General features: G+C 45.6%; 2 protein-coding genes and 3 non-coding genes across 6 annotated transcripts; 3 read left to right on the forward strand and 2 right to left on the reverse strand.

Annotated features, from left to right (window-relative positions):
• Window positions 1–645: 645 nt before the first annotated feature.
• On the reverse strand, window positions 646–29246 carry LOC132394641 (nuclear factor 7, ovary-like). 2 transcript variants are annotated; one of them, XM_059970996.1, is made up of 6 exons: window positions 28785–29246; window positions 28600–28695; window positions 26427–26660; window positions 11775–11848; window positions 11561–11679; window positions 646–1266 (listed from the first exon to the last, which is right to left on the reverse strand). In XM_059970996.1, the coding sequence occupies exons 1-6, from the start codon at window positions 29193–29195 to the stop codon at window positions 734–736; spliced, it is 1467 nt and encodes a 488-aa protein (XP_059826979.1). In that variant the 5' UTR covers window positions 29196–29246; the 3' UTR covers window positions 646–733. The 2 variants fall into 2 exon arrangements, with proteins under 2 accessions (XP_059826979.1, XP_059826980.1); XM_059970997.1 differs by having other exon boundaries at window positions 11775–11797; window positions 28785–29245.
• A 23359-nt stretch (window positions 29247–52605) lies between these two features.
• LOC132394873 (U1 spliceosomal RNA) lies at window positions 52606–52769 on the forward strand. The gene has a single exon (XR_009512419.1). It is a non-coding gene; the product is annotated as a U1 spliceosomal RNA (small nuclear RNA).
• Window positions 52770–56168: 3399 nt separating this feature from the next.
• LOC132394650 (heat shock cognate 71 kDa protein-like) lies at window positions 56169–58378 on the reverse strand. Its single transcript, XM_059971007.1, has one exon. It carries the CDS (start codon window positions 58318–58320, stop codon window positions 56398–56400), a length of 1923 nt encoding a protein of 640 aa, XP_059826990.1. The 5' UTR covers window positions 58321–58378; the 3' UTR covers window positions 56169–56397.
• Window positions 58379–65000: 6622 nt separating this feature from the next.
• On the forward strand, window positions 65001–65164 carry LOC132394874 (U1 spliceosomal RNA). The gene has a single exon (XR_009512420.1). It is a non-coding gene; the product is annotated as a U1 spliceosomal RNA (small nuclear RNA).
• Window positions 65165–66798: 1634 nt separating this feature from the next.
• On the forward strand, window positions 66799–66962 carry LOC132394890 (U1 spliceosomal RNA). Its single transcript, XR_009512436.1, has one exon. It is a non-coding gene; the product is annotated as a U1 spliceosomal RNA (small nuclear RNA).
• The last annotated feature ends 4969 nt before the right edge of the window (window positions 66963–71931 follow it).

The raw sequence follows: 71931 nt of genomic DNA on the forward strand, positions 1-71931 counted from the left end.
CAAATTAATCTTTTAACATCTTGGGGCAGCCCCTCATGTTCCGGCTGGGTAGCCTGCAAACTGGTGTCATGACATCAAACTCACAAACTTACTGCAGTCGCCCCCCCCCCCCCCCCCGCCTTGTCAATTTTCCTATTCAATTTTCTGTCTCAGCCTGACCCATCATCTCCATCTGCCCATCACTCACACATTCATCCCCATCCCCCCCCCTTTATTCCATGCTCCACTTCTCCGTCACGCCAGAAAACCAAAATCTTCGGCCCCTTGTACTGCCACTTCCACCTCCCAGATTCCAAAACATTTCCACAATTCATCCCTCCCTCATCTACCTATCAATCCCTCTGCTGGATCCACTCAACTCCAGCCAGCTCTTTCTCCATCCTTATCTCCACCAATTATCTCCCCTCTGACTTTCGGTCCAGATGAAGCACCTCGAGCTGATCACTTCCCTCCATAGATGCTACTGACACGCTGGGAGTCTCCGGCGTTACCACCATGACATGCCCCGTTTGTCCGGATTCACCTTCTCCCTGTTAACCCACAACAGAGCTTGAGGATCTTAGGACCCGGGGAGCTCAAGAATTGCCTTCCGCAATATTTCTGTTCGTTGACGGATAGCGTAAAGCATTAAAATTAATGAACCGATAACTCTCAAACAGCATTTATTTCACTCTCCTCAAATTTATATTTACAGGGACTTACTCCTGACACCGATTCCCAGGATCTGACCCATTTACAGACCAGCACTGCAACCAGAGCGGATTCTCAGCCACTGATTTCCATGTCTAGTTGCGAAGAAAGGATAAAGTTTCCCTGTGAATTTATTCTTAGTGAAGGTATAGAGATGAGACTTGGTCGCTGCATTGTAAAATGAAACTGTCCTGGACTCGTAACTGAGATAAACTCCCACCCTCCCGGGGATGGGACCGGCCGGGAGACGGGATTCAGGGGAGCTGAGAACCTTCATCATGTCATCACGCCGCCCGATGATCCAGAACCCGGTCTCCGGTCTCAGTGTGACATCTCCCTTCCTGTCCACAGATTCTGCGGCGACTCCCAGACTCCACCACTGATTCCCTGCCACCTTCACCTCCCAGTAATGTCTCCCCGATGTGAATCCCTCCGATCCCAGCACACAAAGCCAGTTTATGAATCTCTTCCCGGTGTTACAGAGATCCCTCCTGGTACCGGACCGTCTCACACTCTTCCGATCCCCAGACACCTCGAGCTCCGGATGCGCCGTTTCCACATCCAGGGTGACAGAATCTGGGGGGAAGAAGCAGAGGATTAGAGAGTCCCCAGGGATCGGGGGTGGGGGAGAGACCCGGGCAGCGCTACCGCAGAACTGAGGGAGAGGCCACTGAGTCTCAGGCACAGTCAGATAGCCGACAGAAACCTTTCCTGCGATTTTACTCAGCGAGAGAATGGATACCCAGTATCTTCCTGAGGATTTTCCTCCGGAGCGTGAGTGGAGTTTTCCAGAAAAAGCACGAACTAAATGCTGGAGGAGCTCAACGGGTAAGCAGGAAATGTGCAGGGAGATGGACAGTGGTCGAGACCTTCACACAAGAATGGAAAGAAAGACAGGAGATAGCCCGTGGAAACAGGTCTTAACACTCTTTAAGAAAGGAAGAAGACAGCAGAAAGGAAATTATAGACCAGTTAGCCTGTCCTCAGTGGCTGGGAAGTTGTTGGGAGTAATTGTTGAGGAGGAAGTTATGGAAGACGTAGTGACATGGGACAAGATAGGACAAAGTCAGCATGGTTTCTTGAAGGGAAAATCCAGTCTGACAAACCTGCTGGAATTCTTTAAGGAGATTACAAGTAGGACAGATAAAGGGGAGGCAGTGGATATTGTATATTTGGACTTTCAGAAGGCCTTTGAAAAGGTACCAAACATGAAGCTGCCTACCAAGTTAAGAGCCCAAGGTAATACAGGAAAATTACTGGCATGGTTAGAGACTGGCTGATTGGTAGGAGGCAAAAAGTGCCAATAACAGGATCCTTTTCTTGTTGGCTGCCAGTGACTAGAGGTGTTACACAGGGGTTGATGTTGGGACCGCTTCTTTTTATGCTGTATATAACTGATTTAGATGATGGAAAAGATGACTTTGTTGCCAGGTTTGTATACGAAGATTGGTGGAGGGGCAGGTAGTATTGAGGAAACAGGAAGGCTGCTTAGATAGATTAGAAAAACGTGCAAGGAAGTGGCAAATGAAATACAATGTCATGCACTTTGTTAGTAGAAATAAATGTGTAGACTGTGTTCCGCACAGGGAGAAAATCCAGAAATCTGAGATGCAAAGGGACTTGGGAGTCCTTTGCATAACACCCTAAATGTTAACTTGCAGGTTGAGTTAGTTGTGAGGAAGGCAAATGCAACGTTAGCATTCATTTCAAGAGGTGTAGAATAAACAGCAGGAATATGATGCTGAAGGTTTATGAGGTTTATACAGGTGAGGGCTTATCATGAGTATCGTGAACAGTTTTGGACTCATCTCCCAAAAGATGTGCTGGCATTGGAGAGGGTCGAGAAAAGGTTCACAAGGATGATTTTGGGAATGATACGGTCATCATACAAAGAACGTTTGACAGTTCTGGGTCTGTACTTGGAGGAATTTCAAAGGATGAGGGGGAAAATCTTGTTGAAACCTTTCGAATGTTGAAAGGCCTAGACATAGTAAATGTGGAAAGGATGTTTCCCATACTGGCGGTGTCTAGGACAAGAAGGCATAGCCTCAGGATAGAGGGTCGTCCATTTAAAAAAGAGATGCGGAGGAATTTCTTTAGCCAGAGGGCGGTGAAGTTGTGGAATTTGTTACCACTGGCAGCTGTGGAGGCCAGGTCATTGGGTGTATTTAAGGCAGAGATTGATAGGTTCTTGATTGGACAGGGCATCGAAGGTTACTGAGAGAAGGCCGGGTAGTGAGACTGAGGAGGGGAGAAAAGGATCAGAGTCAATGGGCCAAATGGCCTAATTCTGCTCCTATCTCTTATTGTCTTTTGGTCTTATGGCTGTGAGGAAGGGATGGAGCAACAACTGGATCCAGATGAGGATGTAGTGAATGAATTCTGGAGGCATTTAAAGAGGAGCTAAGGTAGGCTTTTGGACCAAATTCATTTGTGCTGACCAACATGTTTTAATGAGTTAGTTCCATCTGCCTGAATTTTCAAATTATTCCTTTTAGTGTTTCCTAACAATGTACCTGTCCAGATGTCTTCAAAATCATTGTAACTTTTCCTGCCTCTACTGTTTCCTTTAGCAGCCTCCTAATCCCCAGCGAAAATTCCCTGCCTATCCAGCCATTCCTCAAAACCAAGTCCCTCCACTCCCAGAAACATCTTTGTAAATCTGTTTTGCACTCTTTCCAAATTAATGACATCATTCTTATTCCATTGTTGGTAGAATCTCAGATGGAGATGAGAGGGCGTAGAGGAGCGAGATATACCAACCAGTGGAGTGGTGTTGCACCAACAACCTTGCACTCAACGTCAGTAAGATGAAAGAGCTGATTGTGGACTTCACAACACAAGGGAACATGAATGAGTCCTCATAGAGGGATCATAAGTGAAGACAGTGAGTAATTTCAAGTTCCTGGGTGTCAAGATCTCTGAGAATCTAACCTGGTCCCAACATATCGATGCAGCTAGAAAGAAGACAAAACTGCAGCCATGTTTCATTCAGAGTTTGAAGAAATTTGGTTTGTCAACTAAGATGTACCATGGAGAGCATTTGGACAGACTGCATCACTGTCTGGTATGGGGGGTGGTGGCTAATGCACAGAACTGAAAGAAGCTACAGAAAGTCGTAAAATTAGTCAGCTCCATCTTGGGTACTAGCCTCCCTAGTACCCTAGACATCTTCAAGGAGCGGTGCCTCGTAAAGGCAACATCCATTATTAAGGATCTTCATCACCCAAGAGAAGCCCTCTTCTTATTGTACCGTTGGGAAGGAGGTACAGAAGCCTGATGGCACACACTCAGTGATTCATGAACGTCTTCCTCTCTGCCATATGATTCCTAAATGGAATTTGAACCCACGAACACTACTTTTGATTTTTTTTATGCACCATTGTTGATTATACACATACACAGTAATTGCTTTACTTTTTTTTCTCTCTCCGTATTATCATGTTTTGCATTGAAATGCTGCAGCTAATTTAACAAATTTCCCAACACATGCTGGTGATAATAAAGTTGGTGATTTTGATTCTGATCGTAACTCGGGATGTCCATTTGTAGTCCACCCAACCTCATGGAAAAAGCCTGCTGAAGTTTACCCTGTCTATTCCCCTCATAATTTTGTATACTATATCACATCTCCCTTCACATTCAACATTCCAAGAAATAAAGTCCTAATCTATTCAAGCATCCTTATAACTCAGGTCCTGCACTCCCGGCTACACCCTTACAATTTTTTCTCTACTCTTCCGGCCTTATTTACATCTTCCCTTTAGGTTTGTGCCCAAAACTGCACATGGTATTGCAAATTAGGCCTCTCCAATGTCTTATACCACTTCAAAATAACATCCCATCTCCTGTACTCAATATTGATTCATGAAAGCCAATGTGCTCAAAAGCTTTCTGTAGAACCCTATCTATCTGAAACACCATTTTCAATTAATTATGGACCCGCGTTTCCAGATCCTTTATTCTACTGCACTCCTCGGTGCCCTACCGTTCACCGTGTTAAGACCTATCCTGGTTAGTCGCTCCGGTGTGACACCTCACACTTGTCTCCATTCAATTTCATCAGTCATTTTTCAGCCCATTCTTCTAGAGGGATGAGATCACGCTGCAAGCTGTGGTAGTCTTCCTCGCTGTACTCTACACCCCAAATCATCCACAAATTTCCTGATCCAAGTAACAACATTATCATCCAGATCATTGATATAGATGACAAACAACAATGGAGACAGCACAAATCCTTGTGCCACTCCACTATTCACAGGCCTCCAATAAGAGAGGCACTCAACTACTTCTATCCTTTGGCTTTTTCCACAAAGCCAATTTTAATCCAGTTTACCACCTCAGCTTGAACGCTGAGTGGAGGAACCTTCTTGACCAGCCTCCCATGCGGGACCTGGACAAATGCCTTGCTGCAGTCCACAGAGCCAAAATCCACTGCCTTGCCTTCATCAACTTTCTTTGTAACTTCCTCGACAAATCCTGTAAGATTAGTTAGACATGATCTACCATGCACGAAGCCATGCTATCCAAATACTCATGGATTCAAGCTGGTGGAATACCTTCCAATAACTCTCCCACCACTGATGTCGGGCTCTCTGGCTGAGAATTTCCTGACTCATTTTAGAGCCTTTCTTCAGCAGTGCTGTCTTCCAGTCCGCTGGAACTTCACCTGTCGCTAAGGATGATTTAAATATCTCTGCTAGGGGCACTGCACTTTCAGCATTTGCCTCCCACATAGACTGAGGGAACTCCTTGTTTAGCCCTGGGGATTCATCCACCCTAATTTCCCTCAGGAAATACTGCCTTCTCTGTAATCTGGATAGGGTCTGTTGGAAACCACTTTTTAAATAATACTTCTTTTAAAATAAGATTTGTACTTTTTAACAAAGTCATGCATTTTTCGCAGTATGTAGTGGTTCATCTGCACTTACTGACAGAAAGCAGTGTACCAGTTAAACTGAAGGGTTATCACCTTTGTCATTTTTTATTAGCTAAGTATTAGTACATTAACTACATGAGGTAACTGCTCTAATTATGTAGCATATTAATTAGTTTATTTCTATCTGATGAATTTTGGTTATCTGGATTATAAAAGATGACTTGGATGTTTTGTTGAACTTAAAAACACAGTCATTAGAATTAAGACTGCATGCCATTGGTGACTCCTGGAAGACCACAAGGATCAGAAAATAAACAAGAGTTCCAACAGTCCATGAAGTCATTGCTACTTTCTCTCACTTCTATAGACTGTGCATCCATCTCCTGAGTAAATGCAGATGTAAAAAAAATCATTTAGGATCCCCCCCCCCCCATTTCTTTTGCCTTCACCTTTGGATTACCATTATGAACTTCCAATTTTGTCTTTGTAATGTTTGTTTTTAACATATCTGTAGAATCCCTAAGGATTCTCCTTCACCTTGTCTACAAGGGCAACTTCATATCTTCATTTATCCTTTCTGATTTCCTCCTGTAAGCATTCTCTTGCACTTTTTACACTACATAAACACCTCATTTGCTGCTACCTGACTGCATGTTATGCAGCTCCTTTATTAACCAGGACCTCAATACCACTTGAAAATCAAGGTTCCCCCTTTTATTCCGACAGGCACATACAAGCTTTGTACTCTCAAATTTCATTTTTGAAGACCTCCCACTTACTAAATACACCTTTGCCAGAACTCAGCCTGTCTCAATCCACACATCAGATAATTTCTGATACCATCAAAATTGGCCTTTTTCCAATTTAGAATCTCAATTTGTGGACTAGACCATTTTGATTGCATATTTATTTTGAAACTAATAGCATTGTGATCACTAGATGGAAAGTATTCCCTTACACAAACTTCTGTCACTGCTCTGCCTCATTCCTTAATAGCAGATTGCAAATCGTCCACTCTCTCATTGGTACTGCTACATACTGATGAAGAAAACATTCCTGAGCACATTTGACAAACTCTACCCCATCTAGTCGTTTTACAGTATAGGATTTCTACGATACGTGTAAAGTTATGTTAAGAAACAACCTTGTGTTGCTTGCAGCAGTCTGTGATCTCTCTGCAGATTTATTCCTCTCAATCCTGTGGATTGTTGGGTGGTCATTATATATCGGCCCAATACATGGTCATACTTTACATATTCCCCACGTCCATCCATGACACCCTGTTCTCTAGTCTGTTCTGACTGAGCAATGCCATGACATTTTCCCTGACTTGTTAGTGTGTATTCTGGAGTTATGGAATATTGCAAATATTAACTTCAACAACAACCAGTCTTCAGATCTGAATATGGATTGTAGATTGAATTTAAAATGTAGCTCAGAGACATCAGTGATTAACACTCATTTTGGGCGTGTTGGGGTGAAGACCTGGGCATTTGAAAGTTATAAGTAACTCAAACAAAGTTCATGAATGCATTGTAACTATATAAATAGTTCTGTTGTTACTTTTGTTCTTTAACATAAAAAATGTAATGTATTTTAGGTCAGGGAGCTTCTCTCTCCAGAGTGACTCCAAAGGCTGTCATCTATTGTGAGCTCAATAAAGACTTCTATTCTACCAGCACTGTGTCTCTCTGGTGGCTTTCATTAATAGTCTCAACACACCTCCTCCTTTAATCCCTCCCGTTCTGTCACATTTAAAACATCACAACCTTGGAATATTGAGCTGCCAGTCCTGCTCCTCCTGTAATCAAATCTTACTAATGGCTACATATCAAAATTCTACATGTTGATCCATGCCGTGAACTCATCTGTCTTTCCTACAATACTTCCTGCATTGAAAAATACACAATACAGGACAATAGTCTCACCATGCTCAAACTTTTGATTCTGAGCTTTGTCTGAGGTCCTAACAACATGTCTCCAGAACCTCTCCACTATCTGTTCTGGCATTCCATTTCCCATCCCCATCAACTCTTTTAAACCATCCCCAACCCCCCACTCCCCCAATTCCTGTCGTGTAGCACTAGCAAACCTCCTGCTAGGATATTAGTCTCCTCTGGTTCAGGTGCAAACTGTCTGATTTGTACAGATCCCACCTTCTCTGGAAGACAGGCGAATGATTCAGAAATCAGATGCCCCCCCCCACTTCTTACACCAACTCCCTATCCACGTGTTAAACAACATAATCTTCCTATTTTTGGCTTCACTAATACATGGCACAGACTGCAATCCTGAGATCACAACCCTGGAGGTCCTGCCCTTTAACTTAGCACCCATCTCCCTGAACTCATTTTGCAGAACCTTGTTGCTCTTTCTACCAATGTCGTTGGTACCGACATGAACTATGAGATCTGGCTGCTCATCCCATTTAAGAATGCTGAAGACCCGGTTTAAAATGTCCTGGTTCCTAGCACCGAGGGGGCAATATAGCATCTGAAAATTACATTCTTGTCCGCAGATCCTCCTTTCTGTTTCCCAAAACAGAATTCCCTTATCCCCACAGCTCTCCTCTTCTCCCTGAGCCAAACTCAATGCCAGAGACCTGATCGCTGTGACTTTCCTCCGCTCGGTCAAACCCCTCCCACCCTGACCCAACAGCATCCAAATTGTTGTTGAGTGGCACGGCCACAGGGGTACTTGGCACTGTCTGTTTTACCCCTTTCCCCTTCCTGACAGACACGGAGTTTCCTGTGTTTGGCACCTTCTGCATCTACTTCTCTAGATGTCCTATCTATTACCCCCGCCGTCTCCTAAATGATCCAAACTTCATCTTTAACATGTAGTCTTAGAAGCTGCAGCTGGATACATCTCTCGCAGGTGTTATCGTTAGGGACACTGCGAGGCTCCCCGACTTCTCACATCCCGCAAGAGGATCATTCACCTATCCTGCCTGGCATCCCTGCTGTTCTATCTGAGCAAATATAAAGAAGGAAAAACAATAATAAACTGTGGGGGCAAAATCTACCAACTGCTTTTTGCTCTCTCACACAAGCCACTCCTCAATGAAGCCTTAAAGTGCTAATGCCTCAGAATCCACACTCTAACACTGTCCACTCCAACGACAGCCACTCCACTTGCCCCTTCCTTCTTGCCAATCAATCCCCATCACTTTTTTGGCCACTGTTCAAAACATCAGATTGTCCTGAGTCAATATCTTCCTCTTTGTCTTGTTTTACGGTGGTTGGCATCCAGCTTAATGGTGCATTACTGCCGCCACCTGCCTTCTGCTCTTGAGTGAGCGATAGACTTACATTCTAAATCCCTTCACCCAATCACACACACACACATACCCTAACCTACACTTTATCCTCCCATCTTCGGCCACCCTAGTACCCTTTTCCTGCTTATCCATCATATCCTATAAAAAACCCCTGTATCCCTTAAGAAAGCTAAAAGTACCCTGACCTGTGCTCTCTCACCTATACCCAGTAACTTTTTTCAATGTGATTTCCTGCACCCCCAATTCCCTTAGATTCATTCTCATCATCTCTCTCTGTATCCCATACTTCCTGCAACTCAGAACTACATGTTCTACTGACTCCTCTTCCTGACATTCCTCGCACAGTCCTGTCTGGTGTTTCCCTATCATTTACAATGTTCTGCTTAGTGCACAGTGCCCCAGCCATAAACTAGTCCACACAGTTGTCAATATCTTTCTTGTTCAATCGGCAAACCTGAGTTAGCGGCATCTTTGATCACCGATTGCTTGCTGCTAGAAAATGCAATGGTCACATCTCTCTGAATTAAAATCCATCAGCCATTCAACAGTCAACTGCCTTTGTTTATCAAGATCCTGTTGTAATCTCTGACAAGTCATGGGTGTCATAGTAACGGAGCGGATAGCACTTCAGGGCATTCGGAGTTCAATTCCATAAGGAGGTTGTATGTTCTCTCCATGTCATCGTGAGTTTCCACCAGCTGCTGCGCATTCCCCCCCACAGTAAATAGACGAACCAGTTAGTAGGTTAATTGGTCATTGTAAATTGTTTACTTAATTCTATTATTTTTATTGAGATACAGCGTGGAATAGGTGCTTCAAGCCACACCATCAGCAATGCCCCAATTTTAATTATAGCCTAAACACAGAACACTTTACCAATTAACCTACCAAACAGTACACATCTTTGGATTGTGGGAGGAAACTCACACATTCATGGAGTGAACAGGCAGTGGTGGGAATTAAACCTGGGTGGCTTTTACTGTAAAGTGTTGTGCTAACCACTATGCTACTGTGCTGCACTACGATTATGCACACTGCTGGTTACAGGACTTCACCCATCCAATTCTGTATCTAATTGGCCAGACCATTCTGTATCCCAGCTGATCTTAATCTGTGGAATGGCTTACCATGAAGTTCCTTGTCAAATACATCGCTAAAGTCCATATAGACAATGTCTACTGCACTTCCATTACCCATCATCTTCATCCATGCAGAAAACCAGGCTGGGTATCGCTGATTAGTCCTCACCTTTCCAAATGAATGTAGATCCCGTCTCCCAGAATAGCCTCCATTAATGTACCCGCCACTGATATTAGGCTCACCGCTCTGTACTTCCCATGCTTTTCCCTACAGCCGATCTTCAATAAAGCTTCAACCTCCAGCCTTCCAGCCCATCAGTGATACACCCATCTCCGAAAAGGACCCCACGGTTTCTTACTGATCTTCCAACAGTGATCAGGACCTGGGGATTTATCGACCTTTCTGCATTTTAGGACCTGCAGCACATTTGCTTCTGTAATGTGGTTGAAAATGAGGTCGATCATCTTCTGTAACACGGGAGAATTGAGAGCTCTGTGGAACTGGGACAGTAGAGTTGAGTCCTGGGACAGAGAAATGATGACAGGGAAGGTTTAGAAGGATATGGGCCAAATGGTAAAATGGGCTGAGGGGTGATCTGACAGAAATATCTCAGGTTATGAGGGGTGTAGACTGAGCAGATGGTTGAAATCTCCCCACAGGAGTGGGATCAAATACAAGAAGCCAATGCCTGAAGTGGAAGGAGGGAGTTTAAAGGTGAGTTTATTTGAACAGTCAATGGTTGATATTGCTGCTAGAAAAGGTGACAGCAATCACACAGACAGGCACTTCAATGGGAAAGAAGGAGACTGACCTAGTGCCAGCCAATAGGATGAGTGTAGATGGGTAAATAGATTGGTACAGTTTGTGAGGGGGAGGGTCGGAGGGCTCATTTCTGAACTGTGACAATGACTGGGACTTTAAATGAACTGAATGACAGAGACCCCACAGCCCTCCACTGCAGATACACCACCCTCTGCATCCTGCATCCTGTGTCAAGGTTCTGGGTTTGTTTGGTATCACACTCGGCACAGGCATAGTGAATTAGTTTACTGAAGGAAATGAGAAAGTACCTGGTGCAGTTTCTGGCCATAATCTGCTAATCCTCCTCATGTGTGTACGTGTGTGAGAGGAAATTTGCCAGATCATATAGTGCCTGTGTGATTGATCGGAGGTGAATTCAGCTTGGTCTGTCTGGTCTCAGTCCCACAGTCTCTGTGTGGCGGTTTGATAACAACTATGAGATGCGAAAGACCAGCAGGGTGCAGAATTGAGTTTCTCTGAACCATCCAGGTGTATTTGTCTGGTGATCCCAGCTTTTATCCCGATGGTTATCCCTAAAGGAATTTTCATTCCATCGCTATTATGGTTGTCTTCAACCTCATCTCATGGGGTGTTTTTGAAGGATGGATGGGATTATGATGTGGATGTTCATCTAACAGTCTGTGAACTGGTTGCATTGTGTCCCGTGTCAGTGTGTTCAGGAACCTCCAGCTGACCATGCGACAGGGATGTTTCCAGCAGGTAGGGTTGGTGCCAGAATAAAATATCTGCTCCCTTTCAGTCTACTATTATAAAAATCTTTGTGTCTAAGTCTTATTTAAAGATGTCTCATGCACAATAACAATGCTTACCTCGCTTAATGGCATCAAATGATTCTCCCAATATGTTTTTCAACAAAAAGAGGCAACTGAACTTTTCAATTGGCAGAGCACCATTTGTCACTGACCATGATTTCTCTTCACCACTGATCCTGCAGGAGAAACACAACCAGTTATAAACTGAGCATTAGCAGTTTTTGTGCAATCATACAACACAGACAGGGTTTCAGTGAAAAGTGTGTCCTACCTTCTCTTCTGTTCAGCTGCCTCCTGAAAGAAATAAAACACAAATCTGAATTGACTGAGACTGACCGTCCAACCCTGATGGCAGGAATTTCACCCAAATTATTTAAAGACTTTGAAAAGACCCATTGACCAAACCTCACTCACATTGACACTAAGAGGGAAAATGGATATCGTAAGACATAGAATGACAGGAGAATGTACAAGGACTTCTTTAATATTCTACTGTAACTGACAGAATGGAAGATGCAGGGAACTTTAGACAGGTTGTGCATGTTTATCTGGAGAAGATGTCAGCGATGATCTGATTAAGGAATTTAAAGTTATCAATAGATTTGATTGGATGGGGTGGAGAAAGTATCCTTACTTGTGGGGAGACCAAAATTCAACAATAAAACATCAGGTTTTCAGTGAATCCCATAAGGAATTCAGTACAGAGAATATGGAACAGGATGCCACAGGCATTCTTTAAACCAACAGCAGAGGTAAGTGTAAGGGGAAGGCGATCAGTGCCTGGGGGACCATGGGATTCGGGGCAGTGTTGACGGATGTGATGAGGTTCTGGGTGGAACGGCAAAGTCAACCGGTGAAGATGGACCAAATGGCCTGTCCATTTAACACTAACAAAACAAAAGTTGCAAACTCCCCCAGGATGCCAACCACAGCTGACAGAACTAGCCAGATATCTGATGTGTGCGTATCACACTCTGGATATTAATGTTAGGCCGCACTCACTGTCACAGTCCTCCTCCCAATCATTACAACATAAAAACACAAATAGCAGAAGGAGGAGCTAGCAACCCCCTCAAACCTGCTACTCCAGTCATTGCTGATCTACCTCAGATTTCATCTGTTCCTCTCTGCTGGGTTCCAGAAGTTCTCAATTCCCTGTTTTTTGTTGTGTGTTTTTATTTTAAATGTTATCCACCTCTACTTAAAACACACCAAGCCAGTTAACCGTACCAACTATCTTTCGATAGAGGTTCTGGAGATTGGCTATTCTTGGTGATAAGAAATTTCTTCAGTTCTCAGTATTATATGGCCAGGCCTTCACCCTGAAACTACGTCCTCACATTTCAGACTCCCCCACGCATGAAAGCATTTCCACATTTATCCTGTCACAGACCATTCAGTTCTTCCATCTTTCAGTACCATCACCCCCTATTCTTCCAAAGTGTTCACTTGTTCATTCATACTTGCTGCCTCGTAATACGCGGGCGATCATGGTCTTTCCATCACTATGATTGTTGGCAAATTTTTCTGCAGAAGTGGTTTGCGATTGCCTTTCTCTGGGCAGTGTATCTACGAGATGGGTGAATCCAGCCACTATCAATGCTCTTCAGAGATTGTCTGCCTGGCGTCAGCGGGCACATAGCCAGGACACACCACCATCCTCCGCCTGCTCCCATGGCTTCACATGACCCTGATTGGGGGCTAAGCAGGTGCTACACCTTGCCCAAGAGTGACCTCCAGGCTAGTGTGGTGAAGGAACACCTTATGCCTCCTTTGGTAGAGATGAATCTTTACCCCACCACCCCAATAAACCAATACCAATATCAATATCAATTTCTAATGAATTTAGACACCTCTATGGCATTTGCCATTAACTTTGTCATCTTGGTGAGGCAAAAGTTTTTGCTGCCTACCCTTGCCACTCGGCCAAACTTCAAAGAACTGAAACTCAACCCAGTGAACTTCTCTTGACAAGATAATATTCTCATCTGAGAAATTTCCCTGCTGAATCACTGGCATCACCTCCAATGCTACTCTATTATTTCCAGATAAGGTGACAAATCTGAACAGTACTCCATATGTCAGTCACCCTCTTAACTACCTGCTCCACCTGCCTGCTAATGTTTATAATTAATGTGCAGGAACCCAGAACCAGGTTGATTACTTCTGACATATGATGAAAAGTAAGTTCTTTTGGGGCAGCACAGCAATGCAAAGACTTAAAACCTGTAACTCACAAAAGTAAACAAATAGTGCATGAAAATGATAATGTTGATGGGTTCGTCCGAGATCCAGCTGTATTTCATTCACTTACAGTCTGTTTTCATTTGGAATCTCCCATTTGTTTCACTTTTTTCTGATGATCATCCCCTCGCAGATTCTCACAATAAAGCTTAAATGCCCACTTACTCTGTTTGTCAGTATCAATGATGCAATTGCTCCATTCAATGTCAGAGAATGTGTCCAACCTGAAATTCCTACTCTTCACAGACATCCAATGAAACAGAAAAGAAACACCAAAGAATGATTGCCAGGAAAACCTTAGAACGCCAAAGCCCGCCCCTGACTTCCCACATGCAAGCAGCAGCAAAGCCTCAACCCACCACCTTCCCCTCCCCCTCAGAGGCCTCAGCAAGCGCATCAGACCCAACCACTTTCCCATGCGGGCAATAGGAAAGCCCCCAAAGAATCCATGATTTACAGTCCATCAAAACAAACATGTTCACCCCAATACTTCGACATGCCACACGCTCTACTTCTCTCTAACGAGGGAGTGAGAAGTATCCCTTTTGTCACAGCGAGGGGGGAGGCCAAGAGCTCGCTGTTTTGATGTTACAGTCTGTGGTCTGCAGCGTCGCTTATTTTGACAACAGTGTACACTGCTCTCTCGATGATCTGAATTCCCGCAGCGCTTCAGTCGGTAACACTGGTGGGGAACTGGGTCATCCGAAGGTGCACCCCAAAGGTGCACACCTTACAGGCTGCTCCTGGAGATATCTAAAATGCCAGGTTTCTCAGCGGGCTCTGAGAGCTGGAGTCCACCAACATTGCCTGTTCAAAGCCACATCTACAGAACTTGACTTGGACACAGCTCCCTCCCTCAGACCATTAATATAATTAGCAGGTAATTCGGGGACAAAAACAGGTCCCTGGAGTCCTCATTCTTCCAATTTCTGCATTTTTTTCTGGGCAATTACCAGTTTTTAATCCAATGTTAAATCCAGATTTGCACTTTTGGAAGCCCTTTGCCAAACAGTTAAGGCTGCTTAACTGATATGGTACTACAGGAAAAATATTAGCATTGGTAGAATAGTGGCTGACTGCAGGAAGCAATGAGTGAGAATGAAGAGAGTATTTCTGGTTGGCTGCCGGTGACTAATGGTGTTCTGCAGGGATTGGTGTTGGGACTGTTCCCTTTCACGTTATGTTAATAATTTGGATGACGGAATTGATGGTTTTGTGACCAATTTGACAGCCGATTCTGCAGAGGAAGATTGTGTTGAGGAAGTTTACAGAAGGACTTAGATTGGAAGAATGGGCAAAGAAGTGGCAGATAAAATAGAGTAGGGAAGTGTTTGCTAATGCACTTTGGGCAAAGTATAAAGGCACAGAATACTGTCAAAACGGAGAAAATTTTTTAAAAAATCAAGAGGTGTAAAGGGACTGGGTGTCTTCATGCAGAGTTTCCTAAAGGTCAACCTGTAGGTTGAGTTGGTGCTACAGAATGCAAATGCAATGTTAGCATTCATTCTGAGAGGACTGGAATACAAGGCAAATATGTAATGCTGAGGTGTTATAAGGCATTGCCCAGACCACACATGTCGTGAGCAGATTTGGGCCCTATCTGAAAAAAAAATGTCTATGGTCATTGGAAAGGGTCCAGAAGAGGTTCATATGAATGATGCCGAGAAAGAAAGGATTAATGTATGAGAAGGAATCAATAGTTTTGGGTCTGTACTCGCAAGAGTTTAGAAGAATAAGGGAATTCATATTGAAACCTATTGAATATTGAAAAGCCTAGACAGGATGGATGTGGAGAGAATGCTTCCTTTATTGAGGGAGTTTAGACCACAATATACTGCCTCAGAATAAAGGAAAGTCCATTTAGAACAGAGATGAGGAGGAATTTATTCAGCCGGGGTAGTGCATCTGTGCAATTCATTGCCACTAGCGGATGTGGAGGCTATCAGTGAGTTTATTTAAAGTGAAGGCTGATAGGATCTTGATCAGTCAGGCTCAGAAATGTTACTGGAAGAAGGCAAGAACATAGGGTGTTCAATCAGTTATGATGGAATGGTGGAACAGACTCAATGGGCAACCCTGGCTGACAAGTTAAGGATTGCATGAAAGCCAAGGAAAGGGCTGCTAAGGTAGCAAAACTGAGTGGGAATTTGGATGATTGGGAAGCTTTAAAAATCCAACAAAAGACAACTTGAAAAGCTATAAGAAGGGAAAAAAATGAAATATAAGTGTAAACTGGCCAATAATATAAAACAGGACACTAAAAGTGTTTTCAGTTATATGAAGAGTAAAAGGGAAATGAGAGTTGACATTGGACCACTGGAAAATTATGCTGGTGAGGTAGTAATGGGGAGCAAAGAAATGGCAGATGAACTTAATGGGTACTTTGCATCTGTCTTCACTGTGGAAGACACTAGCAGTGTGCCAGAGGTCTGTGAGTGTCAGGGAGCAGGAGTGAGTGGCATTACATTTACAAAGGAAAAAGTGCTAGGCAAACTGAAAGGTCTTAAGGTGGATAAGTCACCCGGACCAGATATACTACTTCCCGGAGTCCTGAGAGAGGTTGCTGAAGAGATAACAAATGCATTGGCCATGAACTTCTAAGAATCACTTGACCCTGGCATGGTCCCAAAGGACGGAAAATTGCAAATGTCACTCCACTCTTTAAGGAGGGAGGAAGGCAAAAGAAAGGAAATTATAGGCCAGTTAGCCTGACCTCAGTGGTTGCGAAAGTGTTGGATTCCATTATAAAAAATGAGGTTTCGTGGTACTTGGAGACTAATGATAAAATAAGTCAAAGTCAGCATGGTTTCTATCAAGGGAAATCTTGCCTGGCCAATCTGTTAGAGTTCTTTGGGGAAGAAACAAGCAGGATGGACAAAGGAGAGGATGTCATTTACTTGGATTTTCAGAAGACATTTGATAATCTGCCACACGTGAGGCTGCTTAACAAGATGAAATCCTGTGGCATTACAGGAAAGATATTGGCATAGACAGAGGTATGGCTGACAGGCAGGAGAGTGAGTGGGAATAACGAGAGCATTTTCTGCTTGGCTGCCAGTGACTAGTGGTGTTCAGAAATGTATGCTAATGCATTTTGTTAACAGGAAATATAGTGTAAACTATTATCTAAATGGGGAGAAAATTCAAACATCTGAGGTGAAGAGGGGCTCTTCAAGACTCCCAGAAGGTTAATTTTCAGGTTGAGTCTGTGGTAAAGAAGGCAAATGCAATGTTAGCATTTGAATAGAATATTAAGACAAGGAGGTAATAGTGAGGATTTATAAGACACTAGTCAGGTGTCACTTGGTGCTGCCAACAGTTTTGGGTCCCATATCTCAGAATGGATGTTGTCTTTGGGGAGAGAGCAGAGGAGGCTCACAAGACTGATTCTACGAATATGAGGATCGTTTGGCAGCTTTGGGCCTGTACTCACCGGAATTGGAAGAATGCGTGGGCATCTGATGCATGAAACCTGTCAAATATATTAAAAAACTATGGTGGATGTGGAGAGGATGTTCCCTATGGTGGGGGTATCCAGAACTAGAGGGCACAGCCTCAAAATTGAGTTGTGAGTAAGGAGGAATATTTTTAGCAAAAGAGTAGTGAATCTGTTAAATGCTCTGTTACAGACTGCAGTGGAGGCCAAGTCCATGGGTATATTTAATGCGGAAGTTGATAGTTTGATATGGGGCTGAGTGGGAACCAGGATCAGCCAAGATGGAATGGCAGAGCAGATTTGATGGGTCGAATGGCCTAATTCTGCTCCGGTGTCTTATGGCCGAATATCCTAATTCGGCACCAATGTCTTATGGTCTTAATGTACGTTCTCCAGGAGTGCCCTCACACACACTGCATGCAACTGTGACTCATATGAACAGTGTGGAGATATAAAACAATCACAAACTCAATGTCAAGATCAAAGCAACTCATTCACAAGCAGCTTGGAGAAAATCCTCCAATTGCACAGAATTATGTTTGGGAATCACTGCTAGCTCAACCCTGGAGAACAGGCAGCACTTATTCCAGTTTCTGAATTATTGGTAAATGCTGGATTTATTTCGGAAATATTGAACCCTGGTCAGACCCCACTTGGAGTACTGTGCTCAGTTCTGGTCGCCTCACTACAGGAAGGATGTGGAAACCATAGAAAGGGTGCAGAGGAGATTTACAAGGATGTTGCCTGGATTGGGGAGCATGCCTTATGAAAACAGGTTGAGTGAACTCGGCCTTTTCTCCTTGGAGTGACAGAGGATGAGAGGTGACCTGATAGAGGTGTATAAGATGATGAGAGGCATTGATGGTGTGGATAGGCAGAGGCTTTTCTCCAGGGCTGAAATTGTGCCACAAGAGGACACAGGTTCAAGGTACTGGGGAGTATTGGAGTATAAAAGTTGCATTGTTTGCTGTGTAACCAAAACTATGTAGTCAGCTTTGAACTTGCTATTTGCTATGGATGTATCTAATTTAGTAGGGGAATGAAATCTTAAGAATGTAGAAGATAATGGGGTGTTAATGAGAGGTAGCTAAGAGATGTAGATAAGAACATGATTAAGGCAATGGGTAGAAACAGTAGTGGCAGATGTACTTGTGATACGCAACTGTAGACTGATTGGATATGCTAATACAACTAAACCAGGAGATTGCTATAAAAAATGCTATGTACAAGGATCGGGGGGGGGGGGGGGGGGGGGGGGGCAGTCAGCGACTGGCTCAATGATTGTCTCAGCTTTGATTTGCAAATTAAAGTTTAACACTTCTTGAGGAATCTTCTGCGTCTCCTGGTTGTTTGTGGGGCATGAAAAACCACAACAAAATTGGTGACCGCAGCAGGACCGGAAAGAGACCCGCGGAAAGGAAACGGCAGATTGGGGACGCTTCCCAGTCCTCTAGGGACCCCCACAAGCTAACAGAATAAAGGGTGCACCCAAACAAAAGGTAAGCGCTTTTTGCAACAATTTGGACTAAGAATTCTGTTGGTTTGGGGAGGTCTTGGAGTCTCAGAAGTGAGGAACCACTGCCGAAGGGTCTCTCTGGTCCAAAGAATCTGGCAGAATTGGGGGTTAACAGGAGGCTCAGAGGATTATTCAAGAACACTGCAGTGAGGGTAAGTACAAATAAGCTAATAAGTGGAGAAAAATTCCACATGGTGTTGGTAAGTCCCTGTGGAAAATGCTTCGTAAAAAACCAAGGTCTGAACGGGCAGGGAAAGGGAAAATAGAGAAAATCCCCATGGATACCGCCTTAAGGGATAAGGGTCTGAATAGACGAGGTGCATAGAGAAAATCCTTGTGGATACTGTTTCGTATGAAATGAAGGTCTGAACGGGCAGGGAAAGAGAAAATAGAGAAAATCCCTGTGGATACCGCTTCATATGAAACGAAGGTCCGAATGGGCAGTGAAAGGAAAATAGAGAAAATCCTCATGGATACCGCCTTAAGAAATAAGGGTCTGAATAGACAAGATGCAATATAGACGAGGTGCAAAGAGAAAGTTCTGTGGATACCACTCTGAATCGAGGTCTGTATGGGCAGAACAGAATAGGAAACAAGGACAGTCCAATATATAGTTTAAAGCGCTGGTAGATAGACGATAGACTAGGCATAGAATTAGAGTAAATAATATTATCCAGTAAACAAACTGTGAATCTCTGAAATACCTTAAAAAGAGAGAACAACATGACAGGTAAAGGAACGGCAGTAGAGATTCTGAGCAAAAAAATCCTGGTAAATAAATATGAGATCAGAAAAACTTCAGAAAAATGGGAAAAGAGAACCAAAAACCTGGGCACAAAATGGCCAAGAGAAGGAACGTTTGATGTAAGCTTGTGCGAAGAAATGGAGGCACTAATTAAAAATTACAAACCAAAAGATAAATCTAAGAAAAGAGGGCAAAAAAGAGAACGAGAAATGGAAGTGCTAAAACTCTTCAGAACGGAGGGGGAAAGGCTGAGGAGGCCAGGTAGAATATTGATTACTGGCGAGGAAGACACTAAGGTGCTGGAGAAACAGCCTGTTAGAGAGAGAGGAAGGTACAGTGAGAAGCTGGCTTCAGCTCCGTACCCAGATGCGAAAGAAACAGAAAAGCCCCCTCCCTATAATGAGGAAGGAAACCCTAAGCAGTGCCCACTGCTGACACGAGCAGTAAACATGCAGGGAGAAGTACAAGTTAGGGATAATGAGGAGGAAAAAGGACAATACGAGAAGGAAAAAGTGGTGATATGGAAGGAGATACAGGCAGAAAGGATAAAGGTGGAACAGGCAAAGAGAGAAATGAAAGGAGATTGAACAGATGAAATACTTGAGAGAGGAAAAGGAGTATGAGGAGTATCGCTTATACCGCAGAAATAAACAGACTAGAAAAGAAAGTGGCTCATCAGGGCAGGAGGAGCTGAGGCATTCAAGAGGAAGTGGAAAAAAGATAGGAGATGAGAGTCTTGGAGAAACACAAGACAGAAGGGAATCAAGCACGAGTAAGGATCATGCGGAGTCCCTGCCACAGGTGTACAGACACGGACAGGAAGAAAGAGAAAGTGACTCATTGGAGGAGCAAGAGTTAGGTGGAGAGAGAGAGGATGTGAGAATTTGTGGGGAAGAGGCAGGAGGCAGAAGCCTAGAAGAGCAGAAGGAGGCAGTAGGGGAGTGACTTGCGGAAGTAGAGAGAGAGCCAGATAAGTTACTGAGAGGGGATTGCCAGAGGAGATGGGAGAAATACTCCAGGGGCCAACCAAGTATTGAATCAAGACAGAAAGGAAGGACTCCAAAGGGAGACCGAGGGAAGAAGAGGACCCCGGAGACATTTGTGTGGGAGGCAGTAAAGACATACCCTGAGACAGATGGGGAGTCAGGCGAGGAGGAGAGCCAGAGCAGGTGGGAAGAAGGAGGAAGAATGATGCCATTGTTAGTTAAAGGATCAGGACAAGTGCAGTATATCTCTTGGGGATCCCAGGACCTAGAAGGGCTGAAAAACACTGCTCAATCTACATGAAGGAGCAGGGAAATGGATCAGAGCCTTTGAAGAAGAATCGGCGGGACGATTATTGGCTATGGGAGATTTGAAGGCACTATTGATAAGGTTGATGGGAACCTGCAAATTTAACAAACTAATGGAAATGGCTGGCATAATAAACTCGAACGACCCGAGAACTGATGGAGACGGGTTTGACAGAGTGAGGCAGAGGGTATGGCAGGCCCTCAGGAAGCTTTATCTACCCAAACTGGACCCCAAAGCCTTAAAGGGGGATCCACTGTATGATACTGAAAACCCAGCAGCCTACGTAGAAAACCAGTTGAAAAAGTGGAGACTGGAGACCGAGCAAGAGGTGGAAAATAGCTTATTTATCACTACATTGCATTTTGGATGCAATGCCTCCGCAAGTAAAATCCAAACTGGAGGAAGTGGTTGGGCTGACATCAATGACCCCACAAGAATTTAGAGACCACGTAGTCCATGCGGTTGAGAAATACCGGAAAGACAAACGAAGGTTGGCTGAGCAGCAGGAAGAGGTGCAAAGAAAGTTAATACAATTGCAGCTCGAAGAACTCAAAAAGAAGGAAAAAGAGAAAAGCAAAAAGATGCTGCCAGCAACCACCGGTCCGAGTACAGCCATAGAACTGGATGAAGCACCGCTATATGGAGGAACCGATCATACTGTAAGACAAGGGCCGGAAAACCCCATGCCAATAATCAATATCTTTGGAGCAGCATTCCCACAAATGCGCTATCAGGAACAGACTAAATTCAAACAGCCCAGACAGGATTGGAAGTCCCAAGGAGGGGGACAGAGGAGCTAAGGGGAGAGGGCACCAGTGAGGAAACAGGGGGAAAGAGAGGTAGAGAGATTGTGCTGGGGATGTAATCAGCCAGGTCACATGAGAAGAGGTTGTCCGTTTACACCATGGCCTGTCACACACCAGCAGGTACCGATAAAAAGGGAACTAAAGTTTAGCCAAGGACCAGCCCCCACAGGCCCAAGTGGACCTGTGAACCCCTATGCGAGGTATTAGGGGTGCCCCGAGAACTCGAGTGGGAAGGGATATAACCCAATGATAACAAGGGAGGCAGATGAGGAACCCATTGTTCAGGTTATGTTAGAAGGGCAACTGACACCAATGATGATAGATACTGTACACTTGTGTACAGCCAGAGTATGCCCTTCACCTTCCCACGTCAGGAAAATTTATTAAGACAGTAGAGTTCTCCAGGAAAACACATTTGACACAGTGCATGGCTCCAGTGCAGTTGAGAATGGGAAATAAAGGAATTGCTTTGCCGGTGCTAGTATTTAAAGGAACTCTGATTAATTTGTTAGGCAGAGATGCTTTATTGAAACTGGAATTAAAATTAGAATGCACCAGAAATGGGCTGAGTGTGGAAAGAGCAGGAGCTCAATTGATAGTGCGAGAAGACAAGAAGGCTAATGTCTTTTGGATAGGAGACATCGCAGATCAGATTCAGGAAACCTGGGAAAAATGGAAAAAAGGTGTGCAGGCTATATCACCCAGGGCTGTAATGCCCAAATCTGAGTTACATTGTACAGTGATTTTTGAAGAGACTCAGAACAGGGAGTTATAGGAGAGATGGCACCTGGAGACACATACCCAACAGCACCTGGAAGGGGAGGCTGTGATAATTGGAAAGCAAGGGGCAGCTTTACAAGTTAAGTGGAACACCTATTTAGAAAAATGGTACAGGATACCGGAGGCTGCGCCCCACATAACGTTGTTGGTAAACAAGGGAGATCAGTCTAAAGACTTAGGACCCTTAGTTAAGAGTGCTGAAACCGTTGACAGTGTGGAGGAAAATCATGCCAGAGGTGTGGATATCAGAAGACAACAATTGCATTAAAATAATGGTAAGTGTAGATATGGTAGGGACAGTGAGAGAGGTCAAAATAACTCCCCAACCACACATGCCCTTGCTGGGAAAGGAAAGAGGCCAGCAGAAAGATAGAAGGTTAGATGAGTTGCCGTCTATTCTGTGGTCGCAGCATGATACGGATGTAGGGAAAATAAAAAACAGCTTGTCCGGTGGAAATAAGGCTGAAAAGGGGAGCAATTCTACCCAGGAGACCACAATACCCTCTAAGACCAGAAGCAGAAGAGGGAATAGCATCAACAGTGCAGGGGTTGCTTGAAATAGGATTGCTTAAAAGAACAAACAGTCCATGCAATACCCTGTTGCTGCCGGTCTTAAAAGCAGATAAATCTAAGTGGAGATTGGTGCATGATTTGCGAGCGGTAAATGATGTGGTTGGAAGAGGACTGGCCAGCGGTAGTCCCCAACCCACACATGCTTTTGACTAATGTTCCACCAGAAACAAGTTACTTTTCAGTGATTGATTTCGGCTTTCTTCAGCATTCCTCTGGCCGACCAGTGTCAGTATCTGTTTGCATTTACTTACAGAGGTGCTCAGTATACCTATACCAGAATGCCACAAGGGTTTAAACATTCACCTCGTGTTTTTAATCAGGTGTTGAAGGCAGACCTAGAGGGCATACCATTGGAAGTACATCGTTACAGTATGTGGATGACCTGTTGATTTGCTCCCACAGTAAGGAACAGTGTGAGCAGGACACTATAACTCTGTTAGGGAAGCTGGCACATGGAGGACATAAAGTATCCAAAAAGAAACTGCAATTTTGCAAGCAGCAAGTGGAATACTTAGGCAAGATAATATCCAAGGGAATGAAGGCGATAGCACCAGATCAGATTGAGGCAATAACTAAGGCCCCAAAACCCCAGACTGTAGGGCAGATGATGACGTTTTTGGAAATGGCAGGATACAGCTCAGATTGGATAGGAGAATATGCTGAGATTGCGGCACCTTTGAGAAAGATAATGAAAGAAGCAGGACATACAAATTTGAAGAACGGCTTACAGTGGAATGAAGAGGCGGGGATAGCTTTCAATACTATTAAGCAGGAATTGCAGTCAGCACCCGCATTAGCTTTGCCTGACAAGAAGGTTTTTCATTTGTATGTATCCAACTGACAGGAGGATTATGTCACAGCGGACCTAACACAAGAGACAGGCACAGGAAAAGCAAAGCAGCCAATAGCATACTACTGTACGAGACTAGATGAGGTGGTTCAGGGGTATCCACCCTGTTATCAGGGGTTGGCGGGGCTGTACTATGCATATGAAAAGGCATCATCTGTAACCTTGGACTATCCTGTGACTCTGTACACACACCACAAAGTAGCAGAATTGCTGGAAAGACGGAGATTTGTGCTGACGCCAGCCAGGATAGCAGCATATCAGAAGCTATTGACATTTCCAGACATAACTATACAGAGATGCACTACCAGTAATATAGCCGATTTTGTCCCTTTGGGCTATGAAGGAGAACCACATGATTCTGTAGGGAAGATGACGGCATTTGCCAAATTAAAAGCAGATTTACGGTCAGAACCACTAGAGGATGCAGATAAAAAGGTTCTGTTTGTAGATGGCTCTTGTTATAGGGATTATGATGGAAACCATGCAGGGTTCTCAGTAGTGCAGCAGGAGCAGTCAAGCTATAAGATTATTAGGATGGAGTCCTGTCCCCAACCGTGTTCCGCCCAACTAGCGGAAATCAAAGCCCTGACAGCTGCGTGTGAAATGATGGAAGGTGAGAAAATAGACATCTATACTGATTATGCATATGCTCATGGAGTATGCCATTTGTTCGGGGCAGTGTGGAAAGAGAGGTTTTAAAAAAAGCAGTGGAGATCCCATACAACATTGTCAGCGAATTCTAGACTTAATAAAAGCCATAATGAAACCTAAAGCATTGGCTATAGTAAAAAGCCAGGCACATAAAAAGGGAAATGATGTAATAACAAAGGGAAATCAAGCTGCGGACGAGGCAGCCAGAAAAGCGTCTGGATGTACATCTGTTGTCATTGCCCCCCAAATAAGCCTAGCTCCAGAACCTGTGGTAGAGGACCTAATTGAAATACAAGGTAAGGCAACTTTGGCAGAACAGACAATGTGGAGACGAAGGGGGCCAAGCAGAACCCGGAAGGCTTGTGGAGCACGGAAGACGGTTTGTTGGTAGCGCCCACCCCTCTACTGATGATTCTGATTTCAGAAGCGCATGGGATTGACCATTGTGCAAGGGGGGAAGTGATAAAGAAAATAAAGAAGGATGGTTTTTGGTCACCTTATTTACAGGCTTCAGTGGACTTTGTCTTGTCACAGTGCGAGGTATACGCACAGAGTGGAGGGTTCGGAAACCGTGGGGAATTTTAAGTTTCAAGAGGTAAATCAGTGAAGTTCTCTATAATGGGTAAAGAAATAGTGGAAAGATGATGAATGCGGATTAAGCATAGCATGTAATGATAATAGGGGAATGTAGGTGAATGACAGTTATTTGACTGATTAGAAAGTAGACTCAGTGGATGAGGAGCAGGATGATTAAAATGGCAATAACTGTCAGTATTGTGTTGTTGAGCTATGCGCTTGTGCTGTGCTGTTTTCTTCCTTGTCTCAAGTCTCTTGTAGTGCGTGCTGCAACCAAACAATTTCCGATGCTCATGGCAATTACTGAAGCAAGCTTAGTGGAGAAAGAAACACCGAAAATGTATCGTTACAGCGTACATCACCTGCAGGATGAACAAGAGCAAAATGACAGTGTGGGAGTAGATTGTAAGGGCTTCTGAGTTTTTTTCCCCTGTCTCAGGTACAAAGGGACAGGCTTTTGGCTCAGCGGCCCAGGGTAACAGGGAGAGAATACTTTGAGGTCTTGGCGCAGAAAATTATAGTTTAACCCGAGATTTGGGAATAAGTGCTTGAGTTTATTGGGGCTTTTGTGCGCGGACTCTTTCAAAGGGGGGATATATTGGAGTATAAAAGTTGCATTGTTTGCTGTGTAACCAAAACTATGTAGTCAGCTTTGAACTTGCTATTTTCTATGCATGTATCCAATTTAGTAGGAGAATGAAATCTTAAGAATTTAGAAGATAATGGTGTGTTAATGAGAGGCTAGCTAAGGGATGTAGATTATGTAGTCAGCTTTGAGTTTGCTATTTGCTATGCATGTATCCAATTTAGTAGGGGAATGAAATCTTAAGAATGTAGAAGATATTGGTGTGTTAATGAGAGGTAGCTAAGAGATGTAGATTAGAACATGATTAAGTCAATGGGTAGAAACAATAGTGGCGGATGTACTTGTGATATGCAACTGTAGACCAACTGGATATGCTAATGCAACTAAACTAGGAGATTGCTATAAAAAATGCTATGTACAAGGATCGTGGTGGGGGGAGGGGCAATCAGCAACTGGCTCAATGATTGTCTCAGCTTTGATTTGCCAATTAAAGTTTAACCCTTCTTGAAGAACCTTCTGAGTCTCCTGGTTGCTTGTGGGGCGCGAGACACCACAACAGGAGTAGGCACGGGGGAGATGTCAGGGGTAAGATTTTGACTCAGAGAGTGGTGAGTTTGTGGAATGGGCTGCCGGCAACAGTGATGGAGGCAGATACAATAGGGTCATTTAAGAGACTTTTGGATAGGTACATGAAGCTTAGAAAAATAGAGGGCTACGGGTAAGCCTAGTAATTTCTAAGGTAGGACATGTTTGGCACAACTTTGTGGGCAGAAGGGCTGTAGGTTTTCTACATTTCTACGTTTAAATGCCACCCACACTACGTGACAGTGGATTTTAACTGAATCAATCTGTAATGTAATCTCTCACCTTCAGAAATATCACACTGTCTTTTTGGTCCAGCTGTTTCTGTAACTTTGAAATTTCCTCCTGAATATAATTTAAATTCTCTTGAATCTCTCGAAGGTTTTTCTCCATTGGATTTAGAATCCTTGCCTCTTCTTCCCTGAGATCTTGGAGTAAGCGCTGTTCTTTCTCAGTGAGAATCTGGTGCAGTTCAGCAAACTGGGATGTGATATCCGACTGAAGGATGCGTGACTGTTCCTGCCAAATGAAGGGTGAAGGTTAAAGTGTTATGTGAAGGTTAAAGTTCTATGTTACTGTATTGTCGATCCTTCTGATAGGGAAGGTGACCATTCAGTCCATCAGTCTTGAGCACAAAATAACGGAGCACGGGAAGACGTCTCTCAGCCCATCCGGTACGTGCTGTCCACGTTACTTACCTGCAGTATTATGTTTTGTCAGCATTTGGTCTGTAAACCTGTTTGTCTTGGCGATTCAAAATCTTATTGTGAAGCTTCCAAAATATTGTGAAAGGAAGTTCATTATCTCATCAATCCACTGCCTCATTCTTTTTCACACGCGTATTAACTTCTGCTGATTCATCACCCACTTTCACAAAGATAGTTTACGGCAGCCAATTGATCATTCAACCAGCGCGTCTTTGGGATGTGGGAGGAATCCGAGGCGGTGATGGGCAGAACACATAAACCACACAGACAGCATCCCAGATCAGGATCTAACTAGGACATCTGATTTATTTTTTGACATGTTACGTACATGGAACCCTGTAAAAGTATCAGCAACAACAGAGCACACCTGGAGTCTGGTTTTGCTGTTAACAATCACTATTTATTAGTAACTACGTCCTATAGTAACTTAAACCAGGTAAATCAAGAGTTAACGGTGTTATGCATGTATAAGTGTAAATGCATAAATCCCCAAAACTTCTTCAAGCTCAGGTGGTAAGTGATAGTCTTGCCGATGCTGTGGTAAGGGAAGTTCAGTTCAAATGCACGGGTTAATTAATGTGAAATGTTTGTGATCCAAAGGCCAATGTTGTGAGAAGGCAATTCCATCGATGTTCCACAGATTCCACGACAGCAATACAAGACAACAATAACAGTAGGTTTTATCTCCAAAGTTGTTCCACTCCACACATGAAGTATCACCGACAGTGATCTTCAACAAATATCCTTTCAACACAAGTGGTTCCACACCCAAATTCAGCTACGGGGCATCCCAAAGTGGTGGCCACAGGATACTCAAACAGAATCCACTTATGGATTATCACCAACAGTAGCTTATCACAAAGGGGACCCCCTTCCAGAGAACAACCACCCAGGCAAGGGTCAACACACTGGTAGACTCCACAAGGTTACCCGAATCACACACAACGTGATACCCAGTTCCACGACATACAAAACAACTCCAACAGTGATTTGCCACAGGGGTGCCTTTCTTCAGTGAACTACAACACCCAAACAAAGGGTAAACACACACACGTGGTATTCACAAAGGTCTTCCCCTCACCACAGAACCCACTCTTGCAAATTAACTATGTGACTATCACACTTTAGTATCCGAATGGAAACAAATTCACCCTTACGGGCTACTTGGAAAGAGAGTCCAAACAGTGATCTCTTTGTCACTAGGTTTCTTCTGTTTCAACCCTTCCTCTCCTCTCCTTTCTTCTCTCTGCAAACTTCTACTAGTTGCAGCACTTGTGAGAGTCATTTATCAATACTCTGGATCGATCTCAACTCACCCCTTTTGAGTTACTGCTACTGAAAGTTTAAACCAGCGACCGACTCACATCTTGACTCTGACTGCGTGACTCTGTGTGTCCTTGTACATTCAAACCAAGTCGCGAGAAACCATAAACATTCATTGTCCATCAAATAGCGCTACCTCTCTCACCATAGAAACCCAGAAGCAGTCAGCAGTTCTGTAGCGTCGTTGTATAAGTCCAGAGAAATGTAATCACGAGCTGGTCACCAGAGCAACCAAGCTACTCTGCAGTCAGCAGAAATCTAAGTGTTTAAAAGTCAGTCTCATTCTCTCGACGTTTTAAAGTGGCAGTCCACAGAAAAAATTAGCCCTAGGGGTATAATAACCCCTAGTATCGACTGAGTAATGTGCCGCCCTGTTAGTACACGCATTACAGACGCAATCGACACAAGATCAGGAAATCGAAACTTACCCGAACTCTTTCAATCTTCAGTTTGTGATGCTCCGCCATTGCCTGTGTCACTGACTTCCTTTTTGTGAGACATTCCAAGGAAAAGTTAACCTGACCCTGTGTGGTTTTGAGAATTAGAAAATAAAAGGTTTAGAGAATAAATTAACAAATAAGCAATCGCGTGATCAGAATCTGCATGCCTTTACCTTGTAGATTTCAAAAGCTTCTTTAATCGACAGGAAGCGGTGCTGTCTGTGTTCCTGCGAAACTGCACAAATCACACAGATCAGTTTCTTGTCCGTTTCACAAAACATCTTCAGTTCTTCCTCATGTTCCTCGCAGTGAAGTTTACTTTCCTTCTCTCTCAGCTTCAGATGTAGTTTCTGAGCTTTCTCGGCCAGTCTAGCTAGGAGTCGGCTTGGCCTGAGGGTCCGATCTGCAAACTGCGCTCTACATTCCGGACACGTGTACCTCTCCTCCCTTTCCCAAAAGCGTGTGATACAGGAGCGGCAGAAGTTGTGTTCACATTGCAGTGTAACCGGGTCGGTGAAGAATTCCAGGCAGATGGGACAAATTACCTCCTCTGTTAAACTCTCGACTTGTCCTTCCGAAGCCATGTTAACCGCTGCCACTTCCTGATGCACGACCCTTTCACTTCCGTGGATGTGCCCTACTGCGATTGTCCGTTAGGTGCGCTGTAGACTCAGAGAGGGAACGTAATGTTGGTACAAATGAAACACCCCCGGTTTCCTCGGTTGCGTCAGTCTAGGGAAGACAAGCTCCGGCCAAACTTCTGCGATTGAGCCGCTCTTCCACTCCAAACCCGTCTGTGCGGAGGCTGTGTAATTTGCTACCCTGTTACAAATTAGTGGCACGAAATAACAGACAGTACACGGCATGCGGTTACCAGATTATATTTATGAATCTTAATTTGACTAAAGGGTCACTAAAATGAACAAAAAAGAGAAAACAGTCCATTTTAATTAATCAGTCAAATGTGCACAAGTTGGAGCTCAATGTTTTTCCATGGTCACCAATCCTCAGTCGATCTCGCCCCTGGCTTTGTCGAATCACAGTTCCGCCCCGGGTCGGTCGAATCATAAGACAAAGGAGCAGAAGTCGGCCATTCGGCCCATCGAGTCTGCCCCGCCATTTATCATGAGCTGATCGAATCTCCCCTTTAGTCCCATTCCCCTGCCTTCTCACCATAATTGATGCCCTGACTACTCAGATACCTATCAATCTCTGCTTTAAATACACCCAATGACTTGACCTCCACTGCCGCCCATGGCAACAAATTCCATAGATTCACCACCCTCTGACTAAATTTTTTTTTTCGCATCTCTGTTCTGAATGGGCGCCCTGCAATCCTAAAGTCCTTTCGGACTAGACTCCCCCACCATGGGAAACAACTTTACCACATCCACTCTGTCCATGCCTTTCAACATTCGAAATGTTTCTATGAAGTCCCCCCTCATTCTTCTAAACTCCAAGGAGTACAGTCCAAGAGTGGTGAAACGTTCCTCATATGTTAACCCTCTCATTCCCGGAATCATTCTAGTGAATCTTCTCTGAACCCTCTCCACCTTTCCTAAATAAGGAGCCCAAAACTGCACACAGTATTCCAAGTGAGGTCTTACCAGTGCCTTATAGAGCCACAGCATCACATCCCTGCTCCTATACTCTATTCCTCTAGAAATGAATGCCAACATTGCATTCGCCTTCTTCACCACCAACTCAACTTGGAGGTTAACCTTAAGGGTATCCTGCACGAGGACTCCCAAGTCCCGTTGCATCTCAGAACTTTGAATTCTCTCCCCATTTAAATAATAGTCTGCTTGTTTATTTCTTCTCCTAAAGTGCATGACCGTATACTTTCCGACATTGTAATTAATTTGGCACTTCTTTGCCCATTCCCCCAATCTATCCAAGTCTCTCTGCAGACTCTCTGTTTCCTCAGCACTATCTCAGCATTATTCCTCCACCTATCTTTGTATCATCAGCAAACTTAGCCACAAAGCCATCTATTCCATAATCCAAATTGTTGATATACAACGTAAAAAGAAACGGCACCAGCACGGACCCCTGTGGAACACCACTGGTAACCAGCAGCCAACCAGAATGGGATCCCTTTATTCCCACTCCCTGTTTCCTGACAATCAACCAACGCTCTATCCACGTATGTAACTTTCCCGTAATTCCACGGGCTCTTATCTTGTTTAGCAGCCTCATGTGCGGCACCTTGTCAAAGACCTTCTGAAAATTCAAATACACAACATCCACTGCATCTCCCTTGTCTAGTCTACTTGTAACTTCCTCTAAAAATTGCACTAGGTTTGTCAGGCAGGATTTTCCTTGAAGGAAACCATGTTGAGTTCTGCCTATCTTGTCATATGCCTCCAGGAACTCCGTAACCTCATCCTTGACAATCAACTCCAACAACTTCACAACCACCAGTGTCAAGCTAACAGGTCTATAATTTCCTTTTCGCTTGCTTGCCCCCTTCTTAAATAACAGAGTGACATTTGCAATCCTCCAGTCCTCTGGAAACAGGCCAGAATCTATCCACTTTTGAAAGATCATTGCTAATGCCTCCGCAATCTCCACTGCTACTTCCTTCAGAACACGAGGGTGCATTCCATCTGGTCCAGGAGATTTATCTACCCTTAGACTATTTAGCTTCCTGAGTACTTTCTCTGTCGTAATTGTGACTGTGCATATTTCTCTTCTCTGACACCCTTGAATGTCTGGTATATTGCTGATATCTTCCACAGTGAAGACTGATGCAAAATACTCGTTCAGTTCCTCCTCCATCTCCTTATCTCCCATTATAATTTCTCCAGCATCATTTTCTATTGGTCCTATATCTACTCTCACCTGTCTTTTACTCTTTATATACTTGAAAAAGCTTTTAGTATCCTCTTTGATATTATTTGCTAGCTTCCTTTCATAGGTCATCTTTTCCCTCTTAATGACCTTCTTAGTTTCCTCTTGTAAGCTTTTAAAAACTTCCCAATCCTCTGTCTTCCCACTAATTTTTACTTCCTTGTATGCCCTCTGCTTTGCTTTGACTTTGGCTTTACCTTCTCTTGTCAGCCACAGTTGCATCCTTTTTCCATTCGAAAATTTCTTCTTCTTTGGAATATATCTGTCTTCCTCACTTCTCGCATAAACTACAGCCTCTGCTGTTCTGCTGTCCTTCCCGCTAGTGTCCCTTTCCAGTCAACCATGGCCATGCTACTGTAATTTCCTTTACTCCACTTAAGTATCGACACATTGGATTTCGGCTTCTCTTTCTCAAATTTCCCAGTGAACATGTTGTGATCACTGCCTCCTAAGGGTTCCTTCACTTCCATCTCTCTAATCACCTCTGGTTCATTACACAATACCCAATCCAGTACAGCTGATCCCCTAGTGGGTTCAACAACAAGCTGTTGTAAAAAGCCATCTCGTAGACATTCTGTAAGTTCTCTCACTTGAGATCCAGTGCTGACCTGAATTTCCCAATCCACTCGCATGTTAAAATCCCCAACAATTATCATAACACTGCCCTTCTGGCAAGCCTTTTCTATTTCCTGTAAATTTGTAATTTGTAGTCCACGTTACTGCAGCTGTTTGGAGGCCTGTAGATAACTGCCATCAGGGTCCTTTTACCCCTGCGATTTCTTAGCTCAGCCCATAAAGATTCTTCTTCTTCCGATCCTATGTCAACTCTTTCTAATGATTTAATATCATTTCTTACCATTAAAGCTACGCCACCCTCTCTACCTACCTGCCTATCCTTCCGATACACCGTGTATCCTTGGACGTTCAGCTCCCAGAGAAATGCATCCTTTAGCCACGTCTCAGTGATGGCCACAATATCATCCCTGCCCATCTGTAACTGTACAAGATCATCCACCTTATTCCTTATGCTGCGTGCATTTCATTATAACACCTTCAGTCCAGTATTTGGTACTTTTTGCATTGATTGCACTGCAACTCATCCCAATGGCTACAAATTTGCTCCATCACCTGCCTGTCCTTCCTGACATCCTTACTGCTCACTACCTTAGGTCTATTTCTGTTTTCTCTCTCCTCTGCTCCATTTTTCCGGTTCCCATCCCCCTGCCAAATTAGCTTAAACCCTCCCTAATAGTTCTATTAAACCTTCCCGCCAGGATATGGGCCCCCTAGGATTCAAGTGTAACCCATCCTTTTTGTACTGGTCACACCTGCCCCAAAAGAGGGCCCAATAATCCAGAAACTAGAATCCCTGGCTCCTGCTCCAATCCCTCAGCCATGCATTTATCCTCCACCTCATTCCATTCCTACTCTCACTGTCATGTGGCACAGGCAGTAATCTTGAGATTACTACCTTTGAGGTCCTTCTTCTCAACTGCCTTCCTAACTCCCTATATTCTCCTTTCAGGACCTCTTCCCTTTTCCTACCTTTGTCATTGGTACCTATATGTACCACGACCCCTGGCTCCTCACCCTCCCACTTCAGGATATCTTGAACGCGATCAGAAACATCCTGGACCCTGGCACCAGGGAGGCAAACTACCATCTGGGTCTCCTGATCGTTTCCAGAGAATCGCCTGTTTGACCCCCTAACTATCGAGTCCCCTATCACTGCTGCCTTCCCTTTCCTTTCCCTACCCTTCTGAGCCACAGGGCCAGACTCTGTGCCAGAGGTACGGCCACTGTTGCTTCCCCCAGGTAGGCTGTCCCCCCCAACAGTGCTCAAACAGGAGTACTTATTGTTAAGGGGTACAGCCACTGGGGTACACTCTAGTACCTGACTCTTCCCCTTTCCTCTCCTATCCGTGACCCATCTGTCTGCCTCCCATGGCCCCAGTGTGACCACCTGCCTGTATCTCCTCTCTATCACCTCCTCGCTCTCCCTGACCAGACGAAGGTCTTCGAGCTGTAGCTCCATTTCCTTAACACGGTCCCTTAGGAGCTGCAGCTCGACACACCGGGTGCAGATGTGGATGTCCGCGAGGCTAGGAGACTCCAGGATCTCCCACATCTGACACCAAGAACAACAAGCTGCCCTCACACTCATAATTCCCCCTTTCCTACAATCCTCTTCTCTCCTGCATCTTCCTGCTTCATCTCCTCTTGAACAAAAGTCCCAGGCCCAACATTAGTGTCCCTCACCAGAGAAACCTCCCCTTAATCCGACCATCCTAAGGGGCCGGCTCACATTTCTCCTAATCTCTAACCCTAATCCAAACAAGCTGAAAACAGAACAGTCTGCTCTCACAGAACTGCTAAAAGAAATACATACCGCTTAACAGTAAAAATACAAACCAGGGCACCACACAAGTGTTTAGTGGGAAAGTCAGCTGACAGCTTCCAATTCCCCTCGCATGGAGAGGCGAGAAAACCAGTCCTGAATACAGATGACACAAATGAAAAAATGCTGGAATCCTAAACAACAAATCTCCTGCGTTGTTCTGAAAACAGAACTGAATAAAGAAGCAGATACAATGGTGGCATTTAAGAGACATAGAGATAGACACTGACTCTGAGATAGAGACTCTGAGACAGAGACTCTGAGATAGACACTGACTCTGAGATAGACACTGACTCTGAGATAGACACTGACTCTGAGATAGACACTGACTCTGAGATAGACGAGACTCTGAGATAGACACTGACTCTGAGATAGACACTGACTCTGAGATAGACACTGACTCTGAGACAGAGACTCTGAGATAGACACTGACTCTGAGATAGACACTGACTCTGAGACAGACACTGACTCTGAGATAGACACTGACTCTGAGATAGACACTGACTCTGAGACAGAGACTCTGAGACAGAGACTCTGAGATAGACACTGACTCTGAGATAGACACTGACTCTGAGACAGAGACTCTGAGATAGACACTGACTCTGAGATAGACACTGACTCTGAGATAGACGGGACTCTGAGATAGACACTGACTCTGAGATAGACGGGACTCTGAGACAGACACTGACTCTGAGATAGACACTGACTCTGAGATAGACACTGACTCTGAGATAGACAGGACTCTGAGACAGAGACTCTGAGACAGAGACTCTGAGATAGACACTGACTCTGAGATAGACACTGACTCTGAGATAGACACTGACTCTGAGATAGACACTGACTCTGAGATAGACGGGACTCTGAGATAGACACTGACTCTGAGATAGACGGGACTCTGAGACAGACACTGACTCTGAGATAGACACTGACTCTGAGATAGACACTGACTCTGAGATAGACGGGACTCTGAGATAGACACTGACTCTGAGATAGACGGGACTCTGAGACAGACACTGACTCTGAGATAGACACTGACTCTGAGATAGACAGGACTCTGAGACAGAGACTCTGAGACAGAGACTCTGAGATAGACACTGACTCTGAGATAGACACTGACTCTGAGATAGACACTGACTCTGAGATAGACGAGACTCTGAGATAGACACTGACTCTGAGATAGACACTGACTCTGAGATAGACACTGACTCTGAGATAGACAGGACTCTGAGATAGACAGGACTCTGAGATAGACACTGACTCTGAGATAGACACTGACTCTGAGATAGACACTGACTCTGAGACAGAGACTCTGAGACAGAGACTCTGAGATAGACACTGACTCTGAGACAGAGATCTGAGATAGACACTGACTCTGAGATAGACGGGACTCTGAGATAGACACTGACTCTGAGATAGACACTGACTCTGAGATAGACACTGACTCTGAGACAGAGACTCTGAGACAGAGACTCGGAGATAGACACTGACTCTGAGATAGACGGGACTCGGAGATAGACACTGACTCTGAGATAGACGGGACTCTGAGATAGACGGGACTCGGAGATAGACATGCCTCTGAGATAGACGTGCCTCTGAGATAGATGAGACTCTGAGATAGACGTGACTCTGCCGGGGATGGAAGCCTATTGACCAGCAGAAGAGATCTGGTTTAATTTGTCATTGCACTTGGCACAGATACCATGAGGTAGAGAGCCTGTTCATGAATGGTTTTGTTCTCTTCTGTGTTCTGTAAAAACGGTAATGTGTGTTTGGAGGGAGGTTTCTGTTCATCCTAATCCAAGATTCAAGATTGGTCAATGTCATTTCCAGTACACAAGTGTAAAGGTGAGCGAAATAATTGTTACTCTGGGTCTGATGTAGCACAAACAATTATAACTCAAAGAGTACAATAAGAAAAAACACCTAAATAAATGTAAATGCATAAAATAGCTTATATACATAGATCGATTGCCTGTCCATGAAGTGACTTCAACAATGATATGCAGCCCTTCATCAAATTATCTGAGTCAGGCTCTGTCCACTTCCGTCTTGCCTGAGAATTTCTCAGCGCCCTATTGCTGAATCACTGCTCCCCGGCTCACCATGTGGGTTCTATGCGTTCACAGGTAAAATGGACACCGTCTTTACCTTCCGGATGGAATGCACGCTGTGGTCGAAACCAATGGGGCTTACAAAGTGTGAAACCTTGGTGCAGGCTGGGTTACACGGTGATACTCGGCCGTGTCTCCGCCCCGACATTGTCTCCATCTTTCTCGCTGCATGCTGCACCCTCACAACTACTGTGACTGTGAATGAGCCACACGGAAAGCGGAGCTTCAGATAATGCCAACCATCGCAGTTTCCATCGTCAGCAGTGAGAGATCACTCAGCAAGTTAAAATTAATACTTTCGTATTTGAGAGCCTCCATGGGTCAAGGCAGACTCTGTGATCTTGCTCTGCTGAGTGTAGAAAGAGAAGAAACTGGAAAATAAAACTGACTTTGATCACATCATAGACCAATTTACATCAGTGAAAGCAAGGAAGGTGCAGTTATAATTTCCTGTAGTGTCATAATTAGTTAATTAAAAGATTAACAAGCTTGGCTTGTATTTTTGAGCTGATATTATGGTAAAGTTATCTAAAATATAGGTGTCAGATGTTTGGACAGGGGCACAATTTCAGTGCTTGCCATAGGCACTATTTTCCGTAGATACGCCCCTGGTAAACGTTCTTTATTCAGCGCAATAAACAGAGATTCCTCTGAGGCATTCTTCCGGAGTTCCTGCTTATTGGACTCTGAGCTGTAAGTTATCGCAGATTGTGTCACTGAAACATAGAAAGGACAAGCGGCCTTAACGTCCACAGTAAGGGTCCTCCATTCTGCCCCTCCTGTACAACGAAGCCAGTCCAATCATCGCACTGCCATCTTTTCCAGTCACCTGGACTCTGGCCTGAGTTATGAATAACCTTTCTTACTCGGGCGTCATTTCCCTGGAAACCCCACTCTCCCCCGATAATCCTCTCTGTATCTTTCCTCCATCACCAAACTCTCCCCAAACCAATCACTGAACCCCTACCGCATTTCCTCCATCATTTTCTCACCCTCCCAGACACACCCACATCATTTCCTCGACAACCTCCCAATGACCTGTCTGATTGGAGCAGGGGAGCAGGAGTTCATGCATGGACCTGCATCCTAACACCCCAATGATCTCTCCATTCACCCCCCCCCACCCCGCACAGCGCTAAGCTCAAATACCTGCCTGCACAACAGTGGGATATTGAGGAAGTCAGGACCCTGCGTTAAGGCGAGGACTTCTGCGGCAATATTACAGGAGATACTTGTCAAAGTGTTCTCAATGCTGATGTTACTGTTTCCGGTGAATCTCAGTGTCATTGGGTCATAGAAAACAGAACCAGGAACAGGCCTGCGGTTCTTCCAGTCTGTGGGGAACCATTTAAACTACTTAGTCCCATTGGGCTGCACCGGGACTATAGCCCTCCATACCCCTACTATCCATATATCTATCCAGACTTCGCTTAAACGTTGAAATCGAGCTGGCAGTTCGTTCCACACTCTCACGGCCCTCTGAGTGAAGAAGTTTCCCCTCATGTTCCTTTTAAACCTTTCACCTTTCCCCCATAGTGTCACTGAGTCGTTCAGCACACAGACTGGTGCTGGAAGATTTCAACTCAACAACAGACGCTCTTTGTTCTGCACGAAACTTGTTGGTCTCAGCACAGCGAGATGTCCGTGAGGGGATGCTGCCGACTGGCCCAGTCCAGGAGGTAGGAGAACTTGCTGTGGGTTGAACCAGAGCTCAGTGAAGCCGATGTAAATGCTCTGTGGAGAAGTACCAGAGTCGGGGCTCCACCCGCTTCCAAACACGGAGGAGCTCGTTCAGACTGGGAAGCAACAGAAGCATTGAAAGTTGCATCAGCACTGTGTGACGATAGTTTAAACAGCGTCAACATGACTGAATGCATTGGCCATATGGCACTCAGAACGTAAAACGTTTCTCACACTGTGTTTATTTTTTTGTAGATACCTTTGTTATGAATAAAGAGCTTTTGAAATAGAAAATGCTGCTCTGATATAGGCCCTCCGGCTATCGAGTCTCATCGACCATTAGTCCCCCAATTACACTAATCCTACACTGCAGATCGCACATTGGCTTCATCAACCAGCTCACTCCTGGAGTGGAAGCGAGTCATTCTCAACTCCAGGAGACCGCCAAAGAAAAAGGTGCATGCAAAGGCAAAATGGTGTCAGGTTGTAATGTGATAATGGCCCATTTCCCCTCAAATTGACCAATATCTCGACTCTATTTTGAATGCACATCATTAGCATGTTTTCCTCCTTACAGACCTGTAGTCTCCTTAAATTATGAGTCATAGAGAAGAGAGGGTTCAGTTGGAACCACCAAGGTATGAAAACGTACTGGTGTGATAATTATGGTATTATTTTAAGGAATCATAAATGACATAAAAAGGGTACTTCCTTTGTGTAGTTTTGCCTGAGGCTAGGTCACGACAGGTGTTAATGCTATGGGTTAGAGAAGATAGGGCCAGAAGGTAAGAGCCAGAGGCAGAAGGGGTAGGGGGGAGTGGGCGAGAGACGGAGAGACACAGATAGACAAAGGGAAAAAGCTGCATGAAAGATGGTCGGATTTCTTAGTGAATGATAAGTATTATTTTTATTTATATACTGCTAATACTGCACATTTTTGTTTTTCTATTTGCTTTTGTCTTTCTGATAGTTCTAATGAAGTATTTTTGTGGCTTTGAACACGTGTGCAACATCTTTGTTTGCTGATGCAGATGTTGGTCTCTGTGTTCATCTCAAGTGGAATCAGAGAATCTTAAAATAATTTCAGTTTCACCCTGTGTGGCCAGCAGGTGGCGGAATTGCTCCAGTTTTTCACTCACACTGTTTTCACCGAATGTGTCAAAAGATGCCAAGTGCACACTCGCCGCTCCCCACTGTCCAGCAGGAGCTGTAGGTAATTACTCTGGTCCACACCTCCTGTCTCCTTACGCGGGAAGGAACATCACAGCCTGAGGGGATCACAAGGTACTGGGAACACGGTGCTTCAGCAGCTGTCGAGGATAAAGTCAATACAGCTGACCCAGATATGATAGACAATCAGAGTCTCTTTATCCTCATTGTTGGAATGTCAAATGCGATAGGGTGTAAATAGTAGCTGAGAGGAGAAAGTTTAAACGAAATTGGAATGTACTGCCAGAGGAGGCGGTGAGAGCAGATACAACATTTCAGTGGCATTTAGACAGACTCATGAACAGGCAGGGAATGGAGGGTTTTGGACCAGGTACAGGCAGATGAGATGACTCTGAATTGGCACAATGTTCAGCACAGACTTTTGGGTCAAATGGCCTGTTCATACGCTGCATTGTGCAATGTTCTATGATCAACAGTAGGCAAAGGAAGCCGTGAACAACAACAACCACGATTAGCACAGCTGATGCAGGTGTCATTTCATTGGCTCATCACTCAATCCTGGAACACCTGGAGAGCAAAGATGCGTACACCCAGGGCCGGGTTAAGCTAGCGCGGGGCCTGTAGCATATGTTATAAAGGGGCCCTAAATTTAGAAAAAAATGCACGTAAGTATTAAAAATAAATTATTTACTTGCATAGTAAAGTAATTCATTTTTTTTCATTTGCTATACAGCCAGATAATACGACAAATGTCGGACACCTTAGTAATAGTATTACTTACATGTAGGTATCAATTTCAAATGTCAAAAGTTACAAAACTACAATTTAAAAGTTAGATTTCCTAGATTTAGCATGAGCAAATTTGTTGGTGATACTGGAAATGTCTATTTCACGCGGAAATTCATGTTCAATGCTCATTAGAGTGAGGTTGTTCAATCTTTTTTGACCCATGGTGCTCCTTAGTTCATTTTTAATCCTTTTCAGTTTTGAAAATGAGCGTCCTCCACTGCAGTTGGTAACCACGAGTGACAAATAGATGCGGAACGAGACCCCGGCCGGAGTCGCAGCCTTTACCCGAAGTGCAGCTCCCAATCTCCGGTCTCTCCCCAGACCGCTCCGAGCGCACACCGTTCCGCCCACTGACACGTCTCAGCCAATGACAGCATGCTCTCCCAGCGGTACTCGCTGATTGGCTGTGAGTGTGTCTGAGGACGATCTGTCAGTCTCAGTTTGTTCTCAGAATCAAAGGAAGTTCCTCGAAACTCAAAGTGCAAAGTAAATTTTATTATCAGAGTGAAACTGGGAAATTCATTGTTATGAACTCAATCCACAGTACTTTGTCAAAGAACGGGAGACTGATGGCTGAAGTCATTTATTTAAGTGTAAATGCATCGTCTACCCCAGAGGTCGGCAACCTTTATCACTGAAAGAGCCATTTGGACCTGTTTCCCACAGAAAAGAAAACACTGGGAGCCACAAAACCAGGTTGACATTTAAAATGAAATTACACTGCATACAACGTTTTTTTTGCCTTTATGCTATGTATAAACAAACTATAATGTGTTGCATTTATGAAATCGATGAACTCCTGCAAAGAAAACGAAATTACATTTCTGCATGCAACAAAAACATTTTGATCTCCGAAAAAAAGACGTTGGGTTGAAGGTTACTTTTAAGTAAAATACTCAATGTCTATTTGAGTCCTTCTTGTATTTATGAAAAACGCCGACCTTAAATTTTCCGCCAGCAGCAAACCAAAAATAACGTCAGCCAGCTGTCAACCTGAAAAATAAAAGGACTATTTCACTGAACAATGAAAAACATTGGATATACGTAAAATAATAGGCAATTAAAATATTTATCATACTTGGTTAATTGGATTTCTGCTCCTGGACCTCAGCGCATAGCGTCTGCACATCAGGGCTGTATGACATCACCTTCATCTTTACACAGGATCGCAAGCTGTCATCTGTGAGGCGTGCGCGATGTTTTTTAATAAAGTTCATGTTGGAGAACACCTGCTCACATACATATGTGGATCCAAAGATCGACAGGACTCCAAGCGCATACTTTTTAATGTTTACATAAATCTTGGGGATTGCATTCCATGTTTCGAACACAAGTTTGTCCGGTTTGAGGAGGTTTTCCATATCACTCCATTTGTGATTCTGAGCAAGAACGGCCTTCTGACGGGCAACATCTTCAAGGTCTGCTGTCAAGCGTCTAAACTTGGACACCCATATGTCTTTGTTGGCTATGTCAGCCAGTTCCATCTCAAGATCAGGTTGACTCGCACCTGCCAATGCAGTCATATTCAGTAGGGATGGATCGAAGCTTAGTGGAGTGACCGGGAAGGATAATGTGTTTTTTTCCTCTCTGAACTCACAGAAGCGTTTCCCAAATGATGTTTTCATTGCGATGACTGCAGAATGTAAATACTCCGAATTTATCATGTCGTGAGCTTGTTGCAACTCTCTCAAATTGGGGAAGTGAGACAATGTGCCTTTCTATAAGTCTCTGGCAAGCACTGTCAACTTGTGCTTGAATGCCAAAACATCCTCCAACATGTGCAGGGCTGTGCGTACTTTCCCCTGAAGAGCTGTGTTCAGCGTGTTCAGGTGCGCTGTCATGTCTACCATGAAGTGTAGCTTTTACAGGCACTCTGGCTGTTCCAGCTCAGGAAAGGTGAGCCCTTTGCTGCCCAGGAAAGTTTTCACTTCTTCCAGACAGGCGACAAAGCGTTTCAGCACCTCCCCTCTGGACAGCCACCGGACTTTGCTGTGCAGCAGGAGATCAGAATATGCGCTTTCCAGCTTGTCCAGTAACAAACGGAATTGACGGTGATTTAAACTTTTTGCCATTATTTTATTGACAATCTGAATGACAACATCCATTACTTCTGTGCATTCCGGAGGAAATGTTTGGGCGCACAGTGCCTCTTGGTGCAAGATGCAGTGAAAAGTCAGCAGCTTTCTGTCCAGCGACTTCTGCAGTAAAGCCACCAATCCCTTGTGCGCTCCTGTCATACTAGGTGCCCCATCAGTAGCTACTGACACCAGGTGGGTGGTCTTTATTCCTTTGGCTCTTAAACAATGCAAGATAGCCTCACAGATGTCCTCCCCCCCGTGTTTGGCCTTTTAGAGGTATCAACTCAATCATTTCTTCCTGTGGCCCTGCAGAGTTTACATGCCGGCAGAACAGCGCTAATTGTTCAATATCACCTTTGTCTTTAGACTCGTCACAGGCACTCGAGTAGGCCACAGCTGAATTGATGTCTTTGATTTGCTGTCTTGTGATGTTTTCTGCCATTTTTATGGTTCTGTCTTTGACAGTCTTTGCAGAGAGGGGCATATCCCTGATTTTCTGCACAATTTCACTCTTGTTTTTAAAGTCTGTGAATAGATGTTCTGAAATCTTGATGAAAGATTATTTTATATATTCACCATCTGTAAACTGCTTCCCGTGCCTGACTATTTCCTGAGCGGCAACAAAACTAGCATATGTAGTTGATTTTCCAGACTTCATCCATTTCTTGAAATGATTTTTGCTCAGATCAACCTTCCGCATCAGTTCCGAAACGTTTTTTTTTCTCTCATCTCCATCCGGATATTTTTGAGCAAAGGCTGTGTGTTTATTCTGGAAAAGTCTTGCGATTTTTGACTATTTGTTGTTTGGTAGTTTCTCATTGCACATTAAGCATACCGGTAAACCAGTCTCGTCAGCAGTGAAAGCAAATGAATCTGCCCATGTATCATTAAACGTTCTGTTTTCTTCAGTCACTTTTCTTTTTTTTAGAATTCTCCATAGTTAGCCAACCTTGGATCGAAAAGTTAAAGAAATTGCGCACTGGCGGGTGTCAGGTATTGGCAGTGGTGACGTATATTAATAGCGACAAAAAACACATTTTATTTAGATTGTACAAGATTACCATAATCTTCAGATTTAGAATTACATTTCAAAAACTAACAAACTAACATAAAATACATTTTAATTAAATACTCATCATTTATTTTCCAAAGCCACAGGGAGCCGCAGCACAGAGATGAAAGAGTCGCATGCGGCTCCAGAGCCGTGGGTTGCCGACCCCTTGTCTACCCAAAACTCTCTCTAACAGTCGTGAGAAAACGGTGAGATGCCGATTTCAGCAGACTGCAGTTTGCAAGCATTTAGTGCGGGTGGAGCCCTCGAAAATGCGGGGTCCGTAGCATATGCTACTTCGCTGCTGGGTTAATCCGGCCCTGCGTACATCAGGATGCTTTTTATCGACTATAGTTTAGCACACAATACTATTATCCCCGCAAAAACTAATCAGCAAGTTCCAAGACCCTGGGCTCAACATCTCCTTGTTCAATCCACTCCTCGATTTTCTTAGTTGCAGAACCCAGTCAATTTGGATTGGCAACATCACCATCTTTACTCTCATTTATAACTCTACTCCCTTTATACTCATGACTCTGTGGCTAAGCACAGCTCCAATGCCATATTTAAGTTTGCTGATGACACCACTCTTTCATGCTGGATTAAAATTGGTGATGAATTGGCGTAAAGGAGGGATTTGAAAATCTGGCTGAGTGGAGCCGCGACAAGAAACTTTATGCTTTGTCAGCAAGACCAAGGAGCTGATTGTCTTCAGGAGGAGGAAACCGGAAGTTCATGAGTCAGTTCTCATCAGGCGATCAGATGGGGAGAATGTCAGCAACTTTAAATTCCTTGGTGTTAGCATTTCAGAGGATCAAGCCAGTGAGTGAAATTACGAAGAAAGCACAACGGAGCCTTTACTTTCTTGAGGAGCTTGCAAAGATTTGGCATAACATCGGAATCTTCAGCAGATTTCTATAGGTGTGTGGTGCAGTGTATATTGACTTGGCATGGAAACACCAATGCCCTTCAATAGAAAGTCCTGCAAAATCTAGTGTACATGACCCAGTTCCTCACAGTCCCTTCCCACCACTGAATACATCTACATGGAGCGTTGTGGCAGAAAAGCTGCATCCATCATCAGGAACACCCGCCACCCAGGTCCTGCCCCCTTCTTACTGCTGCTATCAGGAAGAAGGTACACAAGCCTGAGGATGCACACTACCAGGTTCAGGAACAGTTATTACCCCTCATCCATCACTCCTGAAGCAGAGGGGAAAACTTCACTCAATTTCACTTGCAACGTAAGTGAATTGTTCCCTCAACCTATGGAGTCACTTTCAAGGACTCCTCATCTCATTGATATCCATTGATCTATCTGTCGATCTATCTATATATCCATCTCTTCATCTATCTATCTAAATGTTTATTTATTGATTATTTCTTTTTTTCTGTTTGCTGTTTGTTATCTTTTGCATATTTGTTGTCCAACCTGTTTGTGCGCTGTTTCATTGATTCTATTATGGTTACTGTGGTTATTGAATATGCTCTCATGGACTGAATACATTAAACCTGGGGTATAGATGATGTTCTACACAGTATTTCCCAGTCCCCTGTGAAATCCTACAGACTGAAGGGCAAAATTTTAAAAGACAAATGCATTAAAAAAAAGAGACAACAGCAAATGTGGCCATTCAGCCCATTGGATCTGTCCTGCCCTTCACTCAGAACATGGCTAATCTTTCATTAGCCATTTTCTTGCACCATCCCCATCATCGCTGAGTCCCTAAAATCCAGAAACCTTTGGTGAGAATTCCAAAGTTTCAACACCCCAGTCAGGGTAAAGATCTACCTGCTTCAATGCTGTCAATACCTTATGAAACTGTGTCTGTCTCAGTCAGCCAACTCTGTTCCTTTTAACTTGGAGATAGGCCCAGTCAATGTGGTCTCTGAGGGCACTACATAGAGGATAAAGCTTTAAAGTGAGAGGGTCAAAGTTGAATCGGGATGTTCAAGGCATGTTTGTTTTCACCATGTGTGGTATGTTCCTGGAATGTGCTGTGGAAACACACACAATCATCATGTCTAAGAGACATTTAAACAGGCAAATTATCAGACAGGGAATGGGGTTATTGAATTTGTAACCTTGGTCAACGTGAACATCATGGGCTGAAGGGTGCTTTCCTTTTCTGTACTGCTCTAAGTCCAGTGTTCAAAATATCACAGCCAGGGCCCCAATAACTTCATCTCTAGATTCCCACTATGACAGAGGATACACTTGGTTAGAACCGCAGATATTTATTCAACTTAGCGTGTTAAAGCTGGCCAATTTCCTTTGTAATGTTGGTTTGTCTCAGTACATTATACTATTCCCAGCCTTGAATTCCCCAAGACCACACTGATTATTCAAGGGACATATTCCCTCACAAGTTATCCTTTAGTTTTCTGCAAACCCAAATAATCTGAATTCTCCTTTACCTTATCTGCTAAAGCTACCTTGTGTCTTTTTTACCTTCCTGATTTCCCTCTTCAGTCTACTGTTAAGGGGAATTGACTAATCCCTGCTGATTTCACCTGACCACAACTCCATCGTTTTCAGACATGAGCCTCAAAAGTTCTTGCCAACCGAACACCTTCATCCTGATAGCTTTGTCCTTCAATATAACCAAGATGTGTAATCTTGAACTCTTGCAAACTTAGTATTAAGGATGCCCATTCAGCAGTCGTCTGTTTACTTGGGAACACCACCCTGTGATACACTTCTATTTATACCTGGGCTCTCTCTATCCTCCATTGATCTGAAGAGAAATAGGGAGAGAGAAGGTCCCCTTCAGGAACTGTGTCTATGTGTGGAGCAAAAAGGGATGAGTGAGGTCTGGCTCCACTCATCTGTGTTTACTGTGGAGAGGGGAATGGAAGATGGGGAATGTAGGGAAGAGAATGAATAGTATTATCATGAAACAGGACAAACGAGGATGTGCTGGAAGTCTTAAACACATAAAGCTGGATAAACTCCTATGGCCTGATCAAGTGCAACCTAGGACCTATGGGGAACCAGGGAGGATATTGCTGGGGCTTTGCTGAGATAATTAGAACATTGAATACTGAACTGTACCACACACAAACAGCCCCTGGGTGAGCTGACACAAAATAGGTTTGTGACAGGAGGCAGGTGGTAGTGGAGGGTTGTTTTTCAGACTGGATGCCCGTGACCAGCGCTGAACTATGGGCATCGTTGCTGCCTCTACGTCTCTTTGTCATTCATGTCAATTAATGTTATAAGGGAGCATATTTTAAAGGGGGCCTGATGGAAAACACTTACACAAAGAAGAATGTTGGAGTATCGAACGAGCTGCCACAGGAAGTGAGAGCTGCAGGTGCCATGATTAGTACTTTAATGGACTCAAGACGAGAAGGGATGAGATTCGGGAGATCTCAGGGAAATATTTTGCACACAGAAGATGGTGGCTGTATTGATCGAGCAACACGTGGAGGCGGTAGCGGCAGGCAGTGCTACAACATTTAGAAGACATTTAGACAAAGTATGTACAGGAAACATTCCAAGGGATGTGCTTTTATTATGAACAAATGGGCAAACAGACTTTTCTCTTCATTGGTATGGATGGGGTAGGTTTGGGAAGTACTGGCTTGTGAGCCTGACTCCATTTGGTGAGAAGTTCCTGGAGAGAATTCTGAGAGACAAGATTTACCATCACTTAAATAGTCAAAGCCTGACCAGGAATAGTCAGCTTGGTTTTGTGTCTGGGAGATCATGTCTGTTGAAACTTTTGGAGTTGATCAATGAGGTAGAAAGCTGAAGATTGGGCAGTGGATATTGTCTATATGTATGGTATTTGACAAGGTCCCATATAACATCTGATCTGGGAGATTAAGTCGCATGGGAATTGGGGGGAGCTAGCAATGTGGATTCAGAATTGGCTCGATGATCAGAAACAGACTGATGGTGGAATGTTGATTATCTGACTGAAGTCATTTGCTAGTGGGATGCTCAAGAGGTTATTGCTGGGATCTCTATAATTCATTAATTGTGTAATGATTTGGGTGAGAATGTAACAAGTTAGCTGATGCCATCAAATTAGCGGGTCTTGTTGACAGTGAAGCAGTTTCCAATGAATTACAGAGAGATCTTTATCGTTTAGGGAAATGAGCTGAGGAAAGCAAACAGATTTTAATTTATTCCAGGGAATGTAGCAAAATGAGAGGCGACCTCATGAAAGTTCATAAAGTCAGAAGAGGTAAGGATACGGTGGACGTGTGACGAGAGAAATCGGTGTGGACGGTAACGTCTGAAGTGCTGGAGTGTCCGGGACAAGAGTCAAGACATGATACGAGACAGAAACGAAGACATGGATCTAAACAGGACGCTAGACAAGAAGCCAAAGTTGAGCGACGATTGAGCAATGAACCTCAGCCCAGGTGCTCTTTAAATACTAAAATCCCGGCCAATTAACAGTTGCCAATTAGTGGGCGGTACTGAATCTTTAAAGGGGCCGTGACAGCAATCAAATTCTGATTTTGAGCATCTAAACCCTGGAGGCTTGTGCTGTCGGGTGTGTGTCACAACAGGACCATCTCCACTACAACTGACTGCTGCGGGAACTGGCTGCTCGGAGAGATGATGGACTCGAGCTGAACCAAGATGTCCCTTTCAGAAACCCAGCACTATTCCTTGGGTCCGAAGTATTGCCAGTGCACGAGGAACTGCCGAACAGTTAGTTGAATCCAGAATTCCTTTTATGGTGAAGACCTGTTCCTCACCGACGGGCCTGGGTGGCAGTGGGGCTAAAGGACTGGTGCTTACAGGTTTTAATTTGGAAATGCAGAAGGTGGGATTGATCTTGAGAGTTTTGCGGAGCTGCAAGGCGTAAACCACTGGGTTTGATTTCTTGAGCACCTTGAATGGCCCAATGAACTTGGTTGCCAACTTCTGGAGAGGCAAATCCTGAGTAGTCAGCCAGACCTGTTGCCCAGGCTACAAAGCTGGTCCTTGTCATCTCTTACTCTGAGCCTTCATTTCGGCTTTCCGGGAAGAGCCTCCCTTGCCGAGACCATTTTTCCTGGCAGCGTCAGACGAGATCTTCGGCCGTAAGAAGCATAACCTTGGCTTCCTGCTCAGGGAAGAGAATACTCAAACTGGCGATCGAGCACGGGCATTCCATGCACAGAATGTGGGCGAGCTCTGCACCAAATAGTCGCACCAAACGTCTCTTATTTTCTGAGGCCAGGCATCTTGTGGTTCGATCCATCCCCTGGTTCAACCACTCCGTCTGGCCATTAGACTGCGGGTGTTACCCAGAAGAAAGATTCCTTTTTGCCCCAATCGGCATACAAAACCCCCTGTGACATGAATTGCGGACTGCAATCTGACACAATGTACATTGGAAAGCCATGGATCCTGAAAACTTGGTGCAGGACAATTTCGGCCGTCTCTGCCACAGATAGTTGTTTGTTCAAGGTAAGCCTTGTGCAAGCCTTCAAACGCGACCTACAATTACCATGAAAGTAGTCTTTCCCTTGGAAGGCGGAAGATCTGTGACAATGTCCATGGAGATGTGCACCACTGGTCTGTCCAGGACAGGCAGAGGGTGACAGTGCCCTTGAGGTTGGGTGCGGGGCAAACCTCGCATGCCTACGGACCTATCACACCATTCCAAGCCATCAGTATCTTCTCTTGATAAACGTATGGGTCCTGTGGGTCCTGGCAATCCCTAGGGGGGCATTCATTTTCGATGCATTGAAGTACCTGAGGCCAGATGGAATTTGGGATGAACAGATTGTTGTTAAGAATCTCCCCTTGTGCCTGGGCCTTGTAAACAAGTGTGTTGATTTCCCAACGAATTGGCGCTATCGCCTTAGCTTGTGGTAAAATGGTGGTAGGCTGATCCTCTCTTTCAGGTTTGTTGAACTGATGAGGCAAGGTGTTTGGTTTCTGATTCTTTGACCCTGGTTGATGTGTCAGGATGAAATTGAAGTGGGTCAAGGAAAGAGACCACAAGGCCTGCATAGGATTTAGGCTCTTGGCTTCCTGATTATACACCTTGTTTTTGTGATCTGTCCAGACAATAAAAGGGTTCCTTGGTAGTCCAACAAAAGGGCTCATGGTCCTTTAGTTGGTGCTGTCAGCAGAGCCTCCGCTGAGTTGAAGTTATTGATGAACTTTCTGTAAAATTTGGCAAATCCCACGAATCATTGGAGTTGTTTCATACTGGATGGTTGTGGCCCATCTCAGATTGCCTGTGTCTTAGTGGAGTCCATTTTGAGATTGTCATTGGAGATGATAAAACCCAAAAAATGAAACAGTGGTCACGTGAAATTTGGATTTCCCCAGCTTGACATAAAGTCCATGTTCTATAAACTCTTCAAGATACCTCGGACGTGAGATCCTCCATGAACATCGAGAAGGTTAGGATATCATCCAAGTGGACGAAGGCATACTTATGGAGAGCATCCCAGAGCATTTCATTTATAAAGTCTTTCAGGACAATTCTAGAATCTAGTGATTCTTAAAAGATCATGACTAATACCTTCATGATCTCCTCTGCCACCTCTTTCACACGGTGTACACCATGTGGTCCAGGTGATTTATCTGCCTTCTGACATTTCGGTTTCCCAAGAACCTTCTCCCCAGCAGCAGGAACTTCACACACTTCATTACCCATGACACTGGGAACTTCCAGCATACTGCCTCTGTCTTCCACGATGAAGACTGATACAAAATACTAATTCAGGTTGTCAGCCATTTCCTTGTCCCGTATTATTCCCCCTCCATCATTGTTTTCCAGCAGTCTGATATCCCCTCCATCTCCCACATGAGTCTACAAACAACGAGCTGCTGCTCCAGTTCTCTTAGTAGCTAAAAGTCGATGCAGCTGGTGCAGATGTGTTTATATGGGAGGTCTCTCTGACTTCCCACAAGAAGTACAAATAGTTGCATTCTTTATATTTACATGTACCGTGGGTTAACAATAAAGAATCATAGTCTGGATGAATTAGAACTTTTATTTACAGCAACACACCCAAACCACGATTCTTACGGCCATGTTCCAGATCATTCTATCATTTCTGTGCCTGCTCAGAACTCTCTCCAATCACATTCTGACACGTCATTACACGTGATTTCACCACATCTTCCTTTCCTTAAAGAAAAACAATTAACAACATTAACCAATGCAAATGCATAATTTAACATGTCTCTATCAGTCTCTCTGGGGGGTTTATGAACACAAGTAGACCACCTAAGTGGTTCACACAGTTTTTGTGTTTCATAGTTATTTCCACGTTTTCTCTGGTCTGCATCAGTTAACTGAAACTCTGAAGTTGGTTCTTTCTTGAGGTCTTTGTGATTTCTTTTTAACATTGCTCCTTCTTCTGTTTGGACCATGTATGATCTGGGTTGTACGTCTTCAAGAACTGTAGCTTTCTGTGTCCATGTGTTCATTTTGTCTTGTATCCTTATTTTAACTCCTTGTCCTTCAGACAAACATCTCCCTAGATCAGTCAATTCCCGTTCCACTGCTTCCTTATACTGTGCCCACTGTGAGCGTTCTTGCTCTAGACGGTGATGAAACTGAATCTCAGCATCTCGTTCATCATCGCTTGCATTGAAACAACCTCCTCCTGCCATTACTTTTTCACATCATCAATTGCCTCCTGTGTTGGTCATCTCAGACACTGCAGCTACGGCTTTTATATTCTCCATTCAGCGTTTGCCTCCATGAGCTGGACCTGCCATCGAGTTACATCACTGTCTGCCGACTGTAATGCAATATTCTGTCGCTTCAGCTCTGTTTTCAGCGGATGACGTAATGCAAAAGGTACTTTTCTGCATGGATGTACTAGGGGTTGCACTGTGTTGTCAATTTTAATCATGTGCTCTCCTGAAAGACAACTAAGCCCTTTGAACAAGTCTTCGTACTTTTTCATCAAGCGACTGTATTCTGACTCTGTGTCACTGTCCAGGACTAAAACTTTTTTCACCAAATTCAGTCTCTCACAGGCAGATAGACCCAGTATTGACTGTATATTCCTTGGCACCACCACAAATGAAAGCATGTGCACAATATTTTTGTGTGATACTTTTGCCACACATGTTCCTTTAACTAGAATGTCTGAACCCGAATGAGAAGGAACCTTTGGCTTGTTCAGGGAGGGTCAGAGGTTTGTTCTGGATGATTTGCATGTTTGCTTCAATTGAACCAATAAAGGTATTCGTTTACTGATACAAATTCTCTTTGTGCCAATTCTTATTGTCGAGGGTGAAAACTGACAAGAGACGCTTCTTAAGTCATCAACACGAGAAATTCTGCATGTGTTGGAAATCCGAAGCAACACACACAGACACAAAATGCTGGAGGACCTCGGCGGGTCAGGCAGCATATATGCAAACGGTCAGGCCGAGGGCCGAGACCCTTCTTCAGACCTGAGAAAGAAAGAGGAAAAGGCCAGAATAAAGAAAAGTGGGGAGAAGGAAAGGAGGATAGCCAGCCGGTGAAGCCAGGTATTTAACATGGGTAAAGGGCTGGAGAGGAAGGAATCTGACAGGTGAGGGGATTGCACTGTAGCAGAAAAGGAAGGAGGAGAGGACCTGGGGAAGTTACAGGCATGTGAGAAGTGTAAAGGGCCAGAGTAGGGGAAGGAAGAACAGGGGAGGGGGGTGGGGGGGGGGGTTAGTTGGATACCCTGATGGAATATAAGGTTTTTCTCCTCCACTCTGAGGGAGGCCTCATCATATCACATGAGGAGGTCATGGACTGAAATGTTGAGCGTTAATGGGAATCAGAACTATACTGTGTGGCCAGTGGGAGGCTCCACTTTTGGCGGATGGACTGGAGGTGTTTGATGAAATGGTCCCCCACATTAAATGTTAAATGTTGTGACAGTCCCTGTTACCCCACTCCCCCCCCCCCCCCCCCCCCCCCCGTCAGTAGGTTTCCAGATTACAACCACAGATGAAGTTCTTCCTCGCTAACCCTTGCACCTAAATTCAGGCCCCCTGGTTTGAGCTTGCCCGGCCATGGAGTAAAAGTTCTTGTTTTCAGCCCACCCGTGGCCTCTCTCTCCCATTTCTGCTCACCCTTCTCCTCCACCAAGAAATCTAATCTAACCCTCTGGATTTCTCTCGAGTATCAAGAATGGAGGCAAAAGGTGAAAACTGCTGAGAAACACTTATAGAAGAGGTTTTTGGAATCTTTTCCATAGAAGAGAAATATCCAATACATCCATTTTTATGATGGGGGTTAGTTTAAAGGAGATTTTTTTTACACACACGTTGATGTTTGCTGCCGGAACAGGTTTGCAGGTATGGTGGTGGAAGCGGATACGGTGCAGCTTAAGAGGGTTTTAAACTAGAACATGCGGGATATGAAGGGATACGGACTGTGCGCAGACAGAAGGAGTTTCATTTAATTTAGCATAACAGGCATTTTGGGCCGAAAAACCTGCTCATGTGCTGTCCTGTGTTCACTGTCACTGTCTTCATAAGTGAAAAGCTGACACCCCTGCAACATCCTGGCTAATCACCCCTTCACCCTTTCCAGTGCAATCACGGTCTGCGGGGCAGGGGAAGGGGTCGCCTGTTCATTTATCCTGTGAGCCTCAGGCAGCTCCCTGTATTTCCTCAATGAAAACACTGCCACCGTGCGGTCGGGTTCGGTAACGGGCAGTCGCTGCAAAACCAATCGTGGCGCAGATTTCCTTTTCTGGACAATATGCAGATTAAGGTCTGAAATAGTCACCAGTGAACTACAGCAGCTAATCAACTAATCTAGATTTGTAGCATTTGCAGTAACGGTACTCTAGGAGGATGGTGTGTAAAAGTAGGAAGTAGGTATTTAAAATATTTGTTTGCCTTAACTCTGAGGGGTATGGCATAAGCCTGGATGTGGCTGGCGGAGAGCGGAAAGCATACTTACCTGGCAGGGGAGAGACCGTGATCATGAAGGCGGTTCTCCCAGGACGAGGCTATCCCATTGCACTTCGGGTGTGCTGACGCCTGCGATGTCCCCAAATGCGGGATACTCGACTGCAAAATTTGTGGTAGTGGGGGACTGCGTTCGCGCTCTCCCCTGATTTTCAATGTAAAGACAGAATTAGAAATTTACTTGCCCGGTGCTTCGTTTTGGGAGTCAATGTTTTATTATAGACTTCCTTAGTTTGTGTAGGAACGGAGTTAACAAAAGTTGAGAGCGTTCGTATTAGGACACAGCTATCTCAAATGTCATTAGAACAACCGGAGAACGAGATGAAGTCGCGCTCATGCAGTGGTGGAGTCTGATGTTGAGCGGCTTCAAACCTTCTCCGCCCTCTTCGACGACAGTGGGGAATTGCGTGGCTGTAGAGCAGAGCGATGAAAAGGAAGGTGGATTAGACCTCCGCTGAGACTCGCTGGGCAGGAATCAACAACGCTACGTACACAACTTTGGAAGAACTCAGCAGGTCAGGCACCGTCCGTGAGAAAAGAGTAGCCAACGTTTTGTGCTGAGACCCTTGATCAGGAATGGGCGGGGGGGGGGGGGAGAGAGGGCCGAAGCCCAGTAATAGCGATAGGGGAAGGGGTAGGGCCGAGGGGCGCCAGCTGGAAAACCAATCAGGGGAAACAACAACACACACAAAATGCTGGTAGAACACAGCAGGCTAGGCAGCATCTATAGGGAGAAGCGATGTCGACGTTTCGGGCCGAGACTCTTCGTCAGGGTCAAAATAAAGGGGGAGGGGATAAGCATGAAAGAACTGTAGAGATAAAGGAGCAGAAAGTTGAAAGGGCAGAGAGGGACCTGGGATAGGGGGAGGGGGAGGGAATTACCGGAAATTGGAGAATTCTATGCTGGAGGCTACCCAGACGGTCGATGAGGTGTTGCTCCTCCAACCTGAGTTTAGCCTCATCATGGCAGTAGAGGAGGCCATGTACGGACATATCTAGATGGGAATGAGAGACTGAGTTGAAGTGGGTGGCAACCGGGATATGCTGTCTATTGTGACGGACGGAGCGGAGCTGTTCGACGAAGCTGTCCCCCAATCTGTGTCGGGTCTCGCCGATGTAGAGGAGACCGCATCGGGAGCACCGGATGCAATAGACAACTCCAGCAGACTCACACTGAAGTGTTGCCTCACCTGGAAGGACTGTCTGGGGCCCAGAATGGTGGTAAGGGGGGAGGTGTGGGGACAGGTGTAGCATTTGTGAATGATCCCTGCGAAAAGCTGAGAGGGGTAGGGAGGGAAAGATGTGCTGGGTGGTGGGGTCCTGTTGAAGGTGGCGGAAGTTGCGGAGCATAAAGTGTTGGATCCGGAGGCCGGTGGGGTGGTAGGTGAGGACAAGGGGAACACGGTCCCTGTTGTGGTGACGGGAGGATGGGTTAAGGGCTGAAGTGCGGGAAGTGGAGGAGATGCGGGTGAGGGCGTCTTTGATGACGCCAGAAGGGAAACCATGATCCTGAAAGAAAGAGGATATATGAGAAGTCCTGGAACGGAAAGCCTCATCCTGGGAGCAGATGCGGCGGAGACGGAGGAACTGGGAATAGGGAATGGCATTTTTGCATCGGGCAGGGTGGGAAGAGGTATAGTCAAGATAGTTACAGAAGAAGCTTATTTTGTGGAGAAACGACTCGGGGCTGTTTCTGACCGACAAAGATACTTTATTGATCCCGAAGGAAATTGGGTTTCGTTACAGTCAACTAAGAATACAGAAGAAATATCGCAAAATAAAACCACAAATAATTAAATTATGCCAAGTGGAAATTAGCCAGCACCAGCCTATTGGCTCAGGGTGTCTGACACTCCGAGGGAGGAGTTGGAAAGTTTGATGGCCGCAGGCAGGAATGACTTATGACGCTCAGTGTTGCATCTCGGTGCAATGAGTCTGGCTGAATGTACTCCTGTGCCTAACCAGTACATTATTGAGTGGATGACTCCAAGATGGCATGCAACTTGGACAGCATCCTCTTTTCAGACACCACCATCAGAGAGTCCAGTTCCACCCCCACAACATCACTGGCCTTTTTTTGCTGATTCTGTTGGTGTCTGCTACCCTCAGCCTGCTGCCCCAGCACACAACAGCAAACATGATAGCACTGGCCACCACACTCGTAGAACATCCTCAGCATCGTTCGGCGGATGTTAAAGGACCTCAGTCTCCTCAGGAAATAGGGACAGCTCTAACCCTTCTTGTAGGCCGTTTTCAATGCTTCCTTTCAAAAAAAAAATCCCTCAGCTTCAGGAATTTGCTCAAGTCTGTGTGTTGATCCAGTATTGCTGATGATATCATCCCAATGACTTGACGGCCCACTATAGGTTGTCCTCGTCTGGGGACAGAGTGGTGGGGTGGCTCTGTCGTGTGAGGATCCGAATTTAACAGGTTTCAATTGTACTTTTCTCCTTCTTAGTAATGCCACCAACATCACGGATATTACCCCAGTATCTCTTCAGTAACAAACAGGAGAAAATTCCTATCCTCAGGAATACTTCCATTCCATTAAACCTCCTGTAAGCAACTGCCCTGGGTGTCAGTGTCCTCGAGAGAAATGGCGTCTTGTATACACGTACTGTGAACACAAATTAGGAGGAACTTCCTTAGTCAAAGTGTGAATCTGCCGAGGCCCCAAGTCATTGGATATATTTAGGAGATTGGTACTTCCTTCATTAGTGAGGGTATCAAAGAGGGAGAGAAAGAGAGAGAGAGAGGGAGAGAGCAGGAGAATGGGATTGAGGAGGGAAATAAATAAGCAATAATCCTATACTGAATCAGTATCGATCAGCTCAATGGACTCATTCTGTTCCTCTGTTAATGGGCTTAACGGGGTGAGATTTCAGTCAAGGAGTCTATGTACAGCCTACAGAAATGCCTGCAAGGCTTGAAATGATTAGTACGTAAAAATTCTTTGTAAACTCAACTCAGAAAATGCACACACATTTTCTCATAATCATACGTTCCCCCCCCCCCCCCTCATCTACCTGTCCAGACCCACACTCCTCACCACAGAGCCGACTGCAACAACCAGTCCTCATTCCCAGCATGTGGTTGTGGAATCCTCCCCCAAGGCAGCTAATTATACTTTGTCGGGGGGCAATGTTGGAGCTGCTGGCCAAGGCCAACATCACTGGATCTGTCCACGTTGAGGGTTAGTCACCTTCCTGAAGGACCACAGGCCTTCTGGTAAAGTAATGCCACACGGAACCTGTGAGAGTGGGGAAGTGTTAACAACCAGATCCAGAAACAAGGAACAGTGTGATGGGATCTGGGAGGAAGATATCCCTGGGAAAGGGAGCCTGGGGAAGGGTCACCCGATTATATGCAGCAGTATTTTAACACCCATAAATTGGGGAGTTTCAATATTTGAAATCAAAAGAAAAACATTCCTTCCCAGCTACGCTGGTATTTAAATAAAATTACAAACAATTGAAAAAATTAAACAATTTATTCGAAGCATATATAACAACATATTTAATACTGTACAAAATTTACATTCCAGAAGTGGTGACATTAAAAAAATACCCCCGATACAGAGAACCCGATCAAAGGAATTGAATAGTCCAGTTACCAGTGTTTACAATTAGAACATCACAGCCAGACTCAGGACATTGACATGACCCAGTGATGTTACAGTGGAGACTATTCCCAAGAGCCAACATCAGCATCAGACCCACTGAAGTGTCCAGAGAGCTCAAACCGAGCAAGCCCCATACTGTCACATTTACAGTCCTTTAATCCACCTCCTCAATAGTTGGTCCAGAGGAACTGGCATTCCCAGCCTGTGCCCTGCATGATTCCCCTGCGCCTGCTCCTTGGTACAGTTTGGCAATGATGGGGTTGCAGACTTTTTCCAGCTCTTTCTGCTTGTGCTCAAACTCTTCCTTCTCTGCCATCTGATTCTTCTCCAGCCATGATATTGCCTCGTTGCACAGGTCAATAACTTTCCTCTTGTCTTCTGCACTGATCTTTCCAGCCATCTTCTCATCCTCCACAGAGCCCTTCATGTTGAAGGCATAGGACTCCAGGGAGTTCTTGGCTGCAATCTTCTGCCGCTGCATTTCATCCTCATTCTTGTACTTCTCGGCCTCCTGCACCATCCTGTCAATTTCCTCCTTACTCAGCCTGCCCTTGTCGTTGGTGATGGTGATCTTGTTTGTTTTCCCAGTGCTCTTGTCGACAGCAGAGACATTGAGGATGCCATTGGCGTCAATATCGAAGGTCACCTCAATCTGGGGTACGCCACGAGGAGCGGGAGGGATGCCACTCAACTCAAACTTGCCCAGAAGGTTGTTGTCCTTGGTCATGGCTCTCTCGCCTTCATACACCTGAATAAGGACACCAGGCTGGTTATCGGAGTAGGTGCTGAAGATCTGGGTCTGCTTGGTGGGGATGGTGGTGTTCCGCTTGATAAGGGTGGTCATGACTCCACCTGCCGTCTCCAGCCCCAACGACAGAGCAGCAACATCCAGGAGTAGCAGATCCTGAACATTCTCCGACTTGTCCCCCATCAGAATGGCCGCCTGGACAGCTGCCCCATAGGCCACGGCCTCATCGGGGTTGATGCTCTTGTTCAGCTCCCTACCGTTGAAGAAGTCTTGCAGCAGCTTCTGGATCTTGGGGATGCGGGTGGAGCCTCCGACCAGGACAATCTCATGGATCTGGGATTTGTCCAGCTTGGCATCCCTCAGGGCTTTCTCCACTGGCTCCAGAGTGCCCCTGGACAGGTCAGAGTTCAGCTCCTCAAACCGAGCCCTGGTGATTGAGGTGTAGAAATCAACACCCTCAAACAGAGAGTCAATCTCAATACTGGCTTGGGTGCTGGAAGACAGGGTTCTCTTTGCTCTCTCGCAGGCCGTCCGCAGCCTCCTCACCGCTCTCTTGTTCTGGCTGATGTCCTTCTTGTATTTCCGCTTGAACTCCTCAATGAAGTGATTGACCATGCGGTTGTCAAAGTCCTCTCCTCCCAGGTGGGTATCACCGGCTGTCGATTTCACTTCAAAGATCCCGTCATCAATGGAGAGAATGGAGACGTCGAAGGTGCCACCACCCAGGTCAAAGATGAGAACATTACACTCCCCTTTGCCTTTCTTGTCCAGGCCATAGGCAATGGCAGCTGCTGTCGGTTCATTGATGACACGCAGGACATTGAGACCCGCTATCACACCAGCATCTTTGGTTGCCTGGCGCTGGGAGTCATTGAAGTAGGCAGGAACGGTAACGACAGCGTTGGTGACATTGTAGCCGAGGTAAGCCTCAGCAATCTCCTTCATCTTGGTCAGCACCATGGAGGAGATTTCCTCTGGGGAAAAGGTCTTGTTCTCCCCCTTGTACTCCACCTTCACCTTGGGCTTCCCTCCGTCACTCACCACCTGGAAGGGCCAGTGCTTCATGTCAGACTGCACCGTCGGGTCATCAAACCTCCTCCCGATGAGCCGCTTGGCATCAAAGATGGTGTTGGCGGGGTTCATTGCCACTTGGTTCTTGGCCGCATCGCCGATGAGCCTCTCGGTGTCGTTGAAGGCCACATAGCTGGGGGTGGTGTGGTTGCCCTGGTCATTGGCGATGATCTCCACCTTGCCATGCTGGAAGACCCCCACACATGAGTAGGTGGTGCCCAGATCGATCCCAATGGCTGTCCCCTTGGATGCAGGCATCTGTGTTTCTGATGAAAGCTCCGACGTTCCTTATTGAAATACCAGAAGGACTTCCTTGTTTCTCCAAGCCGATCGTTACTGCATGGCTTGCGGCTCCGTCCCTTAATATAGTCCCAGCGCGGCTATGTGGGCGGTGCTTCGTTCTTGAGGGACGTCTAGGTAAACCAATGAAAACGTGGGCGAGTGACTCACCGCCGAAGGTTGGAGAAGGTTCCGAGGCGGCGGCCAATGACAGCGCTGCTAGTCCGAGACTTTCCGGGGCTTCGCGAAAATTCTGGAAATAGCGAGGAAGATCTGGGGTAGTCAGGGAGGTTCCGGCAGAAACCGAGTCATTCAGGAACCCTTTGAAACACTTGTTAAACTGTACGAAACAAGCAATATTGCACCTCTTCCAAAAGTTCCCTCTGCGCAAGAAAAAGTCTCAAGCACCTTCTGGGGAGAGAATTCTCCGGCCTTAAGGGACGAAGCGAGTAAACAAGGAACGACAGCTCTGGGTAATACCTGCAGGACCAAATTAGCAACAGAACAAACACTTAAAAGAGAAAGTCAGAGTTTGTGACATTTAATTTTGACAAAAGGAATTTTGTGGTGTTGGCGACCAGAACAGGGCGGGACACGGAGTTTAAAAAAGAATTTTTAGGCTGACAGAAGTGATGAAGTTTGCGCGGGTTCTTTTGTTTCGGTATAAATATACAGGTTCAAATGTCAGAAATACTCCTTTTGCAGCCCAGTACAGTACACTGCAAGGAGAGTTGACTTAAACAGGTTTAAATAAATTATCCGTAACGGAGCGATGTTAGTGTTATGATAATAACGTTAGTGGATGAACATCTCTGATGGGCAGAAGGGTAAAGAGTTGCCCATATTCCCCCCCCCCCGGGAGAATCACAAACTGTTACTGTTACCATGCTGCTAATGAGAGAGAAAGAGAGACAAAGGGAAAACATACTGGGACTGGAATATCTGCTTCAGACAAGGGAGAGAGAACACCGGGAGAGAGATTTATTGACCCACCATATTATGACTCCTGTAAGACTTATGGCTCCGGAGATGGCTGTTTACTTGGTACCATTCTGTTCATTAAAATTCCTCAGTGGACAGCCGGAGTGGGCTGGTTTGATGGACTAAGCCATTCAAAACTTATTGAGACCTGAGACCCCGTGAGTAGGGATAAAAATGAGGTCTGGGGAGACACCCCTCAGACACACCAGGAGACACACCAGTGAGCACTGCTTGAGTGTTGGAACCCACGGGAAGGTGTGGGGTATCAGGGACCGAACAAAGGATCGGTCAGTTTAACTCAGTGTTTATAGCAGGGCCGGTGGGGGCTTGTGTGTGTGTGTCCACCCTTGCCTGGGTGACGAGTCCACCACAGAAGAATGGTCTAGCTGAAGGACAGAGGGGTCATAGCTGAATGGCCACAACACATCGACGGATCAAGAACGTAAAGGAAGGTTTGGCTAACTTTAGCTGTCACGGTTCGCTCTCTCTCTCTCTTTCTCTCTCTCTCTCTCTCTCTCTCTCTTTCTCTCCAATGATTAAAACACAAGAACCAACAACTACCTCAGCACGTATGAACTGAACTGAACTTTGTATTCACATATGACAATTCATTAACCCCTAGACATCAATGGAGCTTGTTTATTATTGATTATTATTATACCCACACTTTTAGGGTTAGTATTGCTAACGTGTATTATCTATACATTTGCATTGTTGATATTAATGTGTATATTTTACTAATAAACACTGTTTGAAAATAGTCCCACCAGACTCCTAATGGATTCTTTCATCTTTGCTGGTAAGACACCCAGTTACGGGGTATGTAACAACAATAACAGTTATCAGATCCTCCCAGAGTCTTCACGAGATCTACCTCGCCACCTCCAGAGTTTTCGCGAAGCCCCGTCGGCTCCCAGCGCTACTACCCATGTAGTGTCGGTTATGAAACCAACATCGAGTGTCTGCATGGTGTGGGGATAATATTGTTGTTCAGATTTATATAATGACAAGTTAATGACAAGTCTCCCCCTCCTACTTTCAAATCCCTTACTATCTTTTCTTTCAGTTAGTCCTGACGAAGGGTCTCGGCCCGAAACGCCGACTGTACTTCTTCCAAAAGTTGCTGCCTGGCCTGCTGCTTTCCACCAGCATTTTGTGTGTGTTGTATATAATTTGTTTATGGGATTGTAAGTTCCCCGATGACTTTTTAGTGATATTGCCCTAATGCGTTGACTCGCTGCTGGAGGTTCCCTTGGCCCAGAGGTCTAAGGTGCTCGGTTCAGCTCCGGATGAGAATCGCGTCTGTCACAGACGTACACTCAATGGGCACTTTACTAGGTACAGGACAGTTGTGTGTCTGCTGGTTAATGTAAAAGAACTGATCAGCCAATCATGTGGCAGCAGCTCAATGCATAAAAGCATTCAGACATTGTTGAGTTGTTGTCCAGACCAAACATTGGAATGGGGAAGAAATGTGACTTTTTAGGTGACTTTTACTGTGGAATGACTGTTGGTGCCAGACAGGGTGGTTTGAGTATCTCAAAATCTACTGATCTCTCGGATTTTTGTTCACAACATTCACTAAAGCTTACAGAGAATGGTGTGTAAAGCAAAACCATGCAGAGAGTGAAAATGCCTTGTTATTGAGAAGGTCAGAGAAGAATGGCCTGTCTGGTTCTGGATGACAGGAAGGTGACAGTAACTGAAGAATCCACGTGGTACCACACTGGTGTGCAGAAGAGCCTCTCTGAATGAACAACACATAGAACATTGAAATGGACGTGTTAGAGCACAGACGCACACTAAGACAGAATTTATTATGTGTGGGATGTACCGAATAACGTGGCCACTGAGTGTAAATCTCCCCCAGTGTGTGGGTGATTGATTGGTGTAAGTGTGTGTTTGTAGGTCAGTGCAGAATGATGGGGATTGGTTCATACAGAATGATGCCATGACTTTACTGTCCTTCCATACCCACAAACAGGTCAAAATTGGGCTCGGTTTGAGCTCTCTAGACACTTCAGTGGGTCTGATGCTGATGTTGGCTCTTGGGAATAGTCTCCACTGTAACACCACTGGGTCATGTCAATGTCCTGAGTCTGGCTGTGATGTTCTAATTGTAAACACTGGTAACTGGACTATTCAATTCCTTTGATCGGGTTCTCTGTATTGGGGGTATTTTTTTTAATGTCACCTCTTTTGGAATGTAAATTTTGTACAGTTTTAAATATCTTGTTATATATGCTTTGAATAAATTGTTTAATTTTTCAATTGTTTGTAATTTTATTTAAATACCAGTGTAGCTGGGAAGGAAGGATTTTTCTTTTGATTTAAAAAAATCAAAGATCCGTACCGGTCTGTAGGGAGAAAAGGCCACAGACTCCACAGCCTCCCGCAGCTTCCTGTCGACTGTCACGCAGGTCTTAGACGACGGCAAGCGTGGGAGTCTGGAGCAGCCACTGACACTGGACGGGCTGACTGGCTCCGTCCGTTCCTTTGAGTCGGGTAGGACTCCCGGAAGCGACGGCTTACCGGTCGCGTTGTATTCGGCTCTGTGGAACCGGATGGGCCCCGACCTGCTGGAAGTGTACAATGCTACGCTCCTGGCGGGCAGCATGTCCGAATCCATGAGGAAGGGCACCTTCACCCTCATCTAGAAGCAGAAGGGGGAGAGGGAAGACATTAGGAATTGGAGGCCCATCTCACTCCTGAATGTGGACTACAAGATCCTGTCCAAGACTATCGCCAACAGGGTCAAGTCTGCACTGGAGCAGGTGATCCGCCCGGACCAAACCTGTGCTGTACCGGGCAGGAAGATCTCAGACAGCCTCGCGCTGCTGAGGGACACCATCTCCTCCGTGCAGGACAGGGGGGTGGACGCCTGCCTGGTCAGCTTGGACCAGGAGAAAGCCTTCGACAGGATATCGCACACGTACATGGCGGATGTACTCTCCAAAAGGGAATTTGGGGAGGGAATCCGGAGCTGGATCAAACTGCTCTACACGGACATCTGTAGCACAGTCCAGGTCAACGGGTGGGAAACAGACAGCTTCCCCGTCAGGTCTGGAGTCAGGCAGGGCTGCCCTCTCTCCCCTGTCTTGTTCAGGTGCTGCATAGAACCCTTTGCCAAGGCCATCAGGAGGGATGAGGGCATAAGAAGGGTGACGCTGCCAGGCACTGGAGGGACACAAGTCAAAACCTCCCTATACATGGACGACGTCACCGTCTTCTGCTCCGATCCGAGGTCAGTTCGCAGGCTGATCAGCATCTGTGAACAGTTTGAGCAGGCGTCGGGGGCCAGGGTCAACCGCACGAAGAGCGAAGCCTTGCTGGCCCGACCGATCCAGCGTCCCCTTCCCCCTCAGGGCTGATCACCTGGAGGTGTTGGGGATCTGGTTCGGGGGGGCCGAGGCGTGCAACATGAACTGGCAGGAGCGGACTGCCAAGATGAAACAGAAACTGGGGCCGTGGGGAGGGCGCTCCCTATTGATAGCGGGCAAGAACCTGGTCATCAGGTGTGAGGTGCTCTCAGGGCTGCTGTACTTGGCGCAGGTGTGGCCAGTCCCCCGCTCCTTCAGCTCGGAAATCACCCGAGCCGTCTTCAGATACGTCAGGGGATCTAAGATGGAGCGGGTCAGACGGACCACCATGCATAAGTCCCCGGACAACGGGAGAAAAAACGTCCCCAATGTCACCCTCACCCTGATGGCCAGCTCCGTGTGTGGCTGCATCAGGTTGTGTGTGGATCCCAGGTACGTGGACACCAAGTACCACTACGTGCCCAGGTTCTACCTGTCCTTCGTAGAGAAGTTCTTTCAGGTCAACGCCTTTGACCACAGGGCCATCAGGCAGTGGTCAGCACGTAAGGTCCTGCAGGCACTGCAGGAGAAGGACGAGATGGACACAGTGGGGTGGTTCCCTGAGCAGACTGTCCAGTTCATCTGGCAAAATGCCTCATCGCCAGACCTCACCAACAGGCACCAAGACCTTGCCTGGCTGGCGGTGAGAGGGGCCCTCCCAGTCTGATCCCTCCTGTACGCCCGGAACGTCGTCTCCACACCCCTCTGGCCATGGGAGGACTGCAGAGAGGATGAGTAGGTGACCCACCTCTTTTCACACTGTGGGTTCGCGGAGAAGGTGTGGAGGAGGATGGAAGGGACGTTGTCGAGGTTCATCCCCAGCAGCTGCGTGACAGAGGACACCCTGATCTATGGGCTGTTCCCGGGGACGACACCGAGACCAACATCCGGTGCTGCTGGCAGATCATCATCAACTCGGTGAAAGACGCTCTTTGGTCGGCCCGAAACTTGATGGTCTACCAGTACACGGAGATGTCCGTGGGGGAATGCTGCCGACTGGCACATTCTCGGCTGCAGGAGTCCGTGCTGAGGGACGCACTCAAACTCGGTGCAGCCACCGCAAGGGCCCGGTGGGGAAGGACCACAGTCTAGGGTTCTTCTCCTGTGGGAGTTGAGGGGTGGTGGGGTGTATAACCCTAAACAAGTGTATGTAAATATGAAGTAACAGAGTGCCACCTGGGTGGCAAAAGTGTGGGAATGTAAAGACTGTAATGCAAACATTTGTAAAGGACTGAGAGTCATGGAATGGTTTATTGTCCATAATTTTATTTTTGAATAAAGTATATTTTGATTTTTAAAAAATCATATTAGCGTTAATGTTAAGCTGCTGACCCCAGAAAACATCGAGGAACTGGAGCCCTAATTTGGAGTAATATGTGTAGTTTTCATCATCTACCTACAAGGAAGGTGTAAATAAGGTTGAAATAGTGTAGAGAACATTTACAAGGATGTTGTTGAGGAGGAACTGCATTATAAGGGAAGATTGAATAGGTTAGAACTGTATTCTCTAGAACATAGAAGATGCTGAAGAGATTTAACAGAGGTATATAAAATCCCAAGGGGTATTGATCGGTAAGGGGTTGAATTTTTCCACTGAGGTTGGGTGGGACTACAACCAGAGGTCATGGGTTAAGGGTGAAAGGTGGAAGTTTAAGGGTAACATGAGAGGAAACTTCTTCACTCAGAGGTCCCTGAGGGTGTGGAATGAGCTGCCAGCACACCTTCGTGGATAGTAGGGATATGGAGGACTATGGTCCCAGTGCAGGTCGATAGGAAGTACGCAGCTTAAAAGTTTTCAGTATTGTCTAGATGGGACGAAGGGCCTTCTCTATGACCGAATAACGCTGAAACATAAGTGAAATGGGCCATTTGTTTGAACGACCAACACAGTCAGAGGATGATTTCTGATCAAAGAATTCAGATTTCAGGGCGAGACCCTTCATCAGGGTCGCTCGCCTTCGCCCCCCTTCTCTTCCGGTCAGCCACGATGTAAGTAAGCGAAAGGACTCCCTCTTTTCCTTAAAACGTCCTCCCGCCCGCAAATGCGAGGTAACACCCAGGGGCGGAGTTCACAAATTGCGGACCGGCAGCCGGCGAGCTCTGCTTCCTTATAAGGAAGAAATGCAAATGAAGCATCGAGTGAGCAGCAAGAAGGGTTTTAAAAGCAGAAGTGGCAAATAAAGAAATTGTAGCAGAGGTGAATTGTTTTCTGGGCGGTTGGTAGCAAGTAAAAGCCAAATAATGGGTGAAAGATCTGGTTCGCGGTGATGTAAAGGTGTAATGTTACTGGTTGGCAGGGAGCGAGCGGGAGGAGAAAGCATACTTACCTGGCAGGGGAGAGACCGTGATCATGAAGGCGGTTCTCCCAGGACGAGGCTATCCCATTGCACTTCGGGTGTGCTGACGCCTGCGATGTCCCCAAATGCGGGATACTCGACTGCAAAATTTGTGGTAGTGGGGGACTGCGTTCGCGCTCTCCCCTGATTTTCAACTTTAAAAACAGAACCAAAAATTCACGTACACAATGCTTTATTTTGTTGTAAATGCTTCTTTAATCCTTTTCTAAATTTTGAGAGTCAATGTTTTATTGTAGACTACTTTAATTTGAGTAGGAACAGAGTTAACAAAAGTTGAGAGCGTTCGTATTAGGACACAGCTATCTCAAATGTTATTAGAACAGCCGGAGGAGGCGATGAAGTCGCGCTCATGCAGTGGTGGAGTTTGATGTTGAGCGGCTTCAAACCTTCTCCGCCCTCTTCGACGACAGTGGGAATTGCGTGGCTGTAGAGCAGAGCGATGAAAAGGAAGGTGGATTAGACCTCCGCTGAGACTCGCTGGGCAGGAATCAACAACGCTACGTACACAACTTTGGAAGAACTCAGCAGGTCAGGCACCGTCCGTGAGAAAAGAGTAGCCAACGTTTTGTGCTGAGACCCTTGATCAGGAATGGGCGGGGGGGGGGGGGGGGAGAGAGGGCCGAAGCCCAGTAATAGCGATAGGGGAAGGGGTAGGGCCGAGAGGCACCAGCTGGAAAACCAATCAGGGGAAACAACAACACACACAAAATGCTGGTAGAACACAGCAGGCTAGGCAGCATCTATAGGGAGAAGCGATGTCGACGTTTTGGGCCGAGACCCTTCGTCAGGGTCAAAATAAAGGGGGTGGGGATAAGCATGAAAGAACTGTAGAGATAAAGGAGCAGAAAGCTGAAAGGGGAGAGAGGCAGAGAGGGACCTGGGATAGGGGGATGGGGAGGGAATTACCGGAAATTGGAGAATTCAACGTTCATACCTCCAGGCTAGAGGCTACCCAGTCGGTAGATGAGGTGTTGCTCCTCCAACCTGAGTTTGCCCTCACCATGGCAGTAGAGGAGGCCATGTATGGACATAACTAAATGGGAATGTGAAGCAGAGTTGAAGTGGGTGGCAACCGGGAGATCCTGTCTATTGGTGTTCGACGAAGCTGTCCCCCAATCTGTGTCGGGTCTTGCCGATGTAGAGGCGGCTGCACCGGGAGCACCGGATGCAATAGACAACTCCAGCAGACTCACACTGAAGTGTTGCCTCACCTGGAAGGACTGTCTGGGGCCCTGAGTGGTGGTAAGGGGGGAGGTGTGGGGACAGGTGTAGCATTTGCGCTTGCAGGGATAAATGCCAGGTGGGAGTTCCGTGGGGAGAGACGTGTGGACCAGGTAGTCGAGGAGAGAAAGATCCCCGCGAAAAGCTGAGAGGGGTAGGGAGGGAAAGATGTGCTGTAAGTGCCTGGTGGGAGATCTGTGGGGAGCGATGTTCATTCAGCCTGTGAGCCTCAGGCAGCAACCTGCATTTCCTCAATGAAAACACTGCCACCGTGCGGTCGGGTTCGGTAACGGGCAGTCGCTGCAAAACCAATCGTGGCGCAGATTTCCTTTTTTGGACAATATGCAGATTAAGGTCTGGAAATTGTCACCAGTGAACTACAGCAGCTAATCAACTAATCTAGATTTGTAGTCTTTGTGGTAACGGTACTCTAGGGGGATGGTGTGTAAAAGTAGGAAGTAGGTATTTAAAATATTTGTTTGCCTTATCTCTGAGGGGTATGGCATAAGCCTGGATGTGGCTGGCGGAGAGAGGAAAGCATACTTACCTGGCAGGGGAGAGACCGTGATCATGAAGGCGGTTCTGCCAGGACGAGGCTATCCCATTGTACTTCGGGTGTGCTGACGCCTGCGATGTCCCCAAATGCGGGATACTCGACTGCAAAATTTGTGGTAGTGGGGGACTGCGTTCGCGCTCTCCCCTGATTTTCAACTTAAAAACAGATCCGTTTATTAAGTCAGTTTGATGTGCGGATTAGCGTCATAATTTGCTCGCGTTTATTTGTTCTTTTTGTACCCTCTTTCTATGCTCGATGTTTCTGATTTAAGACGATATGCAGCAGAGTCCCGCTGCTTTCAGTCAACTCCACGGTCTAGGCTCTTGGGCATTCTTGTGTAAAATGTGCACTTCAGTACATTACATTACTACATTACATCAATGCAGTTTCAAGGTCGCCTGCAACAGTTCATTTTGTTGAGAAAACTGACGAAGGGTCTCGGCCCGAAACGTCGACAGATGCTGCTTGGCCTGCTGTGTTCCACCAGCTTTTTGTGTGTGCTTGAATTTCCAGCATCTGCAGATGTCCGCGTTTTTGCTCTTTAAAAAAATCACTCGTCTTCAGGAATTTGCGAGAGTACACACTCATTCCCATGCCCTGCTCGTCTGGGGATCAAGGATGGAGTAAGTCATGCACAAGTCCCTGGACAATGGGGGCAAGAACGTCCCCAATGTCGCCTTCACCCTGATGGCCAGCTTCGTGTGCATCAATGTGGCTGCATCAGGTTGTGTGTGGAACCCAGGTACGTGGGCACAAAGTACCACTGCGTGCCCAGGTTCTACCTGTCGCTCTGGCTGCGAAGGATGGGTCTGGCCCCTTTCCCGCACAACACCCGGCAGCTGGTCGTTGCCGCCTTACCTGTCCTTCGTAGAAAAGTTCTTCCAGGTCAACGCCATTGACCCAAGGCTATTAGACCGTAATGTCCTGCAGGCGGTGCAGGAGAAGGACGTGATGGACACAGTGGGGTGATTCCCTGAGCAGACTGTCCAGTTCATCTGGCAAAATGCCTCATCGCCAGACCTCACCAACAGGCAACAAGATCTCGCCTGGCTAGCGGTGAGAGGGGCCCTCCCAGTCCGATCCCTCCTCTACGCCCGGAACATCGCCTCCACACCCCGCTGCCCAAGGGAGGACTGCAGTGAGGAGGACTCGGTGACCCACCTCTTTGCACACTGTGGGTTCGCGGAGAAGTTGTGGAGGATGATGGAAGGGACCAGTGTCGAGATTCATCCCCAGCAGCTGCGTTACAGAGGACTGTCTGATCTACGGGCTGTTCCCGGGGACGCACACGGAGACCAACACCCGGTGCTGCTGGCAGATCTTCAACTCGTTCAAAGACGCTCTTTGGTCGGCCCGAAACTTGATAGTCCTCCAGCACGTGGAGATGTCCGTGAGGGAATGCTGTTGGCTGGCACATTCTCGCCTGCAGGAATACGTGCTGAGGGATACACTTAAGCTTGGTGCAGCCACCGCGAAGGCCCGGTGGGGAAAGACCACAGTTTAAGGTTCATCACTCACGGGAGTGGGAGGGGTCGGGTGGGGAGGAAAATACCCCTCATCAGCGGTGTGGATAGATGAATCAACATGGTGCCCCAGGAGTGGCTGGAAATGTACAGACCGTAAAAAGGACCTTCGGTAAAGGAATGAGAGTCAACGCCTGGTTGGTTATTGTTAATAATTTTATTGTAAGTAAGTCTTTAATCCTTGACTAAGGGTTGAGAGTCAACGAATGTTTTATTGTAAATATCTTTAATTTGAATATGAAGAGAGTCAACGCATAATTTATTGTAAATAACTATTGAATAAGGATTCAGAGTCAACGAATATTTTTTTAAGTAAATAACTTAATTTTGTAATATTTCTGAATAAAGTATACCTTGTATTTTTCGGGGGAAAAAATTTTCTGCTCCTCATGCAGTACCAACATCGAACAGCAGGGGCCGCTCCTGCACCGTGGAACTGAACAAGTCTTTGCTTCGCTTGCCATCTCCAGCGAACAGTTGAGACCGGCTGTGCAACGAGTTGAACTTCTCGTACTCATCAGCTGGGTTGGCAAAGCCCTGAGTTGCGGAGCGGAAATTAAATTGCCAGGAGAATTTAGCGGGTCAAGCAGTATCAGTGGAGGCAAATAGATGGTTGAGTTCATGCTCCAGGAGGAAATTAGGGTGCACTGCTGGATTCCAGCAACTGCAAAGACATTCAGTATGCGATCATGGGTTTCATCTTCCCGCAGGCAGCCATGAAACAAAGGAACGCCATGCAACTCGTTCTAAGAAAACATCTGCAATGCCCTGGTTCACATTTTTACTGTTGTGCTGTAGTGTTTCATTTTAGCAGTACTGTAAGAGCAGTCTGTTATGTTTCCTGACGGCCAAGCTCCAGCGTATCGCTACGGATTGAGGGTACTTATACTAGAACCATACTTGACGCCGGCTTTCGGGTTACTTCGCTGTTAGAAACATAGAAAACCTACAGCACAACATGCTGTGCCGAACATGTACTTACTTTAGAAATGACCTGGGGTTACCCTTAGCCCTCTGTTTTTCTAAGCTCCATGTATCTATCCAGGAGTCTCTTAAAAGATCCTATCGTATTCGCCTCCACCACCGTCGCCGGCAGCCCATTCCACACACTCACCGCTCTTTGCGTAAAAAAACAGCCCTGACATCTCCTCTGTACCTACTTCCAAACACTTTTAAACTATGCCCTCTCGTGCTAGCCATTTCCATCATCTCGTACACCTCCATCAGGTCACCTCTCATCCTCCGCCGCTCCAAGGAGAGAATGCCAAGTTTTACAACAGGTATCTGACGTATTTACCATTGACGCCACTCAGTGCGCTAGAGATCTGGGGTATTAGTACGGATGACTATGCGTACGATGGTTACTCGTCATTGAAGTTGGAGTTTTCGGAGGCAGATGTGGGGGTAGCTGAGGTCCTTGATACGTTGGTGTTGGTTTGTCCGGACCCAGTCGAGAAGGATGACGCTTCAATTCTAGTGCGGACGAATCGTCTTATTGTGAGCAGGCTAGTGGGAGACTGCAAGGAGAAGGTTGAAGGGAGCTTCCTGAAAACATTGTCCATTCTTCCCGCGTTCCGAGCTGCTTTCGAGGAAGGGTATGGCCGCCATGGGCTGAGTGATGAGCGTAAACGAGGGACTGTGTGGTACACCCAGTCCACACCGGCTGTGTTACAGCCTGGGAATGAAGCTGAGCTCAGCCAAGTGCAGAGGGACTGGAATTGCTGGACGACTTGAGTAATAGACAGGGGGAGGCCCCGCCATGTAGGCCAGAAGCATCGCAAGGAGTTTCTGAAACTGAAGTAGATGATGGGATAAGGAGGTCTCAAAGAATCAGGAGACGCCAGTTAGACTGGCCTATGTAGCACCAGGGGAGCAGATGCTATGACTATGCCCCTCAAGAGATATGTCACTACCCTTTACAAATTGATTGGGGATGGCGACATCACGAAATTCCTTTGAAAATAGTGTTATTAATACAGGACGACAAATTATTTCAAAATCATGGGGACATGACTATTTTGGTGGAGGGACAGTGTAACACCCTGGTTCATATTTTCACTGTTATGCTGTACGTATTTCATTTTGCAGTTCTGTAAGATCAGACCTCTGTTTCCAGCTTGTTTGGGTTCTGGTTGAAGATAAGAGATGAGAGAGATGTGTGCCATCCAATTAGGATGGTCAGATTTCTCTGGTGAGGGACAGGAAGGTTGGGCTTGGGGCTTTTCTCTGAGAGGAGAAGCTGGGGAGAACCGGTCATAGGATACGACCTGGTGGGAGACCCCTTTGTTCGAGATGGATTGCCAATGGCGTTTGGAAGGTGGTGTGGACTTTCACGCAGACCAGTGGCCCCGCGCGAGAGTGACAGAGACGTTCAAGATGAGCTGCAACTTGTGCATATTTGACTGTTTAATTAAAATGGGCCCTTTTCTTTACGAATCCTTCAGCTAAGTTAAGATACATAAATATAATTCCTTTCACCGTTTGCAGTGTACTGTCTGTTATCTTGTGTCAATAATTTGTAACAGGGCAGCAGATTACACAGCATCCACCCAGACAGGGGTTTGGGGTGGGAGACTGCCTCAATTTCACAAGTTTGGTGAGGGCTGGAGATTGTCTCTCCTGGGCTTACACAGCCAACGAAACCAGAGGGTTTCACATCAAACACCCAATGTGCAAAAAAGAAGAAGAAATTGCACAATCATAAAAATTAGGAGCAGGATTAGGCCATTTGGCCCATAGAGTCTGCTCCGCCATTTCACCATGACTGATCTATTTTACTTCTCAGCCACCAATTCACTCCATATCCCTTCATGCCTTGAGTAATCAAGAATCTTTCAACCTCTGCCTTAAGTATACCTAAACACGTGGCCTTACTGCTGTCTGTGGAATGAATTCCACATATTCACCAGTCTTGGTTAAAGTAATTCCTCCTCGTTACCATTCAAAAGGGACGCCTTTCTGTTCTGAGATTGTGTTCTCTCTGTCAGACTCTCCCAGTGTAGGAAGCACCCTTTCCACACCCACTCTATCAAAGCCTTTCAATATTCCATGTTTCAATGGAGTCATCCCTCATTCTTCTGAATTATAGTGTGTACAGGCCCAGAGTAATCAAACGCTCTCCATTTGACACCTTACAATAGTGAAACCCTTTGAAACGTCTCCAATGTCAGCACATCCTTTCTTCGATAAAGTGCCTAACACTGCTCACAATACTCCGTGAGGCCTCACCAGAGGTTTATGAAACCTCAACATTACATCCTTGCCTTATATCCTCATCCTATTGAAATTCATTCCCACACCGCATTTGTCTCTATCATCCCAGATTCAACCTACAAATTAACCTTGAGGGAATCCTGCACAATGACTCATATTTTTTTGAATTTTCACTCCATATAAAATACGGTCTACTGATTTATTTCTTCTACCAAAATGCATGACCATAACAAACAGCAGCCGAGATATTAATTACAAATTACAACAGGAGGTAGAAAACGTGTGTCAGAAGGGCAATGTTATGATAATTGTTGGGGATTTTAACATGAAAGTGGATTGGGAAAACCAGGCCAGTACTGGACCTCAAGAGAGAGTATTTT

The sequence above is a fragment of the Hypanus sabinus genome, chromosome 5 (assembly GCF_030144855.1).
Source record: "Hypanus sabinus isolate sHypSab1 chromosome 5, sHypSab1.hap1, whole genome shotgun sequence".
Classification (NCBI taxonomy): domain Eukaryota; kingdom Metazoa; phylum Chordata; class Chondrichthyes; order Myliobatiformes; family Dasyatidae; genus Hypanus; species Hypanus sabinus.

Excerpts from the sequence above, each read along its gene's own strand:
- LOC132394641 (XM_059970996.1), bottom strand. The coding sequence starts at position 29,195 with ATGGCTTCGGAAGGACAAGTCGAGAGTTTAACAGAGGAGGTAATTTGT. Across the intron at positions 28,696-28,784 it reads AAGCTTTTGAAATCTACAAG|GGTCAGGTTAACTTTTCCTT; the intron begins GTAAAGGCATGC and ends AAAACCACACAG. Across the intron at positions 1,267-11,560 it reads ATTTGATGCCATTAAGCGAG|ATTCTGTCACCCTGGATGTG; the intron begins GTAAGCATTGTT and ends TCTTCCCCCCAG.
- LOC132394650 (XM_059971007.1), bottom strand. The coding sequence starts at position 58,320 with ATGCCTGCATCCAAGGGGACAGCCATTGGGATCGATCTGGGCACCACC.